The sequence below is a fragment of the Peromyscus eremicus genome, chromosome 10 (assembly GCF_949786415.1).
Source record: "Peromyscus eremicus chromosome 10, PerEre_H2_v1, whole genome shotgun sequence".
Classification (NCBI taxonomy): Eukaryota; Metazoa; Chordata; class Mammalia; order Rodentia; family Cricetidae; genus Peromyscus; species Peromyscus eremicus.
Genome location: NC_081426.1, coordinates 46,596,072 through 46,667,959, shown reverse-complemented (window position 1 = coordinate 46,667,959; position 71,888 = coordinate 46,596,072). Strand labels below are relative to the sequence as shown.

At 47.1% G+C, this 71,888-nt stretch overlaps 1 protein-coding gene across 1 annotated transcript; it reads right to left on the bottom strand.

Moving 5' to 3' along the window:
- Positions 1 to 34,021: 34,021 nt before the first annotated feature.
- On the bottom strand, positions 34,022 to 54,584 carry Slc34a2 (solute carrier family 34 member 2). The gene is made up of 13 exons (XM_059275053.1): positions 54,324 to 54,584; positions 45,629 to 45,743; positions 45,382 to 45,516; positions 44,502 to 44,630; positions 42,761 to 42,904; positions 42,109 to 42,220; positions 39,575 to 39,770; positions 38,884 to 38,979; positions 38,115 to 38,235; positions 36,874 to 37,041; positions 35,898 to 36,014; positions 35,679 to 35,803; positions 34,022 to 35,069 (listed from the first exon to the last, which is right to left on the bottom strand). The coding sequence occupies exons 1-13, from the start codon at positions 54,438 to 54,440 to the stop codon at positions 34,440 to 34,442; spliced, it is 2,205 nt and encodes a 734-aa protein (XP_059131036.1). The 5' UTR covers positions 54,441 to 54,584; the 3' UTR covers positions 34,022 to 34,439.
- Positions 54,585 to 71,888: the final 17,304 nt, after the last annotated feature.

Here is a 71,888-nt window from a genome sequence, read left to right as displayed (position 1 = left end):
TTGGTTTATTACATTGAACAAAATAATGTTTCTAAGCTATGCAACCACCTGCCATTATTGGTGCCCAGGGAGTGTATACTCAGAAGGAAAAGATTGTAGATAAGATAAAATATATTCCAGTGCACATCCAAATGTCATATAAATACATTTCAACTTCACTACCATGACAACACAACAGATGTTTCATGGTATTCAGCCGTGAGTGTGGCCATTAAATGCAAAATTGTTATGGGGGTGGGGCTGAGCCTTGACAGGTGGGCAGAATTTTGACAAGGAGGATGGAAGGAGATGTCATCTGGGGGAGGGAATTACCTGGCCATAGGCCTGGAGGTGGGACTATGCACAAAATACTACAGGAACGGCGGGAGTTGGGAGGGTGGGGTGGGGGAAGGGGGGCTCGCAGTCAAGCTCCTATTGATGAGGAGACCAGCAGTATTCCAGTTGGTCAGAATGGCTCAGAAACTCAGTCATGCATGAGATCAGCAGACAGGCTCTCCACAGGCCCGAACTTGCCATCTGGAAACTGCCGATGGAAGCTAGGGACTTGTGGCCACCCAAGGTTAGCTGTTCCCTTCATGGCTCAGGAAGCTGGAAGTGGTCCTCCTGACATCTCTCAGCGTGGCAAAGAGCTTCCGAAAGTCACTTAGAGAGAGTCAGCTTGCGGTTCAGGGGTGGGTCTGGGGCATAGAAGCCTCCAAGGTCATTCCCCTCCGGGAAGCAGCATAAAGAAACCAGCTGACCCTGCCAAGACGGCCCTTATTTTCTGCTTTCCCTTCACTCCACAAAGATGCATCGGATTGATTTTCCAGAACTATCAGGCTCACATTGCACACATCACCTCTGGTGACCGAGCGAGCCACTCGACCAGGCAGAATGTCTTGCTGCGAGAGTGTAGATGAGAACAGTGCCAGTCAGTGTAGGCTGAGGTCTGGGCACAGCTGCCCATCCTTCCTGGCTCCCCTAGGTGCTACTAAATAGCCCCTTTCTGAAATCAAACAAAAATCAGTCTCTCTCTCTCTCTCTCTCTCTCTCTTTCTCTCTCTCTCTCTCTCTGAAACACACACACACACACACACACCCCTCCACTCCTGTCAAGGGACACACCCAAGCCTATCTGCACACAATGCATCAGTGCGCTGGAGTGAGGCAGGCACGTGAAGCCCATGTCCACAGCTGCCCTCTGCATGGCTCCAAAGGAAAAAGAGGGAGGTGCACGATCCCCACCCTCAAAGAAAAACAGATGAAGGGGGTGGAGTGTGCCCTGCCTTGATGAGTTTCCGGCTCCATGGAGCCATAAATTTCTGTTGCTCAAGCCACCCGGCCTGTGACATTTTGATATTTCAGGCTTTGCAAAGGGAATACAAAGAGGAATGAATGTAAGAAAAATGGCAATTACCGGGACTTAGGAGATGTCTGCAGGGATTCTAGAAAGCCTTAGAAGAGTTTTAGCATCAGTCAACCCATGCAGAGAACACCACTCCATCTTACCCATCACACAATCCAAGGCCAGCATCCCGGCCACTTCCTGATCTCACTCTTCAACCCCAAGCTGTCCTCAAGCCCAAAGGCACTACCATTGCCTTCTTTTCCATCCCGAATGCTCCACGTGCAGCTATTTCCTCCCCTCCAGGAGTTAGGGGGACCAGCCTTGCTTGAATGCTCCTCCTCACCGAGCTGCTGTTTTCCACATCACTGCGGGTGGTGAACACTGACTGTCAATCTGACACAATCTAGAATAACCGAGAACAAAACTCTGTGCGTATCTATGAGAGAGTTTTTAGATCAGCTTCGTCGAGGTGGGAAGAGCCACCCGAAATGTGAGCAACACCATCCCATGGGCTAGGTTTCTGGGAGAAAATGAGTTGAACTTCTGCATCCATCTTTATACTTCTTAGCCTGTCAATGCCACGTGGCCAGCTGTCTCAAGCTCCTGTGGCCGTGGCACCCCTTCCCTGCTAGACTGTGTCCCCTTATACAGTAAGATGGAATACACCAACCTTGTGCTTTCTGTCACACCTTGAAGGAGGGATCCCAGTGACACCCAGTGAATTAGGAAGCCCTGTGATACCTCATGTCAATGTCAGCTATGTGCAGACTTGGATCAGCATGGTAACTGCAATGTCCTGTGGGAAAATATCTTGACCTCTGCTCATGACTGGGACCCAGACACTCTTAAGTGGCTTACAGATCTGAGGACCACCAGTGGTGGATATGGGGTGGGTCCTAGGGCTCTGTGGCTCAGAGCAGCCATGAGCCCTAAGGGCTGAAGGAGAACAGGGTGAGTTTATTGTTCTTGCTGTCAGAGGGTCTTTTCTTAAACCTGCCATTCTAGAAGCATTGCCAAAGCAAATGAGCTACTTCACCAAACTGTGACTCCCTGGGGCCTGAGTAGACTTTTTGGTTCACTTCTGAGCACAAAGGAGACAGAGAACACCTTCTGTCCCCATCCCCTTTATCAAAGCCGTCACTGTCGTACTGCATCTGGCTCAGTGTATAACTTTCTACAGGTGTGTGACAAATACATAGTATTTGCCAAGCTGTGACTGTTTATTAACTGATCAGATTACTAAAATACCATGGACAATACCTTAGGTCATCTGTCCAAGAGATAAATGTTTGTGTTGTCTCCTATGGTGAAACTCAACTCCTCTTCTGGTCACTCATGGTAACTCTCCTGCATTTTCACCCATGACCAGCCTGAGTCCGTTCAAAGGAACCGAACCAAACACAATGTGGTCATCTAGCAGAGGTTCAGTCAACACTGCTTAGGATCCTCTTCTGGGAAGGTGTTTTTCTCTGCTGTGGCAGAACCACGGTACATCAGCCCTCCGTGTGAATGTGACCACAATTGCGTTCTTCCAGTGATGAAATCTGAGACATTGGTTAAATATCTCCGATTCTCATAATGCCGTTACAAATCAAGAAACACACTTCCCGCACCTCACAGATGAATCAGCCATTGCTACAGCAATTCTGAATAGTAAACAACAGCAAGGTGTCTAGGCATATAGCCAGGCACCCGTGGGGTAGCTGTGGTTCAGCAGATCCAAGATAGGCTCTGTTCATGTGGTTGCAGCCTCTGGATGTGGGGATGTAGGTGAGTTTTATATGACTTTCCTTCTCCTGGGGTTTGTGGGCAGCTGGGGCTTGCTTATCTTAAACAGACCAGGATATGCCACATGAACATGCTACTTAGGCATAAAATTCTTAATGAATGGATGCAGAAGAGACCTCTGCCCTCCATTTCTCTGCCGAATAGCAAGGCAGATTTTCCCCTTGAGGTGTTCCCTCTCAAGGGAGGGAGCTCATGTACCAGGAGAGGCGAAAGACTCATGATCACAAAGAGTCAGCTGACAGTTGAGCCTGCAGGAGCCAACCTCATCAAAATAAACACATTTAAGGACTGGGGATGTCTCTCTGAGGCAGAGCTTTGAGTAAGGACTTGAGTAAGGCCCTTGGTTTTATTCCCAGCAAAAACAAAAGAAACAACAAGAACAACAGCCACAAAACCCTCCCAAACCGTTTTCTTTCTCCAGCACCCCAAGGTTTCCTAGTTACTTCCCATGAGTCATCCTTCCTTGACTCCTTCGTTAAAATGATACATAGGACTGTTCTTACCCCTGGAGTTTCACTTCTTTTTTGGTAAGCTCCAGTACATGCAACATATTCACAAAAAATGTATGCCTTTTCACCTGTTACTCTCATTACTTTAATTGGCAAACCTCCCAGAACAATTTAAGAGAATAGAACATACTTTTGTCATTAATCACCTTCACATTCTTTGGTATTTGCTTTGTCTTCTCCGTGTAATTGCTGGGTTATTACAGCAAGGGCACTTTCAGGCCACTCCTTACCCTAGTTTTCTTCCTATTCATACAAACAAACAAAACAAAAACCACTGACAACAATCAACTTGGGGAGGTAAAGATTTAGTTCAGCTGTCTGCTTATAGTCCATCGTGAAGGGAAATTAAGGGCAGGAGCTCAAAGCAGGAATCTCCAGGCAGGAACTAGAGCAGACTCACAGAGGAGTGCTGCTTCCTGGCTTGATCTCCAAGGAAAACCTGAAGGTGGTTTTCATGCTAATCATTAATCAATAAAATGCCCTCACAGAGTTGCCTATCATCATACCTGATGAAAACATTTTGTCAGTTGAGGTTCCCTTTTCCCAGTTGTTCCTAGTTTGTGTTAAGTTGACAAATAACTACCCAGCAAAGTTGACCCCTTATCAACTTGACGTACAAATGCATCTCTATTAAACCATAACCTTTCTTTTATTGTTTATCCCCATGGTTTCATGTTAATATCACAGTATAAAATAAATCATAACTTTTGAAGTCTATAGTCTTTCAAAATTTCAAACATGAGTTAGAGAGATGGCTCAGTTGGTCAAGAGCACTTTTCCAGAAAACCCAAGTTTGGTTCCCAGCACCCACATAGCAACTCACAACTGTCTTCAACTCCAGTTCCAGAACATCTGATGCCCTCTCTGGTCTCCATAGGCACCAGGCACATAAGTGGTACATAGACATACATGCAGATAAAATACGCATATACATGATTTAACATTTAAATTCAAACACTTTAAAATGTCAAAGTATCTTGAAAATACCCAAAGTCCTATAACTAACTATAAGTTCCTGTAAAATCCAAAATCAATCACAGACTTTCTAATTCCAAGAGGAGAGAACTAGGGCACAATCATAATCAGATCAAAGTAAAACCAAAGTCTAACAGTGAAAAGGAAAAAACACTTCTGTGTCCAGTGTCTGGGACTCACTCACGATCTTCTGGGCTTTAAAGGATGTCAGCAGTTCACTTCTCCAGCTCTGCATCTCAGAGCTCTCACAGCTTGTCTCACAGGCTCAGATTAGTTCCACGCCACCCCTGCCACTGTCCTCAGTGGTTACCCCACTGTCCTGGCACCTCCAGTATCCTGCCTGGGGTCTCCACTGCAGCTGAGACTGCACCTTCTCCAATGGCATCTCCTGGTCCCTCACAGTACCAAGCCTCCATAACCCCTTCAATTCTGCAGCCTCCATGCTGCTAAAACTAGTACTGTGCAGGAGACTCTTACACATTGCCAAACTCAGCTGCCAACTTGAGATGCAGCCCTGACCCCTTTGGACCACAGCTTCCCTGAGGAAATACTCCGAAGATTTCACGTCACTGATATCAGTCTCTTATTAATCACAACTGAGTTCTCAGCTGCAGCCAACCAGTTCAAATTGTCCCAGCAAAGCAAAGGTTTCCCTTCGGTGATACTGGTCTCTTGTTAATCACACCTAACTCTTCAACTCCAAATGACCAGAACCCCCAGATTCTTCATTTAAATAAATCATATTATTGGCCCCGACAAAGTCTTTGCTTCTCTCTGAAACTGCAAGTCAAGCTTCCATCATTTGCGTCACTCACGTTTTTGTTTTCCATGCTCCCACCGAACAGCTCATTGTGCTTTGAGTACTCAACGTATTTTCCAACCCAAAGTTTCAAACACTTCCACAATCTTCCAGAAAACAACATGGTCAGGAATGGCAGAGCAGTAACCCGCTTTTGGGCACAACTTTCTACCCTAAGTGCTTCCTATTGCTGAGAAACAAACAAACAAACAACTTGGAGAAGAAAGGGTTTATTTGGCTTAAGTGCCCCAATCACAATCCATCATTGAAGGAAATCAGGGCAATAACCTGAGTTAGGAACTGAAGCAGAAATGTGCTGCTTACTTGCCTGCTCAGGTTCTTTTTTTATATATAACCTAGGACCACCTGTCCAGGGGTGGCATCACCCACAGTGGGCAGGGCCTTCTCACATCAATCTTTAATTAAGACAATGCCCCCACAGACTTTTACCTACAGGGCAGTGATAGAAGAATTTTGTCCACTGAGGTTCCCTCTTTCCAGATGGGAAACCTATCTTGTGTCAAGATGACACCCCCCATAAAAACAATCTAAGCAACACACCCCAAGTTCTATGGGATACAGAGAGAAAGAAGGCCCACTGGAGGTGACTATAATATTAAATACATATACATATTTTCTGGTTTTCTTTCTGTGTTGCTAAGGCTCTAACCTGGGCCCTTGTGCATGCAAAACACGTACTTCACAACTGTACTGCACCCCAGCCCATAATTTCAGGAAGGCTGGTCAAGTGTACATTCCTACCTTCCCACTGAGGGGTCTGCAAGAGTGCCCTTGTGGGCATCACGGCCAACTGTGTAAAAATAAGCACCATTGAGCTGAGTGTGTAGCTGGGACCCACAGTGCTGTGAGACTGGACAGCTCTTCATTATCTTAAAGCATTTTTCACCAGCAATCACAGCATGATTAATCAGCCCAGGACCACTGAAGACTTCATTAGCAAGCTCCTTGTTAGAACGCAGCTTCTTATTAAAGCCAGGCTGGAAAGAACAGGAAGTGGGTCAGCGATGTGGCTCAGTAGGTAGAGCACTGGCTATGCAAGCTGATGGCCCGAGTTCAATCTCTGGAACACACCTTGGAAGGAGAGAATGGAATCCCAAACTTGTCCTCTGACCTCCATGTTTACACCATGGCACAGGTAGAGTTCACACACACACACACACACACACACACTTGCACACATGCTTGCACACTAATACTAACAAAATACAGAACATGAAGGAGGAGGAAGAGAGAAGGATGGAAGGATGTGGGAGATGAAGGATGTGAGGAGAGATGTATGGGAGAGAGGAAGGAAGGAAAAGAAGAGGGATGAGAAGGATGATGAAAGGGAGGGAAGGAAGGGGGAAGGAAAGGAGAAAGGAAGGGAGGAGGAAGGGAGGGAGAGAGGGAGGGAGGGAGGGAGGGAGGGAGGGAGGGAGGAGGGAGGAAGGAAGATACTCAGAGATAACCATTGCCTAATTCAGGGCTCCTAACTCTCTGCAATTAAATGCCATCATGGTATCCATTCTTGTGTCTGTTATTAGTACAAGCAGCATACTAATGGATGTTCTCTTTACACAATCATGCTAGGAATTCTCAGGTATACATACCAAAAAAATGCAATTCGCACGTGTGTGCGTGCATGTGTGTGTGTGTGTGTGTGTGTGTGTGTGTGTGTGTGTGTTTTCTGCTTTATTACCTCTTAGCTCTCCAATGTGTTAAAACATTTTTTGGGTGGGTTGGTTTTTGTGTTTTGAGATAAGATCTCACTCTGCATCCCAGGCTAGCCTTGAACTCAAGATCTTCTGTGTCAGCCTCCTGAGTGTTAGGAGTGGGCCATGAAACCAGCTTCATAAAATCAACTGAAAGTCCCACCAGCAGGGAGGATTTTAGAATTTGTCCTACTCTACCCTCACAAGTACTTAGGATGGACATAATTCTGAATCCTTTCTAGTCAGACAGAGTGCAGAGACAGCTTATTTTAGTCAGGGTTTCTGATTAGGATAAACATCAGCAACTTTTATGATGTTCGCCAACCATTCTTGCTGCTGCTGCTGCTGCTGCTGCTGCTGCTTCTCCTTCTCCTCCTCCTCCTCCTCCTCCTCCTCCTCCTCCTCCTCCTCCTCCTCCTCCTCCTCCTGCTCCTCCTGCTGCTGCTGCTCCTCCTCCTCCTGCTCCTCCTCCTCTTCCTCCTCCTCCTCTTCCTCCTCCTCCTCTTCTTCCTCCTCCTCCCTCTTCTTCTGTAATTTTCATCACATCTTCTGTCCATGGTAGATAGCCTTGCTAGAATTGAGCTCCACCCCACAGTCTCATGCTGGAGGTGTGTGTGTGTGTGTGTGTGTGTGTGTGTGTGTGTGTGTGTGTGTGTGCCATGCGTGCAGGGTAGGCAGGAGGATGACGTCTGGTATTGTTCTCAATCACTCTCCACCTTATTTTTTGAGTTAGGGGTCTCATTGAACCTGGAACTCACCAATTCAGCTAGACTGACTGGTCAATGACTACCCACTTTTGTGTGGATGCTGGGGATCCAAAATCAGGTCCTCAGGCAGCATTTCATCCACCGAGCCATCTCCCGGTGCTAGGGAATGATTTTGACTTATTCTTTGGTTGTTTCATACACATATACAATGTGTTTAAATCACATCCACTACCATTCTCCCACTCTACCTCTTCCACTTCCCTTCCAAATTCAATTGTTTTTCTTTTTTATAACCTACTGAATCCAATTAGTGTTGTTGTCCATATGCATGGAGTCTATATCCATGGGAGCTTGGGAAACTTATCATCCACGGGAGCCTGGGAAACTTACCATGGGTCAAACCCTCAAAGAAAACTGACTTTGTCTCCTCCAGTGCCCATCTATACCAGCAGCTCCTCGAGTAGAGATGGGGCCCCATGAGTCCCTCCTTTATTGAAGAATATGTTTTAAGATCCTAAGGTATCATCTGTTTTTTGTTTTTTGTGTGTGTGTTTTTTTTTTTAACAAGGGAATCTCCAGGGAGAAATCAGGAGAGGGGGGTACTTAGCAGAGCTGCTGTAGTTTGAATCTGAGATTTCCCTGAAGACTCAAGCATTGGGCTCTCAGTTCCAGAGTGCTCTGACATTATCAGCTTATTTACCCTCAATAAATTCATCACATGATGACATTATTGGGATTTGGGGTCCAGGCGGGGCAGTGGGTTGCTGGTGGCATGCACTGGGGGGTTGTATCCTGTTTTTCTTTGTTTTCTGACCACTATGAGCCAAGCAGCTTCTATCACATGCACCTGTTACCATGTTGTTTGGTTTTACCTCAAGCCCACAACGATGGAGCCAGGCAACCATGGATGCCACTTACGAAACCACAACCCAAAATCACTCCTTCCTCTTAAATTGTTTCTCTTAGGTATTTGGCTATAGCAACAAAATGTCCATACACGGCCATACTGTGCCATGGGCTGGGCCATGTGTTTGTGAATCTCAATATTCCTAGCAACCCTATCCATGGAATTTGTTTCTACTTTTGAAATGCAGAAATATGAGAAACTGGCTCAAGGTTAAGTCAGAGGCTGAACATAGAGCATGTCACGGGCATGTTCTTGACTGTCCCCACACCAAGCTATGAGGCTGTGGTCCTCGCATATTTAGAGCTCACAGTCTCTTCCATGAAGATATGAGCGGAGACTTGACCAATACCATCCCTCTAATGCTAAATACAGACACACGTGGAGCAGGAAGGGGAAATGCCCCACTTTGAGGAGCACCTTTAAAAATACTCCAGACCTTCCCTGTCTGAACAGGTCAGTAAAGGTTAGAGAGGTTATAGACAGACCTCCATCCTGGATTTGAGAGGGACCTGGAAGTCCAACAGCTCTACCCCGTCAGTTAAACACGGTACACTCAGCCATGTGCAAGGCACCTCCCCTGCATGTTGAGCTCCCAGAATCTGCTCTGTAGCTGCCATGAGACATGTCAATCACAAGGCCCTGATGCTGTAGGAGATAGTGGTTGTGAAAAGTGAGAAGAAAGGTTTCAGAGCCTGGACGTCATCTGTTCTCAGTTCTCCAGGTGAGCTAGGGAGAGGGCCTCCATACACGGCTAAAATGACAAGCTTCCTCTTAGGACTGAAGAGCTCAGATTTGGTTTTCTTTCCTAAAAACAGCTAAGAAACTCTGGCTTTAGCTTATTTTTTGCATGCACATGTAGAGTTATATTTTTCTCTGTCCATGCATAAACATATATTATACATTTACTATTTACCACATAAAAATGACGTGTAAATTCAGGAAAATCTACAGACCAGGAATGCACAAAACCCTCCAGGATCCTCTGCAGTCGGGTCTGTCATTGCTAACAGGGTTTACACTTTCATCCTTTGTTGATTGTATCTGTCATGTTTCTCACTGCTATGACACATACCCGGCCCAGGTCACCTGAGCAAGGGGCTTGTTTTGCTCACAGGTTGAGACTGCAGTCCATGCTGAAGGGCAGGCCTGGCGGCAGGAGAGCAAGGCAGGTGGTCACACTGCATATAGTGAAGAAGGAGGTGAGGGCTGGTGCTCAGCTCACTTTTTCTTTGATTCAGTCGGGGACCCCAGCCCAAGGGATGATGTCAGGGTAGATATTTCTACCATAGTTAAACCTCCCTGACTGGAGAGATGCTCACAAGTGTGTCTCCTAGGTGGTTCTCTTCTAATTTAACTCTTCTTTTTTAAAAAAATATTTATTTAATTTTAAACCTGTGTGTATGGGGCAGGGGGGTTACATGTGAGTTCAGGTAACCTGCGGAATTCAGAAGAGGTTGTCAGATACTCTGGGGCCAGAGTTTACAGGTGGTTGTGAGCTGCCCCACCGGGGTGGTGGGAACCAAACTCAGGTCCTCTACAAGAGTATTTTCAGCCCTTAATCGTTGAGCTATCTTCCCGGTCCTTAAATAACTTTTTATTGAAAAAAAAACTTTATCTTTTAAATGTTTGAATTGTATTTCATTTGGTTTATTTAATCCTTTATGTGAGAATTTCATGTCACCTCAGATCTTGGTTATTAATCAATTATAAAGGGAAAATAATCGTTATATTAAAATACTTGTACTTTCTGCATTAATTCCTATGGGATAAATTTTCAGAACTGGAGATGGCAGATAAATTAAAATGCCCACGGCCATCTCAGTTTGCTGCTTTGGGCTGGGCCGGGCCTGTTGTGGCCTCTGGCTTAAGACATTTATATCTCTAATTGGATTGCAGCCTCTCCAGGCTCCAACAGTGAAGCAGTATTGTAGACAGGCCAGCTGGCTTGTCCCTGCTGGCCAGTGGGCTTGGAGCAGTCCAAACAGATCCTCATCTGTTTGATGCTGTTGTCCTGAATCCGCCACAAGGGAAGGAGCAGATCTTGCCCGGCCCTCTGAACTCTAGAACTGACAGCGTCATATCAGAACCAACTTTAGAAAACTCTTGGGATCGTCTGCTTGACGGGGTCAGAAGAAGAAGAAACTGCCTCTGAAAGGGTCTGATTTGCATAAGGAAGTCAAAGAATTAACCTGGGGTGTTGTACATTGAAAACTGGATAAGAGTAAAGGTTGTAGGTACGTTTAACACACACACACACACACACACACACACACACACACATACACACACACACATACCTCACACAAAATAATTGTGAAAGCTTAAAGACGCATTAACTTGCTTATCTATAGTGATAACCTCACTGTGTACATAAGTATCAAATATATTACATACAGCCAGTACAGTGGCTCATGCTTATAATCCTAGTACTGGGGAGGCTAAAACAAGAGGACCCAAAATTTGAGAGCAGCATGGGCTACATAGAGTGGTCAAGACCAGCCTGCACTACATGTTGAGATGTAGTCTAAAAAGAAAACAAAGCAAAACAAGCAAATAAGCATAACAAAACAAAATATATATATATATATATATATATATATATATATATATATATATATGGTGCACCCTAAGCCTATCTAAATAAAGGACTCGACTATGTTGGCTCTGCTCTGATCCATTGGAGGCTTGTGCACTATTACTGCTTAATTTCAGTTTAATTGGCTGGAATATGTATAGGCAACAGAAGCTCCAGATTTAATTAGTTGGGTCTGTTTGGGGCTTATTTATATTTTTGTTCTTTAATTAAGGTGGCTTGTGTTTCTGCTGACATTCTGGAATACAATGTGTAGCAGGGCTCAGACCTCACTCTTGTATATTGTTGGTTTTGTTTGTGTTTTTTATGTTTTTAAGACAGGATCGTTGGGGGCTGGAGAGATGGCTCAGTGGTTAAGAGCACGGGGTTCAGTTCCCAGCACCCACATGGCAGCTCACGCATGTCTGTAACTCCAATTCCAGACTTCCTGATATCCCCACATAGACACACATGCAGGCAAAACACCAATGCACATAAAATAAAAACACATTTTTTAAAAAGAAAGGAACTTGCCTTAAGCAAGAATATTGGCTTATTCCACATCTGTAAAGCAGAGACAAGAATACTTTACAGGCCACCACAAGAAGGTGTATACAGTGAAAGGTAAGCTATAATTACCAGCTTGGATAACACCTTGCATTCAAACGTATTAGACAAACAAATAAAAGAAGTAAACTATCCAAGCAATGGGAAATTATGTCACCTCCCCGTCACATGCACGAGTTCCAACTATTGAATGGGGCTATTGTCATAATGGCTTGCAGCATGTATTAGACTTATGCATTTTATGACTGAAAATGTTTGCAGTGCTGCTCAGCTTATCTTGGGTAAAGGCATCAACCGAACACTTAGAGTAAGTCCCGCAGCTCTGGAAAGTCTCTTCAGTGTCCTCCAGCATGCTGAGCAACCCATCCCGGCTAATCCCCTGTGGCTAGACCAAGAGAGGAGTCACCAGCTCTTTTCTATTTACCTACCCCAGAGAGATGGATGAGGAGACTGCTCAGTGGAGGAGGGGTGATTTCTGGAGTAATAGGTACAAGGGCAACCAAGTTTCCACATGCAAAAGAATTGTATAAAAAATTACCTCAAGCCGGGCATTGGTGGCACAGGCCTTTAATCCCAGCACTTGGGAGGCAGAGGCAGGAGGATCTCTGTGAGTTTGAGGCCAGCCTGGTCTATAGAGTGAGCTCTAGGACAGCCAAGGCTACATAGAGAAACCCTGTCCTGAAAAACATAAATAAATAAATAAATAAATAAATAAATAAATAAATAAATAAATAAATCTAAAAATGGATCAAACACTCCACACGTAACAGCTATAGCCACTGAAGTCTTAGCAGAAACCTGGGGTAAAACTTTCCGACATTGGATCTGGTGATGGATTTCGAGGTGCGCCATCAAAGCATGCGCAGCCCGAGAAAAAGAAATCGGTTCAGCTCGTCAGATTTGAAATCTCCTGTGCATCAAAAGACATTATCAGGCTAGGTGTGGTGGTGTGCATCTGTAAGCCCAGGACTTGAAAGGCTGAGGCAGAAGGATTACCATGAGTCCAAGGCTAGCCCAGCTAACATAGGAAGTGCCAGAGCACCGAAGACCATTTCAAAAAGAAAATATGTGGCCGGGCGGTAGTGGCGCATGCCTTTAATGCCAGCGCTTGGGAGGCAGAGGCAGGCGGATCTCTGTGAGTTCGAGGCCAGGCTGGTCTATAGAGCAAGATCCAGGACAGGCTCCAAAGCTACACAGAGAAACCCTGTCTCGAAAAACCAAAAAAAAAATAAAATAAAATAAAAAGAAAAGAAAATATGTGAAACGAAGCTAAGAGGACATTATCAGCGGGTGAAAGACAACCTGTAGATGGGAGAAAATGTTTGCGACTGTGGTGGCTTGAATGACACACCCCCGCCATAAGTTTCTGGCATTTCAATACTTGGACCCCACTTGTGGCTGTTAGTGGAGGAGTAGCAAGTGTGGCTTTGCTGGAAGAAGTATATGACTTGGGCTGCGGGAGGGGGGCGTGCTTTGTTGTTTCAAAAGACTCGTATGATTTGGAGTTAGCTCAGTTTGTGGATGGAGACGTGAGCCCTCAGCTGCCTGCTACTGCTTCTTCACCATCACCGACTATTATCCCACTGGAACCATAAGCCCCAAATAACTTTTCTTCTGTAGGTCACCTTGGTCATGGTCTTTTATCACAGCAATAGAAAAGTAACTGTCTATCTGTATATCCGGTCAGGGTTTAGTATCTAAAAACCCCGCAAACTGGGACTCGTATTGAGGACTCCATCACAAGTTTTGAACTGTCAGATCTGTTCATGGACAAGCAACATCCAATATAATAATCTCACAGTGCTGGCACTTCACAAGAGAAGACTGCACGGACATGGGTTTAAGCCAATAAAAAGTCTTTGTTAGCTGGCTGGTGAGTACACTGGGTGCTCGGGATCCCTGTGTAGCCCCGAGCCTTTCTCAGGGTGAGCTTTTAAGCACAAAAACATGTTCTGGGTTGACATACTTCAGTTAACAAGAACAGTTAGCCAGAAGCAGAACTACAGAAGTCAAAAAGCAAGGTTAGTACATTTAGAGACTTTTTCAGAACTATGGACTTGGGTGGATTAGGTCTTTGTTTTCATTTTGGCTGGTGATACTGTCTGCATGCTTGAGTTTCAAGGCCTGAATAGTACTTCCATCATGAAGTCTGTTGTGCCAAGGTCTGGGAGCCAGTTACAGGCAAAGCAGGAAGATAACTACCAGGGTAAACAATCAACCCTTCATTGTGTGCTTGCTATATTGGGGTATTTGGAGCATTTTTGATCTATGATATTTTCGATGTATGACGGCTTTATCTGGACATAGCCCCATTCTAAGTCACGGAATTCTGTCCAGAGAACTTTCATAACTCAACAAAAATCATAACCTGTTATGGTTTGAATGTCCAAACCAAAACTCAAGTTAAAACTGAATTACACTGTAGGTGTTAAGAGCTGCCACCTTTAAGAGGTGATTATATCCTGAGGACTCTGCCCTTGTGAACTGATTAGTGTCACTATTGCGGAGTGGGTTAGAATTGCAGGAGTAGGCTCCTGATAAAGGAAGTTCAGTTCCCATCCTCTCTGTGACTCTCCTGTGCGGTTTCGCATGATGTCATCTCCAATCATGTCGTCACACAGAACAAAGGCCATCCACAGATTTGGTGCTAAGCTCTCAGATCTCCAAGCTTCCAAAACCATGAACAAAGTAAACCCTGTGTGATTGTAAATACCCACTCTGTGCTTTTGTTGTTGTTGTTGTTGTTGTTGTTGTTGTTGTAGCAACAAAACAGATGAAGACACAACTCAATCCAGAGAGAGAGGGACAGAGAAGTAGACACAGGACTAGAGCAGACATTTCTCCAAAGAAGATACGCAAAGGGACGTCTAGGAGAATTCAGCATCATTATTTAAGCACAGTGAGCTACCACTTCCTAAACCCATGAGGATCATGTTAAAGAAGAAAACAAAACAGAAAGAACAAGTTTTGGGGCTCAGGATGTAGCTCAGTGGTGGAGCGCTTGTCCAGCCTGCCTAAGGCTGTCAGGTCAGACTCTAGCATCACAAAAAGAAGTGGCAGGTGTTGTCAAGCATGTTGAGTAAAACAGCTCAGTGATTCCTCTAAAAAGCTTTGTGTGGAATCGACACATGACAGCATAGTCCTCTTCCTGGGTGTGAGCTCCAGAGAACTGAGAACAGGAACACAAGAAGGGACATGTCCGTGCGTGCTCATCTCTGTGACACACAAGAGGCAGAACCAACCAACTGTCCATCACGATGAATGGATGAGCAAGTTGTGCTTTCCGTGCACAATAAAATATTTCTTCCATCACAGAGAGGTGCTAATGCATGCCATGAAGTGGAGAAACCTGCAAAACACTATACTAAGCAAAATAAGAACAGAAATAACAACAAGACTCACACATTGAGCTAGGCATGGTGACTCATGCCCACAATCCTACTGCTCGGGAAGCTGAAGCAGGAGGATTACTATAAATCTGAGGCCATGTTGGGCTGCATAGTAAATTCCAAGCCAGGCTTAGCTGCAGAGTGAGATCCTGTCTTTCACAGAAATTACATATATGATTCCATTATATGCAGCGTCCTGACTAGATCAGTCTAGAGCTAGAATACAGATTGGTGGGTGCTGTGGGATGTCCTTCTGTATGCTGTGAATATGTGTTGCTCTCGTTGGTTAACAAAAAGCTGACAGGCCGGTAGCTGGGCAGGAAGTTAGGCAGGAAAGCCAAACTGGGAATGATGGGAAGGAGAAGGTGGAGTCAGGAATCGCCAGCCAGTCGCAGAGGAAGCAAGATGAGAATACCATACTGAGAAAAGGGGTTAAGCCATAGATAAGAATTATGGGTTAATTTAAGTGTAAGAGCTAGTCAGTAATAAGCCTGAGCTACTGGTCAAGCATTTATAATTAATATAAGCCTCTGTGTAGTAATTGGGGAAGCAACTGCTGGGTATTTGGGAGTTGCTGGTGGGACAGAAACTTCTGCCTACAGGTGGGTCCCAGGATCTGGGGTGGATTTTAATAGAAGGGAACTACGTAATAAGTAAAGAAAATGTTTTTAAGTTATACAAAGGTGGTAGCTGTACAACATTACGAATAAAATAAATGCCATTGACTGTTTCACTTTATAGTAGTTCATTATATAAGAATTTCTCCTCAGGGACCTGGAGTGATAGTGTGCCAGTTAAGAGCACTGGCTGCTTTTCCAGGGGACCCCAGGTTCAATTCCCTTACCCACATGGCAGTTTACAGCTGTCTGTGACTCTAGTTCTAATAAGTATCCCACCTGTACCGATAAATTAAAAAAGAAATCTTTAAAACATCATTTTAAAAATTCACCTCGAGTTTGAGGCCAGCCTAGTCTACAGAGCGAGATCCAGGACAGGCACCAAAACTACACAGAGAAACCCTGTCTCAAAAAAACCAAAAACCAACCAAACAAACAAAAAAAAACCCAAAAAACAAAATTCACCTCAATAACTTTTTGTTTGTTTTTGTTAAATAAGGAAAGGGATAAAGATGTTCTTCAACAAATAAACATATCAGCAGGGGTAAAGAGTCAGACCTGGTTTCTATTTTTGCTTTGTTTTATTGGATTTTGAGCCCAGGCTGCCTCAAAGTCACTAAGCAGCCAAGGCTGACCTTGAACTCGTGACTTCCACCTCCCAAGTGTTGGATTAGGGACATGCACTACTGTTGTTGAGTGCCGTCCTCTACACGTAACAACCATTGTCTTCATCACAGCAGCTGTGAGTCCCTGCACCGTGTGCTCCAGATTGGGCCTGTTGACTGCTCACATTTGCTTGCAGAAGGACAGGGTGGACAGGGTCACTGGACCTGCACCTGAGATTCCAGCCCCTCCCCACTGGACCTCCCAGCTAGATGTCTGATTGTGCCCTCATTGCATGGGCTTCACAGTCTAGGACAGTGCTAGAATGCTTGGATGGTGGAAGGCTATCTGAAGAGGGACTTTATGTAGCGATGGGGATACCATTGTCCGTGCTCGTGTGAGACTTTTCAGGGGTGCAGCTGTGTTGGGGTCACCCAGGCTCTGTAAGTGAGCTCAATAAACTCACAGGTCCCCCAAGGAGGACTTCAGGGGAATTGTACTTTGGTTTGCTGTTGGCGTCCTGTTTGAGGCAGGAGAGATTTGTTCAAATTTCCTCCTGGAAAAGTTCTAGAGTCAGCCACCACTCATGGTAGAGTCGAGCCTGCTCTCTGGGAAGCATTCTTACCACTTCTCCTCTTGTGTCCAATCAGATCCCAGCGGACCCAGTGTCGTGGACACAGTCCATCGTGACAGGGAGGAAATGGCGGCAGAAGCAGGGGGTGGCAGCTGGTCCCATGAATGCAGTCAGAGCTGAGAGGCTTGAGGGCTGTCTCCTTGGGTGATGCCTGGGACCCTGCCCAGGGAAGTGTTGCCACTCACAGTTAAGGTGACTCTTCAGTCTCATTGAACCTAACCCGGATAATCCCTCACAGACACACCAGAGTTTTGTGCACCACACATCGGATTTACTATTATTACCACTTCCTCAAAAACTTGTGCTACAATCGCTTCCTCCATTCCTATTAAGATTATACAAATTAACAGCCATCGTTTGAAAAACAAAACCAAAACACAGAGTAGACTTGGTAGTGACCATCATGAGTGGAATGGGAAGGTGCTACCTGCCAGACACCTCTCAGGTAACACCCCATTGAGCCTTCTGTTTTCATGGCAGGCGTGAAGCCTCCATTTCACATCTGGAGCAACTGGGACTCACAGAGGCTAAAACAACTTGCACACACTCTCTCACATGGTCAGTGGTGACCCAGAATTCAATTCAGAACCCACAGCTGTCTCTTCCTCCTAACTCCTGAGGTCCACTCCATGAGATGCCTTCTTTCTGGGGCAAGCTGGTTGGGGTAGAGCTGGGATGGGAGGTGGAGGAAGAAGGAAGAACCACAGGACGAACAGGAAGTCCCCGGGGTGAAACGCCTGCTGGCTGGTGTTCCTAACACTGCTGACTTTATAACTGGCCCCATCCACATCCTTTATTTCTTTCATGATACATTAATCCCAAGTAGCAAACTGGGACCAACCTGATGTGGTCTCGCCTCGCTACATTACCCCACTGATTTGAAAGGAGTTCCAAGACACTGGACAGGACAGATGCATGGCAAGTCTGAGACCTCTCCCTGCCCTCTGGTTCCATCTCTCTCCCATCCTGGGCCCCTTGCGTAACTCACACTGAAAATGCAATGGCATTTAGTATGCCCACATGTGCAACAACTGCCCCATCATCTCGTTCCAAATTAGATCTCCTTACCCATCATTCCACTCACACTGGGCGAGATGGGTCCAGGCAAAAGTGTCCACCCGTCCCAACTCTGTGAATGACATCTCTGTCCAATAACACCCCAGAACCCCAAGATCCTACCCAGTGGTGTCTAGAGTTCTCTGTGTCATCAGCAACCTACAGCTGATGAAGCAATCAAAGAAATAAATGACTTCCACCATTACACACCTTTTAGTGACTTTGGGACAGGGTCAGCTGATGGCTGAACTGAGGGACGTTTCCTTTAGCAGAGACTGAGCTGGAGATGAAAGCACAGGGTCACGTGTTTGTTTGTTTACACACCGGAAGATACCTGCCTATTACCCAGCCTGGTGTGGTTGGGACTGGGTGCAGATCTCTGCCCCTGGACAGTCCTATTATGTGGACACTCAGGACATTGATACTCATCCTTCTGTTGAGTCAGCAGAAACCTTCATCAACCCAGGACTCTCTTGCCCTGTCCTTGGAGTCATGGGGCATCTAAGAGAAACACATATGTTTATCTGCTTTTTGCTCACAACAGGAGCCTGATTCTCTGTTGAAGTACCTCTCCAACTAGAGACAACTGGAACAGGGCTTAACCTCACTTCTCAACTGGAGGCTACCCTCACCTCTACAACTAGGCTGTCAGTGAGTAAAAAAACCTCGCATCATGGCATGTGCTCTGCTGAGTGTCCCCAGGCTGGGGTTAGGGTGACACAGAGGATCAAGTGCTCAGAACCAAAGGAAGTGACGGCAAGGTCCTGAGATGGACTACTGTCTTGGATCTTCCGTCCTAGCTGCCTCTCTCCAATTTCACTCTCGGAGCTCCTCAGCCACATGGGCTCCGAAATCCACAGCCGCCCATCAGGTGCATTGCAGATCTGACTGGCTCCCACTTACCCCCACCCCCAGGAGGCTGACGATGAGTGCTAGAAGGTCAGTTTATTCATCTGTGGAGAGCTGTGGGTGTGTTTGGCAGTCAAATCCCCCAAAAGCACTGCTTAGAGCTTAGTGTGTTCTCTCCCACACAAAGCACCTGGGAGCCAGGCCATTATCAGAGCAGCTGAGCGTGGAGTCATTCAGTTAAGGGATCCAGATAGTTCGTCTCCACTGTAGGGGTTTCAGAATGGGCCCTTGGGCCAAGTCTCCTCTCTCCTGATATCGCTGGAAGGATCGCTGATGAATGGCCTCTATGGCTAACCATACGCATATGCTTTTGGCAAGCATAAGTCACAAGGTCACTTCTGATGCAGTAACTTTTGTTGGTTTTATAGGTGCCTTCTGGGTGCCTGAATAGGCCTGCTTCGATTTCATTTTGTATTGCTCTGGAAACTTCCTCAAATGGAAGTCCTGTTCCATTACTTTCAAGGAGACGTCACATTGACAGCCATGGACCCTACATGGTCTGGGGTGGATGGGACAGCAGAAATGCAAGCCTCAGGGGTCACTTTCAAGAGTTTGGCTTCTAGCCAGATATGATGGTACATGCCTTGAATCCCAGCACTTTGGAGGCAGAAGCACGTGGATCTGTGTGAGTTCAAGGCCAGCCTGGTCTCTGCTGTGGAACAACAACAAAAGTTTGGCTTCTATCCCACCAGCAGTGAAACATTATTAAAGAATTGGGGTGGGCTGAGATGGCTCAGTGGATCCAGTTCTTGCTGTGCGGACATGAGGACCAGAGCTCAGATCCCCAGGACCCACGTAAAAAGCTAGACAGATGTGACAGCTGCCTGTAATCTCAACACCCAACAGACAGAATAGGGATTCCCGGAAAGCTGACTATCTAGACTAGCTGAATTGGGCACCCCTGTGTTCAGATAGACTCTACCTTAGACTAGCTGAATTGGGCACTCCTGTATTCAGACAGACTCTACCTTAGACTAGCTGAATTGGGTACCTCTGTGTCCAGATAGATTCTACCTTAGACTAGCTGAATTGAGCACCCCTGTATTCACATAGACTCTACCTTAGACTAGCTGAATTGGGCACCCCTGTGTCCAGATAGATTCTACCTTAGACTAGCTAAATTGGGCACCCCTGTATTCAGACAGACTCTACCTTAGACTAGCTGAATTGGGCACCCCTGTGTCCAGATAGACTCTACCTTAGACTAGCTGAATTGGGCACCCCTGTGTTCACACAGACTCTACCTTAGACTAGCTGAATTGGGCACCCCTGTGTCCAGATAGACTCCACCTCAGTAAACAAGGTGGAAAGCAATTGAGGAAGACACCTCATGTCAACTTTTTTTTGCATGCATGCATACATATGCATATATACACATGAACACACAGACACACATGCATGTACATAACACACTCACACAAAGAATTGTAACCAAGAAAACATCACTGTCAGAGTTTTACGAAACAGCTTTGCTGTCAACATGAAGGATTAGGGAACAAAGGAGGTGATTTTAAAATAGGGCTGTGAATTCATTGATAAGTCTGCCCTTGAGGGGTGGAGTCTGATTGTCTTCTCTTTGACAGCAATGCTCTGAGATGTCCAGCCTTGTGTGTGGAGGGAGCTCAAGAAGTATTCCAGCTAAGCTGAGTGGTGGCAGTTCAAAGAGTACTCAGGAGGCAGAGACAGACAGATCTCTGTGAATTGGAGGCCAGCCTGGTCTGTAGAGTGAGTTCTAGGGCAGCCAAGGCTACACAGAGAAACCTTGTCTCAGAAGAAGAGGAAGAAGAAGAGGGAGAAGGAGGAGGAAGAGGAAGAGGAGGAGGAGGAAGGAGGAGGAAGGAGGAGGAGGAGGAGGAGGAGAAGAAGGAGAAGGAGGAGGAGGAGGAGGAGGAGGAGGAGAAGAAGAAGAAGAAAAAGAGGAAGAAGAAGAAGAAGAAAAAGAGGAAGAAGAAGAAGAAGAAAAAGAGGAAGGAGGAAGAGGAGGAGGAGGAGAAGGAGGAGGAGGAGGAGAAGAAGAAGAAGAAGAGGAAGAAGAATTCTAGCTGATAGCAGCATCCGTGTGAGGGAGGAAGGGACCACACCAGCCCAAGCCAGCATTTGACGACAGTTGCTTGAAAGATTCGGCGAGAAGCAGCTCACTGAGTCCAGCTGTTAGGAGTCAAACTGTGTTTCCACAAAAAGATATGTTGAGGTCTGTATTAGTCACTTTTCTACTGCTGTGACAAACGCCATGACCAAGACAACTTATAGTAGAAAAAAAAAAAAAAAGAATTGATTTGGGGCTTATGGTTCCAGAGGGTTAGAGTCCATGATGGCGGAGTGGAGGCAACAGGTGTCAGGCAGCTAGGGCAGAAGCTGAGAGGTGAAGGCTCCCTTCTCAAACCACCAGCAGGAAGCAGAAAGAGCTAACTAAACATGGCATGCATCTTTTGAAATCTCAAAGCACACCCCCAGTGACATAGTTCCTCCAGCAAGGCCACACCTTCTGTTTTTTTTTTTTTTATTTATTTTTTATTTTACGTTCACTGATGTTTCCCCTGCATGTATGTCTGTGGGAGGGTGTAAGATCCTCTGGAACTGGAGTTACAGACAGTTGTGAGATGCCATGTGGATGTTGGGAGTTGAACCCAGGTCCTCTGGGAGAGCAGCTAGTGCTCTTAACCAATGAGCCATCTCTCCAGCCTAAGGTCACACTTTCTAATCCTCCCCAAATGGCCAACTGGGGACCAAGTACTCAAATGACTATGATTCTTGGGAGGCAGAGGCAGGTGTATCTTTGTGAATTCAAGGCCTGCCTGGTCTATACAGTGAGTTTCAGGATAGCTAGGGCTGCATAAAGAGACCCTGTCTCAAAAAGAAAAACGAAGCATTACTAAGACTTAATGAGGACATCACATTCAAACCACCACAAGATCCTAACCTCTAATCCCACAATGTAGCTTAATTTAAAAACAGTGTCTTTGCTGGGTGGTAGTGACACACGCCTTTAATCCCAGCCTTTAATCACTCTTAGGGGTGGATCTCTAAGAGTGAGTTCAGGACATCCAGGGCTACACAGAGGAGGAAAATGAGTTAAATGAGTTCCTTGGGGTGACTTGGATTGTTATAACAAGGAGAAATTTGGAAATGGGAGTAACAGGCACTGACAGAGACACCATGAAGACACACAGGCAGGAAGCCTTGGGACTTTAGAGGAGGGGTGCAGTGCACTTACCAACAAAGGAATGTCAAAGGAAGGATTGCCACAGGTTCTAGGGGGAGCATGGCTCTTTTGAAATCTTCATGTCAGACCTTCAGCCACCGGCACTATCAGTTTCTGTGGTTTCAAGTCACCCAAGTTGTAGTGCTCTGTTCTATGTAGCTAACACTGTGTGTATGTGCATGTGTGTGTATATGTGCATGTGTGTGTACATGTGCATGTGTGTGTATATGTGCATGTGTGTATATGTGCATGTGTGTGTATATGTGCATGTATGTATATGTGCATGTGTATATGTGCATGTGTGTACATGTGCATGTGTGTATGTGCATGTGTGTGTATATGTGCATGTGTGTACATGTGCATGTGTGTGTATGTGTGCATGTGTGTGTATATGTATATAGCTATGTCCTTGTGGAAAGCCAGATGAGAGCTTTATGTACTAAGACACGTGCAACACTCCCAGCACAAGGACTGAACCCAGCTCTACAAACTGGCAGCATATGGTCATCTCTGGATCAGTAACTGGGGGTCTTGCGCCTCGCCCCCCGAATGTGAAGGTCTGTCATAGATGCCTCTTACCAGTGAATGCTGGGCATGTAAGGGGCTCATGACTTATATCCCGATCTCATAGGACTTCAGACAGAGAGAAACGGCATTCAAGATGTGCAGACCTGAGAAATCACAGGCCAGGATCTTCATGCACACTTGAACTTAATGTGGGTGCCAGGGTCTTGAACTATAGACTAAACCTGGTGCTGTAGAAAGAGTGGGATGGAGTCTTGAAAAGACACAGAGAGGAACGTGACTTGTGACCATAGGTTGCGCTATGGCAGCTTCAACAACATACTTGCAAGGTTCTTGTCTATCAAAAGGCAGATTCTATGTCCCACAATAGACTAGGGCTTGTCTCAGGGACTCACCACAGTCTCGGCATTGGGGTTTGTCTGCTGTTGGGTGGTGTGTGAGACACAGTCTTCCCACGTTGCTCAGGCTGACCTTGACTCCTTATTCTCCCACCACCGTATCCTGAGTGCTGGGATGACAGATGTGCGTCCTGTCGTCACCAGGCCCAGCCACTAATGTGACTTCTGAAGCCAAGTCATAACAGGTGACACAACCTCATGGGTTTCTTGGGACATTTTCTGTTGATCCCCAGGTGCCTTCTGGTGAACGAGCCTGGGCCAGATCGCATGTTAACTGCAGCCCATGTGAGGGAATAAGACCTTGAACGGACTCCAACCCCAGCCACCATCCAACTGCAAGCTTTTGTAAAGCCGCCATTTTGCTGAGTCCAGTTCACTCCAAAACTCTGTAAGGTGAGAAGTGATTTTTTGTTTCGTTTTGTTTGTTTTTTGAGACACAGTTTCTCTTTGTAGCCCTGGCTGTCCTAGAACTCACTCTATAGACCAGGCTGGCCTCAAACTCAGAGATCTGCCTGCCTCTAGGTGCTGGGATTAAAGGCATGTGCCACACTGCCCAGCCAGAAGTAATCATTTGTAATGTGTTACTTTAAGCCCCTAGTAGGGATGTTTGAGGCGGCTGTAATGAGGGTGAAGAAGTACTTGCGGGAGTGAAGATATTAGAAACAGATACCATGGCCTCTTATGGATATCAGACAGTCAAGACAAGGCACTCCCAGGGGGCCAGAGAGGAGGCTCAGTGGTTAAGAGCATTGGTTGCTTTTCCAGAGGACCTGAGTTCGATCCCCAGCACCCACATAACAACTCAAAACTGTAGCTCCAGTCCCAGGGGAATCTGATGCCCTCTTCTGGCCTCCACAGGAACTGCACATACATGGTGCGGAGACACCCATACGTATACATAAAAAAAAAAAAAAATAAAGACTAAAATTTAGCCAGGTGCAGTAGTACACACCCTGATCCCAGCACTTAGGAGGCAATGGCAGGTGGATCTCTGTGAGTTCAAGGCCAGCCTGTTCCAGGACAGCCTGGGCTATGTAGAGACCCTGTCTAAAAAAAGAATAAAAAGGGAAGGAAGGGAGGGAGGGAGAGAGGGAAGGAAGAAAAGGAGGGAGGGAGGAAGGAGAGAGGGAGGGAGGGAGGGAGGAAGGGAGAAAGGAAGGAAGGAAGGAGGGTGGAGGGAGGAGAAAGGAAGGAAAACAAGACACCTCAGAAACTAGAACTGAACTTCATGCTGGGAGAAGGAACAAACCAGGAGCACGGTGCTCGCCAGTGGGGGAGCTTGTCTCCCAGGACAATTCCCACAGTGCTGACAATCTGTCAGCCACCTAGCAGGAGGGACTGGAGCCGAGACAATGACAATGGGTGAGACAACACCATGACCAGGCCTGCGTGCCTGTGCATCCCTCGGATCCTCCAGTTACACCTGGACCTCAAGCTGTGGTCCCAGAGATGCACTTAGGGGGTCCTGAACCTCCTTTGCTCCTGTCCCCAGTGTGGTCACACTGAATAAGCCTCTTTCGGTTGTTCATTATCACTTCCCTGTTTCACTGGCATATTGAAGCCTGACTTGTGGAAGGTGCCAGGTCACAGGTTCGAACTCAAACATCTCCTGTGACAGGATGTGATATAAGATTCATACCAAGTCTTTTTTTTTTTTTTTTTTTTTTTTTTTTTTTTTTTTTTTTTTGGTTTTTCGAGACAGGGTTTCTCTGTGGAGCTTTGCGCCTTTCCTGAATCTCGTTCTGTAGACCAGGCCGACCTCAAACTCACAGAGATCCTCCTGCCTCTGTCTCCCGAGTGCTGGGATTAAAGGCATGCGCCACCACCGCCCAGCTCATACCAAGTCTTTATTGAATGTGCCATGAAGGGAAAGTGATTTACCCTCACTGTCTCACATGACAGGTGGAGACACTGAGACCCGATGAATGATGAATGGAAGGTATTTGCTTAGGCTTCTGTCGCCACTGGGGAGGTGCACACACCCAGGGAGGAGCTGCTCCACGCATCACTGCAACACACGCTCTGAGACAAGAAAAGAGGGGAAATGGTGCCCAGCGGGACAAGGTGTGCTCAGCGCCGATGGGGCTTCTGGGGCCTCCTGGTGCTGCTTGTGGAGGATGGACCAGGGGAAGGAACTGCAAGCAGCTCCTGGGTCAGGTTTGTACCGCCAAGCAGGTGCAGCTTATTTGAGGCAGTGCAAACAGAACAGGTTGCTCGTTTCTACAGGAATGAATGGTCTGGTCCACCTGGAAACCCATGTTAAACAACGAGGGGAACACAGGAGGAATGAGAAAGCGTGGACACTGGTACAGACAGCAGGAATCCCGTCAGAAAGCGTGGACACTGGTACAGATGGCGGGAATCCCATCAGAAAGTGTGGACACCGGTACAGACATGCTGTGAGCATCAGGAGCCACTCACAGTAACTACCCTGAGAGTCTCTCTAGCCACACAATGGATCAGGTGATTCCCGGGTCTAAAGCTCTTGTTTTCCCCCATGGACATGGGGACAGAGTCCAAACTCTTCCCCGAGAACAGGCATGCTTTTCTTTATCTCCAGCTGGCTTCTCTCACTTGCCTCCCTCCTGGTGGTCTCCGCAGCAAGCGGTTCTTCAAGTGTCCCAAGGTCCTGCTTCCCTCACCTGCTGACCTTTGCTCCGTCTTCTAGGAAAGTGCCACCCTTGTGCCCTTTAACTTGCCTGACAGCTCAGGCCACAGTGGTGTCCTTTGCTGTCCCCTCCTGCCCCTTGTCCCTGCACCTGCGGTCCCTCACCTCTCTGTGCTCGCTTTCAGAACAGACAGAAGTGCGTGTCTCTGCTTCACAGGCACCCAGCCTAGGGTGGGTGCTTAGAGGGTACCCTTCAGGCCTGTGCCAATGCCCTCCGGGGAAAATGAGATGCTGTACGTAGAACTTCAGGGAACTTTTAAAGTTCTAATAACTCGCCATGCATAGTGGCATATGCCTCTCTCTAATCCCAACACTCGAGAGGCTGGAGCAGATCTCTATGAGTTTGAGGCCAGCCTGGTCTACATAGCCAGCTCTAGGCCAGCCAAGGCTACACGGTGAAACTCTGCCTCAAAAAAAAAAAAAAATTATAGTAACTTAACTGTGAATTTGTTCTACCATTTCTTTAGAAAAATTAAGATTTCACTCCAACCCTGACTTCACAAATATTGCTGCTTCGAGTGATGTTAATGTAGGGGTTAAGAGATAGAATTAACAATTTATTTATTTATTTTTATGGTACTGGGAATTGAACCTGAGACCCTGTGCATGCTAGGACCCATGTGAAAGTTGTCCTCTGACCCCCCCGAATGTGTGCTGTGGCAACACACACAGCACACTAAAGCACATTAGATGTTGTGAAATATTTCTTTTGTGTTACAGAAAAAAAAAAACTGTGGGGAGAGGCGGAGAAGATGAGGCATTGTCTCTGAGTAAGCATTTGAAAGGCAAGATGCGAATATAAGAGATTTGGTGGATATTTCTAATTTATCCAGCTATCCTATGTGATAAACATTGTGTTCTCATTTCAAAGACACAGACCTAAGGATCACAAAGGTCAGGTAGCTCATCTGAGTGGACAGAACCATGAAGTGGAATGTGTGAGTTATCTCTGTTATTATGATGGAATTCTGGAGACAATTAACCTTGAAAAGAGGAAAGGTTTACGTATCTCATAGTTGAGGAGGTTTGAGTCCAAAGTCTGGTGGCCACTCGTGACATTGACACACCGGAGAAGAGGACACCCAGGAGAAAACAGTGACGTTTCACCCTAGAGCCGAATGCCCTAGTGTCCAGGGAGGGCCAGATCCTGGGGAAAAGCCAAACCAAGCAGGCTCCCTCCGTGACCCACTGCTGAAGGTGCGGAGACAGGAGATCCATGGAGCTCATTGGCCAGCCAGGCTAACCAAATCAATAAGCTCCAGATTCAGTGAGAGACCCGTCTTAATAATAATAATAATAACAATAATAATAATAACACAGAGGAGCCAGGCGGTGGTGGCGCACGCCTTTAATCCCAGCACTCGGGAGGCAGAGTCAGGCGGATCTTTGTGAGTTCGAGGCCAGCCTGGTCTCCAAAGTGAGTTCCAGGAAAGACGCAAAGCTACACAGAGAAACCCTGTCTTGAAAAACCAAAAAACAAAAACAAAAACAAAAAAAACAACCTCTGTCCTACACACACACACACACACACACACACACACACATACACACACACACATACACTAAAATAAAATGTAATGAAATATTTATTTTGAGTTATAGGAAAAACAATGTCTCTGGAGGGAGATGGGGCACCCATCAGCCCTGAGCAAGAATAGACCCTGGGGCAAAGCCCAGCTTCTCTCCTGTCACTCTTCCTGGGGACATTTGAGGCTTCCTATTTCTTATTATATTTCCTTACTAATGAAAAATAACAAGTTCATTATGGAAAAAAAAGTGTAAAAATGAGAGAACAAAAAATATAAACGGGGAACTAAAAAAACCATGTGTAATTTCACCACCCAGCAATGACGATACATATTTTCATGTCATTATAGTAAAAGGGAATCGAGATTGTGGAGGAAAAGCAGGTGAGAGGAGGAGGGAAGAGAAATGGGGGAGGGAGGAGAGAAGGGGGACAGGAGGGCAGTGGGGAACGATGTAGGGAGAGAAAAATCACTCCCGTACTCTTGTCCAGGTCCAGCAGGGCACCTGCGACTTTCAATTTCATTTTCTTATGTGTGTGTGTGTGTGTGTGTGTGTGTGTGTGTGTGTGTGTGTGTGTGTGTGTAGGGGTGTAATGTGTTCATGTGAGTGTGGGCACATGGGTGCTATGGTGTACTTGCGAAGGTCAGAGGACTTTGGGGAGTCAGTTCTCTCTTCGTGTGGGTTCTGAGCAGCAAGACTCAGGTCATCAGGCCTGTGCAGCATGCACGTGTATCTGCTGGGTCATCTCCCCAGCCCACACTTGCAATTTTGAAGGAAGTCCGACCAGTCTGTGTGGTGAAGGGTGTGCATACCTCCCTTGGCCTGTATGTTAACTGAGGTCTGTGGTGCAGGGACGTCGAAGGCCCCTGTGCCTGGCTGGAGGTTGAATACAACAGATGCTGCACCACATTGGGAAGCAGAGGAGAAAGCCAGACTAGGAGGGACTTGGGGATCACGTGACCAGCAGACACCCGTGAGATTTCGGTTTTCTTTACGATGATGTTACCTGCTCTATGGCACTTTCCAGTTTGGGGGAAAGCCTGTGGCTTTAAATAGCTCGGGTGTGGTGCTTTGCGGGCTGACAGAAAGGACTAAGTGGGACTCAGCTGCAATTTGATGACCAGGGACCGCAGACAGGACAGTGGCAGTCTGAACTAGAAGTGACCAGTCACAGCTAGCACTTAGAAATCCTTAGAGGCTGAGGGGAGGGAACCATTGTTTTAGACAGAGGATGGACCCTAAAGGAACCGTCTAGAGACTGGAGCAACACTTGGGTGTCCACACGGTCACAGGCTTGCTCACTCCTCTCCCTCATCCTATAAATGTTGACTTAAATAGTGGGAATGTGGAAGCATCAGGCTGGGGATGTGGCTCAATTTGTAGAGTGCGTGTCTAGCACACTCGAGGCCCGGGGTTCGATCCCCGTTGGTGGTGCAGGCCTGCCATCCTAGCACCCAGGAAGAAGAGCAGGAAGATCAGGAGCTCAGGGTGACCCTCAGCTACACAGCAGATTTGAGGATAGCCTTGGATATGTAAGAGACCCTGCCTCAAAAAGAAAACGCCAATGTAGAAAAAAAATAATAAAAAAATAAAAAGGTGGCCAGACATTTTTTGCTTATGCTGAGAATTCAGGTGTGTTACAACATCTGGCTAAAGATCTGTTCTTGTCTGGAAGGCCTGCGGCCCCAGAAGCCCAAGTGTGTGCTAGCTGGAACTGAGGACTTTAGCCAGTTGGAAAAACTTAATCACACAGCATGCTTGCCCTCTGGCGACTTTTACAGCCCGGCGCTTATCATCAAGTTTCCACTGGACTCAAGTGGAGGAATTTGAACTTCGGAGTACTGAAAGGGGGAGCAGATGCCGCTCTGGACAGCTAAATGGTAAATTAAGGCATTTTAAGAGCTTATGGGAGCAGACGAGACTTTACTAACAGGCAGCTGTGAACTGGACGTGGTACGAGAGGGGACTTTGCAGGAAGACTGAAATAAAGCAAAAGAAACATGTCATTGGTCGGTGTCATGGCTGCTCAGTTCAGTGTGTCCACCAGAAACCCCTGCTCTGTTGGCTACCTATGACTGGTGGGAAGTTCTGCTTCTCTTCAATGTAGGCATTTTAATTAATTAATTAATGTATTTAATTTGTGGGGGGGTTTTACAGTATGTAGGGAAGAAGGGTGAATATGGGGAGGGGGGTTCACAACGTGTAGAAGGAAGGGTGAATATGCCATGGTCCTTATATTGACATCAGAAGACAACTATTATGGGGTGGGTTCTCTCTGCCTACCTTTCGTACATGTGGTTTTTGGGTATCAGCACAGGTCATCAAGCTGTGCCTTTACCGGCCGAGCCGTCCCCTAGCCCCACTACAGGCATTTAGAAGGAACAGCTCGGGGGGCTAAGGTTGTAGAGAATGTCCTTACAGTGTGTACAGCCCCAAACTTGGACCTCAACACAAAACAAACCAACACACCGAAGCTAATTTTTGCTTACCTTTGTGCAAATCCATCCAGGCTTAGGTCCCTTATAAAACCTAAGCAGTGTTTTTCGCTCAGGGATTCTTCAGCCCTTGTCTCACTATATTTCATTGACTTTAACAATTCCAGCTCTTTGATCATCCTCTCAGCACACGATAATGTAATTAAATAATACAGCAATTCTCCCAGTCATTACACCTGGCACACTCCCAGGAACAAAGTCATCCAGATTTTATCACCCCTAGTGTTTGAGTTATATCCACAGGCGCACTGGAATGTAAGGTCACATCCGCCATCATTATCTATCTAAAATATCATAGTTGTTGTAGGCCTGGCTGATAGTGGCACTGAGCTCTCCCAGGTGGCTAACTCATCCAGCAATCCCGTGATGTGTAACACTGACACATAGTTGAAGTCTTTGAAGGATAGAACTTAGGAGGGACGTAAATGCAATGACCATAAGGAAAATGACCCCAAACTGACTAAATCCCCAGAATCCTAAGAGTCACGTTTCAGATGAAACCTTTAAAAACTCCTTTAAGTTAGAAATCGCAAGCCAAAGACTTGTCCAATTATGTCCTGCCCTGAGGCTACCGGGTTTTTGTTGTGATATACAGGGTGTGCTCTCTATTTGGTATTTTTCTTGGTCTCCTGGGATTAAATGTAGTTTGAATCTCATCACTAATAAACATTTTGGGGGGAGAGAATACCTCATTTTCATAAGGTTGGGTAGCTTTACTGATCCTAGTTGCATTTAATACATCGGAAACTTCATCAAATGACATAAAATTAATTCTAGAATGCTCTAGGAAAACTAGAGAAGCCTTATTTCATATTTAAGGAGAACAAGACTCAGCACATTGATAGGTTGATCCTACTGGTTCTATCATTTAGTCATGTGTGCATGTCCTGGCAGCCATGTTTAAAAAGGAAAAAGAGCCAGGTGTGGCATACTTCTGTAATCCCAGCATTCAGAGGCAGAGACAAGAGGATGGCCACAAGTTTCAGACCAGCAGGCATGGCGCAGGAGAGACGGCCCAGCCGTCAAAAACAATTGTTCCTTTCCAAAGGATCTGAGTTTTGTTCCCAGCACCCACATCCAGCTTCAGGGGATCCAACAGCCTCTGAATAAGTGGATGAATTAATTTTAATTAACATATTGCTCTTAACCTCAAATACTGTAATTTCAACACAGACAGTGTAAAATCTGTTAGTAAGACTTTCATATCCCTGTCTTCAAACCTCAGGTGCATCTTACAGTTTCTTACTCATAAAATGGATATTTTTCATCTCATCATGCTCTCTTCGGTCCTGTTTTAAAAATTAATTCCAATACTGTAAGGGATGTTAATTACGTATTTGCCTTGGACACCAACAAAGTGTGCCCTACAGAACTCCAACATCAGCATAAACAGGCTGGCCCTGGAATCCCTTCAGCTTCTATATAATTAACTTGGGCCAAATAAGGCGGCTTCGGCTTCACCTCACAGCAGCAGCTCTAAAGATGCTGTGATCACAGGCCCCGCCTTAGCCAGAGCCAGCGGACGACAGTTTATTCTGCTAATATAGCACACCATTGACATTATGCTAAAGCTAATGAGTAAATAATAGAGTTGGGGAGCCTGTCGGTTTACCCACCCACAATAGACAGGAGGCTCATTCTGAGGGAATTTAACCAAAGGAGCCCCGGAGAGAGCAAGTAGGTAGGTAGGGTCAGGAATTATAACAATGTCTACACTTGAGAGGTGGAGCTGAGAATCAGTCACGTGCTCTGTAATGAACAACCCCAGGCTTGGTGTTATAAAACACATCACCATTTCATTGGTTAACTTGTTATTGATTTGGGATGAGCTTTGTTGGCAGGAAGGGATAAATAGCCAGCCTAGGTTACTTGAGACTCTGTCTCAAAACAATCGCATGTAGATGGGACATGTAGACTGTTCTTGCCTATTTCCTTGGAGTATTTACAACTGGATTGAACATTATAAACAATCTATAGACGAGATGATTCAAAGTGTATAGTGCAAGGCAAATACTGCCATATTTTATAGAAAAGACTGGATAGAGCAGCTTGGATTTTGCTGTGGTGGGGAAGTAGTCCTAGAATTAATCTTCCCTGAGGATCCGATCCTAGGGCCAACAACTCTTTTTGATAATCACAGCAGGCCAAGTGGTACTGTCCAGCTTCTAAAAACTGACACTAGCAGCTAGGTTCAGAGCCTAGGCCTCCAACTGACCCAAGCGTGGCAACACTATACGGTGAGACTTGGCCCCCAGCAGTTCCTTCAGCTGGCCTGGAGGTGCTGGAAGTGGAAAAGTCTGTGTGCATGCATTTTGGCTGGCACAAGGCACTAAAAGAAAGCAATGGCCTTATGGGAAACACAAGTGACCTCTCCCTTCTTCCTGTTCTAGTTACAAAGGCTGACAGAGAAGCCACACAGAAGTGAAGTGGCCCCTCCCGTTTCCTCTCCTTTCAACCCTTCCTTATTATTAAGGTGCAGAGCACTGGTAGAAAGTGCAGACGGTACAGTCTCCAGTCAGGTCCACTCTTGAGAGAATGAAATGCCTGCACAAGCTTCCAGAGATTCCGCATGGGTTATACTCCTTGCCTCCAAACCTGGTAATGTTCATAACCATAAAATCTATGATTTACTTAGCATAGCTCTCATTAGCTGATCCCTGCAACCTGGAAAAGAGAAAAGTGAATTTGGGGCTAAGTCCTCTTTGTGTCCTTAAGACACGGAGGACTCCACAAACTATGTAGCTTCCCTTTGGCACGTGGTGGGATTTGAGTAAGCCAAGATGGCCCAGGCCTTTAGCATCCCATAATTGGAAGCAACACACTTGGGGGGGGGGGGTGATTCTTTTATTTCTCTTTCCTCAACCAGTTTAAAAAAATACAATTAACACAGGTACTGGGATCCCATTTTTTAAGAAATCAACAGAGTCAAAGCCACCTCCTGGGGTGTAACATACATATTTACAGGGGGCAGAGCGAGGGTGGCCTCAGAGGCGTGTTTAAAGGCAGTATTACAAAATATACAAAGGTGCTCTTTCTGTTCTTCACAGTACATAAAAGAACCCTGCCTCATTTCCAAATGAGACACTATAAAATATATCACTATGTACTATATAACTTACAGAGTATTCTGTACAGATGCAGGGCTATAAATATGCCACATAAATGGCTGTTTGGGAACTTTTATCTACAGAAGGGCTCAATTTGGCATCTCAGCCTGTTCAGATGGTGAAGAGTGTGTTGGGAGAGGATGTGGAGGGCAGCCTTGTGGTACAGTCACACTGCCTCACCTGAATCAAGCTGAGGCTTGTTTTTTTAGGGGGGTGATGGCTGAAAAGCTGTGGTAGGAATAAAAAGGCGGGGGGCTCTAAAAGGCACAGTAAAGGTTATCTGGTGTGAATAGGAGCTCACCCCTTTATCCAGAGTTCACCCATGAACTCTGAGCTTCACCATGATTTTGAGGGTGTCTAGCCACTCCCCATCTCCTCCCTCCGGAGAATTCCCTTGGAGCTTTGTAGGTGTGGAAGGGAGGCCGGACAGAGCTGACCTGTGGAAGCTGGGAAGGATCCCAGTGAATACATGACGGGGAGGGAAAGTGGATGGATGAATCAGGCCACCCAAAGCCGGCCCAGAAAGTTTCCTTACACAAAAGAAATGGACCAACTAGGACCCTTCACAGGCAGATGATCCCGGATGAAGCAGAGAGGACTCGGGACACAGGGCTGTAAAACCCCGTCAGTAACATCGCTACCTGACCAAGAGAGTGCCATTGGTCTGCAGCCACAATGCCTCACAATTTGCTTCTAGGAGTTTAGTGAAGAATCGTAGGCGTGCAAACCAATGGGTGAGCCCAGCATGTCATGAACCCCTAGTCAGGTGTGACCCCCCCCCATCCCAGAAAGCTGAGGATGAGACCACTGTGGTCAACTGCTTGGACTAGCCATACCCATCTAGCCAAAGCCCTGGTGGAGAATGGGTTGTCCTGTGATGTAAACTAGAAAGGATCACACCTATCTATGGCCTCCAAACAATTACTTCATCTTGTCTGAACTGGCTGGTCTGGGGCAGGGATGCCTAGGAGGAGCTACTGGGTAGTGGGGAATAGACTTTGATTAAAAAAAAAAAAAAGAAAAGAAAAGAAAAGAAAAAGCGGTTGAAGCTTTATACCAAGAAAGGTCAGCTTTGTACATATATTTACATACAGTCTTCCATAGGCCCCTTTCCGGAACCTGCCCTAGTGCCTCCTTTAACACTTGTCCTCTGGGTGAGGATGGCCTTTTGAAAGCATAGTCTTAGACAAGAAGTGGATGTTGTCATCTGTGGGGCCACATTCGCAGTCTAAATCTGTGTACTCTTGTCTTCTGAGAGGCAGGCGCTTGGGAATCGGGACAAGAAAGGTCCAGTTCACCTACAGGCGGAAGCTCTGGTGGAAGGGAGAGCTAGAGTTGATGTCAACTCCGTCTCTCCTCAGGGACCCTGGTGAGGTGGCAAGAGCCCTGGGAGGGGTGGATCCCACAGGGTTGAGGTCCTCCTCTCCCCTGACTCCTAGGTTGCCCCTAGAACACCGTAGTTTTGGACATGGCCTTCATGCCCACGGCCTCCACTTGACCCTTGCCCTCATCCTGGGACTCCTTGCTCATCGCTTCATTGTCGAAGGCCCCAGAGGCCTTGACTGGGACGTCCTGCTCCTCTTCCCCCTCCTCAAGGTCCCTGCAGCATTTGCTGCAGCGGCAACACTTGCAGCCACACACCATGCAGCACACGCGGCAGCACACGCGGCAGCAGCAGCAGCAGCGTCTCTGGAAGCAGGTCGTGGCCAGGGAGATGATGTTGTCCCAGGGTTTCAGAGAGTGCATGCACAGGGGCAGGAAGTTCCAGTCCCGGAGCTTCAGAGGCAGGGAGCGCGGGCAGCGGGCCTGCAGCATCCGGAGGCACAGGATCAGGAGCAGCAGCAGGACGATGGGCACACCCACGCCCACCAGCACCGGCCAGCCCGCCAGGGACAGGCCAAACACCGTCAGCGGGGTCAGGAAGAAGAAGAAGATGAGGTAGAAGATGGCGAACCAGCGGTACTTGGCCGAGATGTTGCCCAGGCCTTTGGCCAGACGGATGGGCAGGCGGGTGAACGGGATGGGGTACCACAGCAAGATTCCGGAGATGTTGAAGAAAAAATGGCACAGGGCAATCTGAAATCGAGGATGTCGGAGAGAAGGGTTAGGGGGATGGGGAGAAACAGAGGTCACCCAGTGTCTTTCCAGTGTGTGTGCATGGGCTGGGCCTGTGCAGAGCTTTATATTCCGTGAACACACATTACTTCACTGTTTGGATAATGGAAGGAAGCAAATGACTCCTCGGAATAGCTCAGCTCTTTGGGTCAGAAGGTGTCACCTAACATGGCCTTGCCTGCTGCTTCACCATGCCTTGGGCCTCTAGTGTCTCCGCAGAGGTGTTTTAGACACCTGCCTCTTAGGAACCCATAGCTTTGACTGTCCTCACTCCTGGCTCCCTGTGGCATCTCCCAGCATCTTTCCTTGTTCTGCCTTTTGGCTATAACACAGAAGGCATGTTATATATGAGAAAATAGTCTGCATGCTGGGTGTGGTGGTGTGTGCATTTAATCCCAGCACACAAGAGGTCACAGGAGTTCTCAAGGCCATTTTTATGAGTTTGGAGCCAACATGGACTCCGTGAGATTCTGACTCAAAACTCAAAAAATAAATAAATAAAACAAACCACTGGTTTGCAAAACCACAGATGGATTGTATCCCACCCAGAGCCCAGCAGCAGGTACTGACCTGGAGAGAACTCCTCAAGGTGCTACCTGGGCTGGCTAAGGCCGCCAGGATGGCGGTGGTGGTGGTGCCAATGTTGGAGCCCAGCGTGAGTGGATACGCCCTCTCGATGGTGATTACTCCAATACCTGGTGAGAAAGCACAGAACGCAGGGCATGGGCCCGAGTAACCATGGGAAGAGACAATGGGGACCCGAGGGAGAACCCTGGGACAAAAACTCACCAATGAGTGGCGTCATGGCGGAAGTGAACACGGAGCTGCTTTGCACGATGAAGGTCATGCCTGCCCCCACAAGGATGGCTAAGTAACCAGTCAACCAGGCAAAGGGAAAGGGGAAATCTGGAAGACACAGAGAAAGGTATGTCACAAGTCCTGGGGATGGCATGGGGGGGAGGGGGACGGGGAGGCCTGGCTGGCACTTCCTGAGGACCCAGGAGCAGAGGCTAAGGCAAAGGATTGTACTCTGCACATGATCTGAGATTGTCAGGTTCCTTCCCCAACCTAGATCATTCTGCAAATTCACATGTAAGCCAAGGATATGGTCGAGAGTCAGACAAACACAGACAGACAGAGGGGGACTTAGGAATACCCTGTCCCCTTCCGTAGCCCGGTCTGGCATCATTTCACATTCAGAGATGAGCTATGAACTCTTCATGGAATTAGGCCCCTGGTTAACACCTAAGCACAGGGCTCCCTCTCAAGAAGGCCCTGGGATGCATTTCATGGCCACATTGAGATTTGAGGAATGGCGTTTTCATGCTCATTGGGTGGGGTACTTTACTAGCTCCTATTGGAACAGTGTGAGCTTCATAGTTCTCCAGAGCCCCAGGAGAAATGAGGATAAATGTGGGCTAGCCTAGATACCAATTTCCCTTTCCCTAAGAGCTACTAAGAGCAGATCTGTGATAGTCTGGGTACTTCTACAGTCCTGGCCATGAGAAGGCTGAACCCTCTGGCTCTTTCTCAGGGCCTTACCCACCCTGCAATGGGAACCTGTACCTGTTTCCCCTCCCTGACCTACATGGGACATCTCAGACAATTTCCAGGGAAAATAACAGCTTAACCACTGCAGCTCAGTGGATCCAAGAATGAGTTCCACATACAGGAAATGGCAAGACGAAAATCGGAGAGCCCCACTCAGCTGTCCACACAAAGCCATCCCCAAAAGGTCAGAACAGAGCTGAAGTGTTGGACCTACCCATGTTAAGTGTCTTCTTGATGACAACAGCGACCTGTCCCCTGAGCACAGAACCCAAGAGCTTGACTATCATAATCAGACAGCCACAGAGGACCAGAAGGGAGACGGTAAGCAGGATGATACCCACAGCAAGATCTGGGAGACTGAAATTCACGAAGATGTGCTGGCCTAAAGAAACACAAAAAGCCTTGTCAGATGGCAGGGGATGCCTTGTCCGGAGACTGGCGTCTGTTCCTTCTTTTTCATAGAAACAATGAGTGTCAGTCGGACACTTGGGAGCTCAGGCTAACAATGTTCTTCTTTCAAGTTTGCCTTGAGACAGTGTTGTTTGCTAGCTGTTTTAAAACAAGCTTTAAAAACATTTTAAAGCGTGCGTGCGTGCGTGAAGAAGTACAGTTACAGGTGGTTGTAAGCCACCTGATGCAGCTCTTTGCATGAACAGTATGTGAATTTAACTTGTGAGCCATGTCTCCAGCCCCTGGTTTTTGTTGTTGAAACAGGATCTGGTATAGTCCTGGCTAGTTAGTCTCCAAAAACTGGAGAATAGCTTGATCCTCCCTCCTACATCAACCTCCTGTGATTACAGGCAGGTACCACCGGTTCTGACCCCAATGTGTGTTAACAAGTTATACTTCCTGGGAATGGAAGGTGGTGAAGTGAGGTCCTTAAATCATAGCTTGTGATGGGCAGGCCCAGATGTCCAGCCCAATTCTTCTATCACTGGTCCCCGCGTGATTTTTACTACAATGCATTTGGAGGCATTACTAACTAAAGTCCTTCCAATATATCCTTGTGACAAATCCAGGGAAGCACAGTTCTACTGACAGGTAGCAACTCCAGGATTAGGGTGACAAGTTCACCTGATTCTGTGGAAAGAATCACACTGTATCAAGGTACTCAGTGCTCAGCATTCATGGTGATGGGATAGGGAGGAACCGGGATTCCAGATAGGTTAAAAGGAAGAAAGTCTTCCTAAATATGGGAGTGTCAGGTGGGCTCAGTGCCTTGTTCAGATGGGAACTCACTGAATGAATAGACCCCACATAATCAAAGCAGGCACCAATTACCCCTGACTGATTGACAAAGGGATACTTAGGCACACCAAGGGAGCGGTAGAATCTCATCACAAGTTTTTTTGGGTGGTATAGAGTCACCAAAAGGCCTGGGCTAATCTTTCTTTCTTTCTTTCCTGTGTCACTAGACTACCCACCCAGGTGGCCAGTCGGCCAACTCCCACTCACATTTAGCAATGTTTTCCTTGTGGGTGACATTCTGGAGGGTCCAAGTCTGTATGCCATCAGTCCAGCAATGTGAAGGAGAGGTGCAGTTATCGGATGAGGGAACGGTGACATTCATCTGAGTCTAAATGACAAACATGAGAAGTGTCCATGGTGGGGACCAACAGACAAAGTGGGGACTGAGGGGGACATTACCCTTGGGTCTTATGCAATGACTCCATCATAGGGATGCCTTCCTCCCCTTGAAGAGTTAGTGGAAAATCGCTTGGAACCACTGGGATAAAATCAGGTTGTTATTTTATCAACTGCCTTGTGCACATGCACGTGCACATGCGTGTGTGCACACACACACACCCAAGAATTAAGGGAAAGCCACACCCACGCTGCATAGCAAGTTGGGTAAGTTTCCTATTTCAGAGTTGCAATATAATATAATATGTGTGCCTCCTCAGGAAGAAGAGTCTGGAACATTGAGATGCCCCTGCTGCCTGCATCTGTGCCGTGGGGCATAGACTTCGTGATCTCCAAAACAAGAGCAAAGAGGCAGCAGAAACAAGCCAGCCTTCTGTGAGAGACGCAGCATTACACCAGGCCAGGGACTGTGAAGCAGAGACGGCTGTCTCCCCGAAAGGAAGGGGCCAGATTGGATTCCCAGGAGCCTCATTTCTTTCCCCCTACTGACTTTTTATTTGCTGCTTTTGAACCCTTCGGGTGGCACACCTACTCATCCATCATCGCCCACCACCTGCCCCATGACATTCCTGACACTTACCACATTGGTTATGGTTTTGCACCAGATCTTGACCAGGCTCTTGTTCTGGGCTTCTGGGTCACTCATTGCAATTTGCTGGATGACCTTTTTATCCAGCTGAGGGGATCAATAGGGGAGAAGGGTCAGCACATCCTGGTAGTGATGCTTAACAGATGTGGTGGCTGTCAGGGGACTTTGAAGTGTGTGTGTTCGGGGCCGTGACTGTGAGCCAATCCACTCACTGTGTGCAAAGACCTCTAGCCCCGCCACCCAATCATAACCTTCCAAGAGAAGAGCATTATCCCCTAGAGATTGGCAGATACTCCGAGGGGGACTGTATGGCAAGGGCACACTAATAGCCAGTAGGCTGTAGACACCTGCTGTCTAAGTTCAAGTCCCAGCTGGCCTTTTCTCTATCAATATCTAGGACAGACACCAAGGACCATAGGGCATGATTGGTCTCAGGTGAGAAGGACAGTAACCATCAATAAGCTGTGTTGACAATAATGGAGGGAAAATGTGGCCACAAATGCTCACTCAGAAGTGCTCATCACCCCTAACCTCACCCGATCAGTAACCTAACCCAATAATAAAGAGGCCAAACCAGGCTGATGTCAAGGAAATAAAGGTGACACTCACTCACAACTACACCCACAGCTTTTGTTCTAGTCCCTAGCCTCTGGAGACGAGGGCTGTATAGCATAGCCCTTACCTGGATGATGAGCTTTGTGAAGGGGTCTGTGATGACTTTCAGAATGTCAGGGGCATCTTCTCCATTCTTGAAGGGGAAGGTGTCCACCACAAGGTTGGTCAAGAGCTCCAGGTAGTGAGTGACAGCCTCCAGGGGCAAGAGCACCAACACAGACAGCCAGTTGAAGAAGTCATGGACAGTGGCCCCTGCAAATGCCCTAAGGGACAGAAGCCGCCACTAATATTATATTCTGAGTGAGGTGATGCCGGACAGTTGGGCATTGTATTTGCTGTCATCCACCCAGGAGTACACACAGGTAGTGAGTTGGTCTAGTGGGATATTGTCAGCCAGTATAGTATTTGAGAGCTAGGATCCCAACAACCATTGTTTAACAGAATTGCATTAAGACCACCCCCTAGCCCTCCATTCCCCAATTTTTAAGGCTCAAGAATGGCTCAACATTGTCTGTTCTTCCAGAGGACCTGGGTTCAATTCCCAGAGCCCACAGCCCCAGTGTCAGCAAAGCATGCATGTGGTGCATACATACATACATACATACATACATACATACATACAGGCAAGTACACTAATAATTTTTGAATTTAAAATTATTGTGAATGTTTTCTCTGCATGCTTGTGTGTACACCACTTCTGTGTTTGCTGGATCCTCTGGAACTGGAGTTATATATATAGTTTAGAGTCACCCACCGTATGGGTGCTGGGATTCAAACCTTGTTCCTCTACAAAAGCAGTAAGTGCTTTGAAGCACTGAGCCACCTCTTCAACTGTGCTTAGACCATTTTCAACTGCTTGGAAAGCAATCTGACCTTTGAAAATTGAAGAGCAGACAATCAGGATCTTCTTACCAACTTGCACGTGTGCGCCTCGGTGTACATGCACTACAATGGTACAGGAGCCCACCAGAAGCCTGTACACTTGAACTACAGGCAGTTGTACCATATGGGTGGTGGGAACTAAACCCAGGTCCTCTGAAGAGGATCTAAGTACTTGAGCCATCTTAACAGCCCCCAAATTCTAAACCTTTAAAAATCCTCAAAATTCTGAGACATATAACTTTCAAATTAAGAAACTATCCCAAGTCAGGCAGAAAATACTGCTGTAGGCTTTTTCCTCAATGAAAATTGAAAATGTTCCTTCTGGAAATATCTCCAAGTCAGAAAATACCTACCACTGGGTGTACTTGGTCTATGACACTCTCCTTCAAGAGAGAAGCACTTGATAAGCAGATGGGGAAATACTAATTTACTAGTAAAAGAAATGCATTGCAAGTTCCGATGTTTGCTCTATGGTATTAGCTACTCTCATTCGTCCTGGAGAAGGCAATTTAAGAGACTTGCATACACTACTGATGAAACAGAAAATGATTCAAACATTTTCTGGTGCTCAGTAAAATGTGCAGGAGCCCTATAAACATTCGATATAGTAATTATTGTAGCTATCTAAGGCAATAATCCAAACCTTTGAGAAGGATGTTACACACAACCAATCCCACAACCAATATTGGTTATGGAAAGCGTACTGAAATAGTAAGGGGCATGTAGGTCAGTTATACCCAAGCGTACAGGTACCTCAGTAGATCTTAGGCTACAAGGCAGCAATCGGTGTAAGTAATCCTAAGATGATCCCAAATTTTCCAGGACTAACTGGAGTCCTGCCTGTGCCAGTCAATGACATCACCTCGTCTCCTTTGGCTTCAAGATGAGTATGATGGGGAATAGAGCAGGCTGTCTGGCTTGATGAGAAGATCAAATTAGAGAGCGCCTGCCTTAATAATGTGTATTATCACGTCCATCAAGACATGTCATCAGGAGCCAAATGAGGTGGCTCAGGCAGATGGACCATGGTGATAGTCGATTCGCCAGCAGACACACAAACATGACCTGTCTCCCGACACCCCGCTGTAATGTCAGCTGCTTGACCACACCACGATGGCATCATAGACAAGCTGGGAATTGCTTCTTCTGTGTTTTAATAAGCTCTGGTAAGAGTCTATCACTGGTTAGAAAAGCTGGGGAACGGGCTTAATTCCCACGTTAACATTTTAAGAGGGTTTCCCTTTGCCTATTTCCAACTGCGCTATTTTCGGATCTTATACATCATAGACTAACTATATTTGCCTGCGCCGGCTTCCAGGTGAAGAGGTAGTGTTGGTTGAGCTAGCCCCAAATGGAAGTTTTAGGAAGTTATAATTATCTATGACTAAGTGAGACAGTGAAGCCTGCGCTTGTTTTAATGCCACCACCCAGCAGTACATGTCTAGCTAGTGCTTACCTTTCATGCACCCTGATTCGGTGCCAGGTGCTTGTTTGCATGGCTGTTTAATCGTTACAATAACCTAGTGGTGCTGGATAGTATTATTCTAGCTCTGCAGATCAGTAAGTGGATTTTAATCAACTAGGCTTCCCAACCCTCACTGGACTCTTGAGGCTCCTTCTGGGTAAACCTCCGAGCACAGCTTCATGACTAGGTAGATAAAGGCCCGGACTCCAACGACAGACCCGGTGGGCACAAAAAGCCTGCCCCGAGATGCCTACCTTCTGAACTCATTCCGGTCTCCTGCCTGCATAAGGGCCACGATAGTATTGGTGATGGAGGTTCCGATGTTGGCCCCCATGATGATGGGGATGGCAGCCCGCACGGTCAGCACTGAAGGGCAGAGAGAAGAAAAGAACTGTGGGGCAGCCTACAAGGCAGGAGAGCCATGTTCCACACATCCCAATGTGGGATGAATGATTATTCTAGAAAGCAGCTCTCAGATTCTGGGGGGGGGGGGGGGCTTAGTGTCATACATAACAGTACACAGCTATTAAAATCCAGAAAGGGGAGTCGATGAATCTGTATGAACCCCATTCTTGATGTAATTTTAGGGCACTAGCTGATCCCCTGAAGCCCTATGGTCCTTGCTTTAAAATTGCCCTGTCTTCTAAGACGGACGTCAAATCATCTCACAGGACACTAGGAATCAGTCAGTGAATAAAGGAATGGATGAGTCCCATGGTTGATAAGGACACCGTATGTGGCATAAAGGCTCATGAGTCATTGTGTTGTGTAGCGTAGGCTGGCCTCAAATTCACAATATAGAAAAAGTCTTATTAGTTTTGGCTAAAATACTGGCGTAAGAAAAAAAGATGGGAAGGGAGTTAATTGTGACGTGACCTAGATAGAATCAGAGCAAGTCCAACTCACGTGAGGAAGCAACCATGCTGACAATGATGGACGAAGACGTGCTGGAGCTTTGCACCATGACGGTCACCAGCACGCCAATCACTAGCCCAGCCACGGGATTAGACATGATGGAGTTGTTGCTGAAGAACTGTCCGGCCATTTTCCCTGGAAGAACAAATGATGGTCATGTGAGGATGGGTTGGGGGGGGTGGTACCCAGTCCTAAATAAGGTCCACACAAGGCCAGTTGTCTGTGGAGTGGGAGCCCAGACTCCAGCTCAGCTGGGCCTGTGGGTCTTGTTTGCCATTCTTTCTCCTTGGGTTGTCCGGAGAGGGAAGCTGTCTGTCAATGTGAGCCTCCAGGTCCACGTCTTGGACCCCGTTTACCTCCATCCTCAGCCGTGGGTCTTATCCTAACTTCACTCTACAGCTTCCTACCTTGAACCTCTTTAGTCAGCCAGCCTTCCAGTCTTCTCTGGGCTTAGTATAAATCCTAATTCCTCTGTTCTCTATTCTCTATTCTCTCTCATCTATTCTCTAGTACCTCCAGCTATTCTCATCACTGAATTCCAGAGGTTTCTCTGGGAGTGTACCTATGTGACCCTCAGTCCTTCCCCAACCAATTCTATGATGGATGCCTACAGAAGGACTGGATGTAAATTGTCCAGATCATCATTATCATAAGCCAAGCCTCTTATGGATGTTCCCACGGGTCAGTGAGATTTATCACATTCGATGGTCAATTTACCTCTAACAATTGACCTAAATCTCTTAGGTCAGAAAGATCAGCTCAGTTGGACATGGTGGCCCATCCCTTTCAGCCCAGAACTTGGGAAGAAGCAGAGACAGGAGGATGCCTGTGAGTTCCAAACTAGCCAGAAATAGTGAGACCCTGTTCTAAAACAGGCTTAGAAAGAATGTGGTGGAGCATGCCTTTAATCCTATTGGAGGCAAATGGATCTGAAAGTTAGAAGGCATCCTAGTCTAAATACGGAGTTCCAGAACAGCCAGAGCTACATAGAGACCCTGTCTCAAAATCAAAAACAAATAAAAAACTAGACTTTTAAATTTCTATTTATTTAGCTCAAGGCAGCAAGAGAGCAGAACCCCACAGGCTTTTGTGACCCCCTGATCCTGATCTGTGCTCTGGCTGTGTTTAAAGTCTGGTTAGTTAGTGACCTCTGAGCCTTAATTCTCTCTTACAAAAGGGAGGGACTTTAGGAAGGACTATTCCAGACAGGGCCACTCAGGGTGCTATCTATCTGTTGTCAGAAGGGCCCCAAGTTAATTGAGCACACATGGCCACTTCACTTCTGGGTTTCGGGAACACCAGCCTCTGTGTCCTGGGTTCAGGCCGGGGAAGGCATCTACTGTGGGGTCTTCCTAGCCAGCTTTGATCTATCTTTCCTACTTGCTTTGGCCTGTGAGGTTTTTTGTTTTTGTTTTTGTTTTCCCCACTCTCTAGACAGAAGCCTAGAGACAGCAGGGATCCCCAGATAAAAGGAGTCAAGCAATTTCCTGCTGGGTACAATAGAAAGGATTCTAACAGCCAAGATCAGCTCCAGCCCTGGCTCCTGCCTTAAGCCACCTAAGCCACTTAGAAGTTACAATCTTCTTCTCCATGATAGGGGACATCTGAGCTGCCTGTCAGGTTTGCCCTCACACACACCCAACCATGTGGAAGCGTGTGAAGGCCTGTGAGCTGCGTCCACCCGACATGAATAACCCACCTCCAGCCCTCAAGGCCTCGGCGAGGTCCTTACCTCCAACCAGTTGGAAGGCACTGCTGAGTATATCCAAGGAGCAGACGAACAAGTAGAGGAAGCCCAGGAGAAGGATGAATTTCCCAATCCCCTGGAAAACGCAGAGAATCTTCCCTCTGGTGTCTCTCTCTGTGGGGGGATGCGGGAAGGAATGCACAACAGTTAGAATCTTTCCAGCTGGAACAGTGATGTTTGGCGAGGGAGCTCCCAGCTCTACCTCCTGTTGCCACTGGCTCCTATATCAAGGCCTGGAAACGGGGCAGCTTCCACTGCCGCAGGTTTCCTGGCCGTTCTCTTTAGGATGATGCATTTCACTGGACCCTCCCGAGTGCTTCTAGAGTCAGGGGGGAGGGGGAGCTCGCTGTGCAGACTAGAAGGGATGTTCAAGTGAAGAACCACAATGTCACTGAGGGAGCAGGTAGTTACTTGCCACCCGATGCAGGGTCACAGGCAATGGCTCCACAAAGCACCTTGAGAGCAGCACAGATAACCCCTGGAATCACAGCTGCAGTTTGGTGAGGGCCCGGGCCTTACCCATCCAGCTAATCTACAATAGCGTCTTCTTGCCTCTCCTACTCATTCCCTTCCCTTCCCACCACCCAAGCCTATCCTAGCTGACTGGTCCACAGGCTGATCGGAACCCCACACCTGGAAGAGAAATAAGCTCACGGTCACCCCAGCTTCGCTGGCTGTGTTCTCAGTACCTCTTACGAAATCTACAACCTACCAGCATACACCGAATCTGTTCCGGCCTTGGTCCCTGGTACTTTGAAGGAACAAAGGGTCCCCAAGCTATCGTTCTTTAGATAACTTAGGGAAATGCTGTAGATTGACTATGTCCTTCTTGCAGGTCTCTGCTGGATGCTGGACATCCACTTACCTGACCATTTGATCCCGGTGTCCTGGAGTTCAGGCAGGTCCCAGGGGTCACTCCCCTCAGCGGGCTCCTCTATCAGGACCACGGTGGAATAGGAGGGTAGAAGTTCAATCTTGGTTACAGGAGCCCCACTGTCATCTGCTCAAACAAGCAGCAAAGGCCGTGAGCAATGAGAGCTGAATCTCGGGGGCGAGGGTGGGGGTGGGGATCCTCCAAGGGGGCCTGCCCCCAGTTGGTGAGGAGCACTTACTTTTGCTGGCCTCCTTCTCCTTGGCTACTGGGTTAGACTGTGGACCTGAGGCCCCTTCAATGAATTTATTGGGGTTGGGCTGGGCATTTTCCAACTCGGGCCAAGGAGCCATGATCTGCGAAAGAGAAGACAGAGCTTAAGGATGTTGTCACTGATGTAACAGTTGCCTGAGAAGAAGTCACTCCTTTGCAAATCTTCTACTTAGGAATGGGAAGCAGGAAAGGTGTTTGTACCAATGGACTCCATCTGCTCGTTGCACTGAGACAAGTTCAACTGTAAATCAGCACCAAGCCTCACTCAGTGCTCTTGACATCCACATATGCTAATGCAAGTGTATAATGTATATACTCCTAGGCAGCCCACCTGTTTTCCCTACCATCTGGGTCTTCTGTGAAAATGTGATAGTGTCACTCTTGAGTGACTTAGGACCAAGGGCCTTTCTTTATGCCTCCAAGCACTCGGTACCGGTTTCCTCCATACTTCTTGAGCTCTGGGACTGGTAAGGAGGTCAAAGGGCTGATAAATCGCATCTATCACTGGGTCACCCTACCATGATCAATGGCCCTTTTATAAGAGCTGCATTGTTTCTGGCCCCTGCAGAGATTTCCTCGTAACCCATTTTCTCCACAATGTCCCTCTCAGTTACAATGCCAGCTCACCTGTTTGGCCACAGCTCACAGCCTATCCTGACACCATGAAGCAGAACAATCCAAAGAACAGAAAATTCACAGAAAAGGAAGTACAGACAGCTAAGAGTTCAGCCTCATCAGCAATTCGAGATATGCAAATTAAGTGGTGACCAGCAGAATGTAATCTACTGTGCTGTGGTAGCTAGGCATGCTGTTCCACACCTATAATCCCAGCACTCAGCAGCCTGAGGCATGGAGGATCTCCATGAGTTCAAGGCCAGCCTGGGTCGTGTAGTGGAGCTCTAGGGCAGCCCGGACTAGAAAAGGAGCATATCTCCGGACAAAGATGTACCATACTGGAGAAGACGCTGTAAGATCAGCATGGAAGCTCTCAAAAGTGTATGGCCCTGAGGCTAATGTACCTTCACTCATCCTGCATCTCAGCCTTACCCATTTCCCTTATGGGAATTAGAAGGAACATGAGCTCTCAGAAACACCTGCCTTATCCTGGTCAATTCGAGAGGATTCCCTGAACCAGCTGACCTTTACTTCCTGTTTACCAAAGGACAGGCAGCACCAAGAGAGGGTCATCCTTAGGGCCCAAAGCTCCGCCTAGCCCGAGATAAGGCCCAATACATATTCATTAATGAGATGGAAACACAGACAAAAAGGTATTTCCTGCCGAGTCATTTACAGATTTGTAAAAATTTTTAAAAAAATGAGGAAGGCAGATCAAAGTATAACGGATAGCAAATCATTAAAGGTGGTCAGGAAAACCAAACACAGGCAAACACTCTTTAGTATGAATAAGAGGCGTACTTTGTCCCAATCTGGCAAGGTTGCACCAGGGTAACTAAGATCCAAAATCATTGCATGGGGTTCAGAGTGGGGGCGGGATATCCACATCTATCCAACTTCTGGTTAAAAGGGCTGATTCTAGCCAAGTGTATGGCTTGTGGTGATTTTGAGGCCAGCCTGGCTACACAGGGGATACCAGATCAGGCTGGGCTAGAGGACCCTATCTCAACACGCAGGCACATACGCACTGGGCTGGGAAGTTGGCTCAGGGGCCCAACATTTGTCTAACACGGCTAAGACCAAGACCCCGGGCAACAACAAAAAGGGATAATAAAATTGTATAGGTTTGCCACACCCCCAGCTCTCTGTGAGGTGACCTCATGGTATTTACATAGGAGGAAATGGTTCAGAGTGAGGGTCCAGCGCAAGGTGACTGATCGTCTTGCTGCTGCACCTCACGTGGAAAATGGAGTCAGTGGCAGCCTTCCTGGGCACACAAGGCAGGTGGAAGGAAGACTGACTCGTGGCCGAAACCAGAGCTTCCTGCCCTAGGCGCTTGAATTGAGGAGCCTTTGACCTGCGTTCTCCCTGGCGCTCTCCACCTGCAGGCTGCTGTTCTTGGACAACTCTCGCAGGCTCTACTTCAGGTTCACCCCAATTTAAGCGAACCCTTCACCCTTCCGTCAAAACACATGTTCCCTGCAGCAGAACTTTCCCGATTGTAACACTTGCCCATCACTGTTCTAGACCTTTAAAGTCATCCGACTGTTCCCAACCCCCCCCAGAGCTACTGGCTCTACCTGGACGCATGTCCCACCATCTGCAGCTCCCAAGTGAACAGAAGTCAAATTCACTAGTGTTGCCCCCCCCCCCGCCCCCGTCTCCCCATGGGTGACCCTTCCTAACACAGCTTTGCTATACACTGTTTCCCCAACATCCTATGGCCCATTACCGCCCTCAGTTGATCTCTCTTCTCTCCCTGCCACTTTGGGGTCCCACTTCTATCTGATAGGGACAGTGCTTCAATCCTCAACCCCACCTCCTCTCTGCTCTGGCCTTGCCCTTCTCAGTCCCGGCACGCGCTAGGGGTGTGACTCATCTGGTACACTCCAGCACATATCACTATGACATCTCTTAATCTCTAATAACCAGGACTATTTAATGAGCATCAGAGAGCTACCCGGTGCCAAGCCGGTGCCCGATATACGTTCTTAGTCGGGCTCTATGCACAAAAGGGCTGGCAAAACTACCACAGAAGCAGCCTAGCAGCGAAGGACAGCACTTTCTACAGTTCTGCCGGGTTGGGGCCTCACCCACAATTTTTTTTTTTGTTTGTTTGTTTTGTTTTGGTTTTGGTTTTTCGAGACAGCGTTTCTCTGTGTAGTTTTGGTGCCTGTCCTGAATCTTGCTCTGTAGATCAGGCTGGCCTCGAACTCACAGAGATCCGCCTGGCTCTGCCTCCCGAGTGCTGGGATTAAAGGCGAGCGCCACCGCCGCCCACCGCCCAGCCTCACCCACAATGTTAAGGAGTAACATCAGCATGGCTTGTCTCCCTGCAGTACAGTTTCACTTAGGGAACCGGGAAAGGGTGGCAGGCCATGACTGGTATATGATTTACGTTCCAGATAAGCTGTTTTCACGGATTGAGGTGTTTATTAACCTAAACATTGACAACTGGGGCGTGCAGGTCTCTGATGGGGGGGTTGGTCCTGTGTCCTGAGGGGTATTTAGCATCAGCCCTGTCCCTACTAAATGCCAAGACCCTCACTCCAATATATCCAAACATTGTCAAATATCCTAAGGGACTGAAGACCATTTCCAGAGGAAACTTGGATTTTCAGATTGCAACTTCCTGGGTTCAAGATCCAGTTTTGCCTCCATGACATTGGGTAAGTCCTTTCTGTCTTAGTTTCCCTGTATGCAAAATGACACACACCTGTGCTAATGGGACTTCTCAGAACAGTGTCCAGCACTGTACCCTTGCGATGATGCAGTGCCTTGCTAAAATGATCATAGAAGATTGTTGTCTCACTAGGAGTTACAGAATTAAAACTGCAGGTAATCCCAGCACTTGGAGGAAGGGGAAATATAGCAAGTCTGAGACAGCCAAGGCACCAGTGAGACCCTGTCTCAAAAAGAGGAAATAAAAAGCATCGAAGCTCACACCAATCACAGCACTCAGGTGTGCAGCATTCAGGCAAGCTAAATCTCTGAGGTTCAAGGTCAGCCTAGGCTAGCCAGGACTACATAGTGAGAACTGGTCTCCAGACCCCCCCCCAAAAAAAAAAATCCAACTCTAAGCTGGGCAAGGTAGTGAACTCCTGTAATCCTGGAATTTGAAAGGCTGGTGCAGGAGAATGGCAAGATCAGGAAAATAGAAAGCAGGATGGACACACATACATGCCTTAGGGATTGCAATGAGCTATTTGTGGTTACCCAAGGAGCTAAGGGGTCTCACTTAATGGGCTCTCTATTCCTGGAGGCGTACTGAGAAATTTGTAGAGCCATCCCCCACTTCTAACAATCTTAAACGCAGGGACTGTTTTCCCCTCATGAACCTTTTACCTCACCTTCAGAAATAAAATGTAAGTTCTCAGAGGGCAGGAGACTGCTGGCTTCTCTTCCAGTGCCCAGGGGAATGAACACAGCGATCAAGTGGAAAAGCCAGCACTCAGGCCCTGCTGAGGGAATGCACTGCTCCATGTTGATTGTGACTAAGTAGCGATTTGAGCCTGAGTCTTCCTGACAGGGGGCTGTCCCTCGTCGCCATATGCAAGTTGGATTGGCCAAGATTTGTTGGCTAGAGCAATGATCCCTAGAAACTGTGGCCCGATGCCACTACACCCCGCCAAGGAACTCACCACAGCAGTCAGGTGTGACTGGGGTTGTTACTTCCCTGTTAGCTACAGGATGTGTTCTGTGACCAGATGTCTATGACTGGCCAGGACCCAAACAGAAAGAATGTCCCCAGTCTGTGGTACCTCCACCTCCAGTGCCATTTACTATGAATTTGAACCATCAAAAGGAGAAGCACTTCTGTAGATTACCTGTGCTCCTTCATGGGAGACCACCTTATCCTGAGCTCAGTTACTCAATACACTTCATAAACATTTCCTATAGGAAGCAATTCAGGTACTCGGTCTCCTCCATCACCACTTAGGCCATATCCTGGTGGATCAGGAAAGAAGCCGTAGATCCACACACTTGGCACTAGCACCTTGGCAAGCATCTAGGAGCACAGTCCACCCAGCCCTGGCTGTCGAAAATGGCTGGCCATGCCCTTCCTGACTTTTTTTACCCCCACAGATAATGTATCCTGAAAGTAGGAGACGCAGGACATCTGGCAACCATCCAGCCATGCCACTCTGCTGCTCAGTTACCCGGGCTCCATTCTCCCAGCCTTCTCTGCAGGGTAACCCAGAGCCTGCAGCTGGAACTGTGGAGCAAAGGCTAGACCTGGAGCAAGCAAATACCCTGCAGTCGGCCCCTGGAGTAGGTAGGTCATCACTCCAGGGACCCTCCAGTTCGCTGCAGGTAATGCTTCTGTGGAGACTACAGTGTCTGGCTGTGAGACAGAGCTGTGGTAGAGGGTGGCCAGCCCTGAAGATCCATCTAGGCTTCAATTTCATCATCTCAGAAATGGAAGAGTGTCATATTCCTCCCGGAGCTGTCAGGAAGACTAATTGACAGTACATGTCGGTAAGGCCTGAGTACCGCCTGGCAGAGTGCCCCCAAATGGAGACGTGAGTGGCATCATGAACTAGTCTAAGCCCCACTTGGTCTACAGAGAGTCCATTGCCAGCTTTGGGCACAATAAGGATCCTAAGGAATATGGGTGATGTTTTGTGACATGACCCTTCAAAGGCAGAATGAAGCGGAGGCAAAGAGAACCAAAGAAGCAGATTATAGTCACGCCATTGCCTGGGGGCAACATTATTCCTACAAAGGAATTTTTCTTTCCAGGATACAACAAAATGAAGGCAAAGAGGTGAAAAAAACTTGTCTAAAAGTCACATAGCTCAGTGTGTGTGTGTGTGTGTGTGTGTGTGTGTGTGTGTGTGTGTCTGTGAACCCAAGGATATACTTTCAAAGCCAGAAGCCTTCAGAAAATTCTAGCTACACCTTCATACACCATAAACTTCACAGCCAGGGGCCATAGGGAAGCCTTCAGGTCCCATGTCCCACATTCAAGCACCAGGAGCCTCAGTCTGGTTCATCAAGGACTCAGGAACGTGACTGCAGGAATCACTCCTGTGTCTAATTGGATACCCAAATACAGTGATAAAGAATTCTGTAATGACTGGCTGAAGAAAGTCTTCAGACAACAGTCCTCCAGGTAAGTCTACTGAGAAGGGTGGACAGAGGATGGGGTGTCAATCTGAGGTCACTGACACAGAGACATGACAGGCACCAAACTTGCTTCCTGAAGAAAGGGCCTTAGCTTTTGGGCCCTTCCAAAGGCTTCTCCTACCTCCAGATGCCACTGTTCCCCCTACTCTCCCACCTAACACTGGATTCCTGCACTCTCTTGCTACCCACCAGAAGCAGCAAGCACAGAGGGAAACACTCCATCTAACAGGGTGTCAACTGCCCAGCCAGACCAACAACTATCATCACAAGGGCCCCACGTCCTGAGCCCACACCAGACCCATCTCTACGGAGCTGGATGGGAGCCTCGCTCTTGGCTCTACTTCACAATGTCACACACAATGCCAAGAGGAACTCATTCCTCCTGGGCAGGCCCAGAAGGGGAAACTTCGGGGCTCTTCTAGGACTCACTAAACAGGAAAGTGTGGGGCACCGGCAGTCACCCATACCCTTTACTTTGCATGTTTGAGCTTCTCTGTCCAAGGCCCAAGAATGAGAAAGTGAAATGGCCCAGGTCAGTGGCCCTGTGTCCTCACACCGGGTATGGCTATAGCACAAGAATGACGATTGGACAGTGGTTGGCGCTGAAAGGCAGGCCAACGATTATTGAGCACCTTCTGGGCTATGTTGTAAGTCATGCACACTGATCAACTCATCTAATTGCCAATCACTTTAAGGCACTTTGGGGAGGGGGTGCAGAATATACCATATAATGCACATAACTTCTGGCAATCCTCCTGTTTCAGCCTCTCCAAAAGTGGGGCTACATACAGGTGTGTATCACCATACTCAGCCATCAGTGATCTTTGAGACCAATTCTCACACCATTCTGCAGAGGGAGAGATTTGTTTTATGCCGTTTGGTACTAACTTTATGGCCATACCAAAAGGAAACCTGAGATGCAGAAATATTGCTGTCAGAGAATCACTACAACTTCAAAGACAATTCAACTCTATGCAGCCAGTGCTCTCTGGGGGCCTGAGAAGTTCCTATGCTTTGAAAGAATAAGGCGCCGGGCGGTGGTGGCGCAGGCCTTTAATTCCAGCACTCGGGAGGCAGAGGCAGGCCGATCTCTGTGAGTTCCAGGCCAGCCTAGGCTACAGAGTGAGATCCAGGAAAGGCGCAAAACTACACAGAGAAACCCTGTCTCGAAAAAACGAAACAAAAACAAAAAAATAAGGCAAAATCACTGAGAGTAATTAATGGCTGCTTTTCCTTCACTTCCTTCAAGCATCAGAAAAAATACCTCCCTGAAGGGGGAGGTAGGGGTGTGATCAGAAGACACGTGGTGGTTGCACTACATGCCTGAAATCCCAACATTGCAAAAGCTGAGGCAGGAGGATTGCCATGTCTGAGGTTGACCTGGACTACAGCAAGAGTTTTTTCAAAAAAACGGGGGGGGGGGGGTAACTAACTGCTCTGGGTCTTACAGTGGAGAGTGGCTACAGTATTAGACCTTATATGAATGATACTAGTGAATTTTTTTTTAAAGACATTTAGTCTATCTCTATAAAATTTGGGCCCACACAATCTGTCATAGTGTCCTTTTAGTTTGTATTTATATTTTAACTTTTAGTCAGGTGTGGTAGGGCAAGTCTATAATCCCAGCACTTAGGAGGCTGAGGCCTGAGGATAACTGATTCAAGACCTACATGAGACTCCGTCTCAAAAACCCAAAAGCTGGTGGTGTATCCCAGTGGCATAGTGCCTACCTAGCCTAACAAAGTTCTGAGTTCAATCCTTAGGTTGCAAACGAGTTTGGTAGCTGACCTGTAACTATATTCTGCCTTGTTTGTGGGAGTTTAAAAAGTTGAATTTGTAAACATAAGCATACTGCCATCATTATCAAAAGCTAGTGTACTCCACATCCCCCAAAGGCTGTTTTATCCATAAGTTTAGTCTGTGCCTGGCTTGTATCTAGCAGCCACAGTTGTGGTAGCCTTGAGGAGGCTGGAGCAGAGAGGGGTAACTCGTGGAGCATCTAAAACTATTATAAAGCCTGCCCTTCTTGCCATCCATTTACAAGTTTACAAAACAAAGGGTCATTATCAGCTGGCATAAGATAAGACAGTCTCCCAATCCCAAACAATGGCCGCTGAGGGGAGGCTGAGGTTTTCTAGAAAATGCCTAACAGAGGGCAAGTTACAGTTTCCAAGTTAGGAAAGTGGACACAGGATGACAGCACAAAAACTCTCCTGAAGACCCCCCAAAGTAGGAAAGCATAGGTTTAAGAAGTTAATCACAGCACCTATGGCAGGCATCTGCCCCCATGGAACTTGAACTTCAAAGCAGGTACTCCCCTCTTTCTGGCCTGAACATGCTGGGTTTCCCCAACCTTGTGCATATATTCTTCCTGCAAGTTACTAACACCCTGTTCCCTAGTACTCTCTGCCTTAAACAGAAATCAAATCCTAAGTTCTGTTCAACACATCTGAGGAGGAGGAAGCCTTTAGCTGAGTACCCCTTGAGGCGACTCATCCTCCAGCAGCCAGAAACATATAATTTGCAGAAAAGACCCAAGTGTCATCAGGAGGGCAACTGCATGGCAGGGACCTGAAGGGAGTCACACAAGTGACCTTTCAAAGAGTGAGCCCAGCCGGGTAGAGATCCCACCCCAAGCCACTCGGACACAGCTATCCCAGAAGCTCCCAGGTGAGGCATGTCCACCTCACTCATGTAACAAGAGTCGTTCCTGACAGCAAAGATCTGAAAGTTTCCGAAAGATAAATAAATGTTCTATTTCCTCCTCTGCAGCCCCGAGCCAGTGAAGCCAGTGAAGTCTCTTGTGCTGAGCATGGAGGGGCGTCTACAAAGAATGAAGTCACTTAAGAACTCCGTGAAGGTCCTTGAGGGCAGAAGCAGCCGGCAGCGCGGTAGCAGCGGCGGGCGGGTGTACTCACCAGCGCTCCCTTCGCAGGTAAGGGACTGCAGGAGGCACCCAGGTGGAGCGCAGCTGAGCGCCCGGTATATATACAGAGAAGGTGTTGCGCAAAGAGGCCGGCGGCAGTCGCTGTCATCACGCCCCTCGCACATTCCAGGACCGCCTGCCGCCGCCACGGCACTGCCTACCTGCCGGCTTAATGAGCCCATCGCGACCTCGAGGGCTGCGGGAAGTAACCTCAGACCGGGCCGGCAGTACGAACGGCCGAACGGCCTTGCGCCCGGATGGCGCCCCGCGAGCCCCCGAATGCCCCGGCTGCCCTCCCAAGCGGGGTTCCTGCGAACGCCGGCCGGTCAGCTGCGCACCCTGCCCTCTGACTCCATCTCCCCAAGAGCCTGAGCCTTCCGGTCTCCCGGGGCTGGAAAGAGGTTAGACACTGAGCCACAGACTGGAAATTCAGGGACTGATTCTTCGCAACAAAGCCAGGATTGTTCGAGGTGCCTCTGCCCTGAGACCTGTCTGGACTGGGCAGTTTAGAACAAGGCCAGCGAGGATCTTAAGAGTGTTTGGGGAAGGTCTTGAGGGGCAGGCTTGGAAAAGGGCTGCTGTCTCCACTGTGAGAGAGCCCAGGGTTTGTCATGGCTCTTTTCAGTCGGTTTCCTCTACCTCCACCCCCTATAACATGGCCGGGAGATCTGCCGTGGGAAGCCCCCGGGCTAGTACTGAACACGGCGGACAGACATCACCTCTGATCAGAGCATAAAAGCTTTGCCTCGGGTCAAGGAGCCAAGATTTAAGACGTAGGGGTGATGGCAGAGACTCACTCTAGATCTGCTAAAACAGAGGCTAGCCCACTCCTTTCTGCCTCAACTCCAGATTTCTAAATGTCCCTACCTAGTATTTGAAGTGCTGCCCTGGGACAAGCTCTCAGAAGCTCAGCGGCCTGCTTTTAATTCCCCGCTCTGCCCCCTTGTTTTCCACTGTCCAGTTTGCTCCTCCCGTGTAACCCGGGAATGCAGCTGTGGCACATAGCACTCAATGCGCTAACTCACCACCCTTGCTTTCAAATGGGAGCTTGTGGTGTTCGGAGGAATAGGAAGGTATTAAATGGATCACAATGCCACTTCTGCCTACAGCAGCCCAAAGGAGGACTCGCTGAAGACAGAGCAGAAAGCTAATCCGCCTAGTGGCCCTGCTGAGGGATGATGCTTGCACTAGGGTGGACTTAAGACATTCCTATTAAGTGGCTTGGTGGCTGGACAAGCACCTCTTCAACCAGCAGCTTGTAGCACGGAGTCCAGAGTAAAGGGATTCCACCCCCACACGTTCAAGGAGCTCAGCCTTGCCTGTAGTCAGCGGTGGACAAGACAGGCTGCACATTCCACCTACGCTAAGTTTCCAGATTTCCTGAGGCAGTCACTCTCTGGTCATCCGTCCTGCGAATCTGCCTCCCAGTGGCTAAAAGCTTTCATGAGGCAGGGACCTAACTGCCTTCCCCTAGCTTTAAAAATCACTCCCCCAAATGCAGGTGAAGTGTGAAAAACCAGCTCTGCAAAAACCTTGGGAAGGCTCCCTTATGTTCTGGTAGACAAGGGAAGTCCAAGAGGCTTTTTACAGCGTATGCATGGCTCCCAGGGTGGCATCTGCTTGCCTCTGCTAGGCGGCAGTTCCTTGCATTACTTCTCTGCAGGGTCTACTCTCTCATCTCCCTTTATCAGAATGTGGCCCGCAGAAGAACACTCCCATAAGGCCTTCATTTGATAGTTTCATTTGATCTCAGATACCGAATATCCTCGTTTGATGATATAAAGCTTATATGTTTACATACAAACTTCTAAAATACTATCTATCACCAATGTGGATCACACCAGCTCAGCTTGGCTTACTTAATGTTGCACTATAAGGTGGAATTTGGTAAATCATGTCACTAATCTGAAATTTAGGCTCACACCATCTTCCCTATGCTACATAAAGATAGTTCTGTGCAACTGGTACAAGTGTAAAACCTGAGCCTCTGGGGCTGGTGTTTAGGGAAATAGAGACAGTTCAGTGGGATGAAAACACTCTAAATCATTGCTTTTTGGATTGTGATTTTTTACTATAAAAATGTACACACTAATACTGATTAGAACATGTTTGATTTCTCATATAAACTCATATAGGACCGAGGATAGGACATCCATTTGTGACCTATTTGCTTGCATAGAAACAGCACGAAGAAGTGACTGAGTTAAGATGTAACCAGTTCATATCGGCACGTTTTCCCTATTCTTTAATAGGCTTTTCCTTCATAGAACCCAAAAGTACCTGTATGTGAATGGAGTGAAGGAGAACCCAGAGCCAAGTGTGGTGGCTCACGTCTGTAATCTCAGAACTTACAAAATAAAGGCAGAAGGATCAGAATCCAAGGCCAGCCTAACCTACATGTGACCATGTCTCGAACACCATAAATGTACAAAGGGACACTTGATTCTCAGCGATATCCTGCAGAGTAATCTCCAGTAAATGGATAACCATCAAATGAAAACCAGTGGAATGGACCCTGCCCCTTACCTGACACACATAATGAATCCAGAGGGGCAAGACAACAGTCTATGAGCATTAATATTCCAGATATTAAAAGAATACACCTGTAAAATGGAGAAGCCAGTACTGGGCACAGCTGTTAATTCCAGTGCTGGGAGGTAGAGGCTGGAGAATCAGGAGCTCAAGGGAATACTTGACTATGTAGAAAGACAGGTCTGGGCTACATGAGATACTGTCTCAAAAAAAATTAAACAAGGCTGGGGGTGTGGCTTTAATCAGTCCCAGCACTAGGAAGTAGAGGGTAGTGATCTCTGTGAGTTCAAGGCCAGCCCGGTCTTCATAGTGAGTTCCGGGACAGCCAGGACTATAATAGAGAGAGTTGATGTCTCAATAAATGAATAAATAAGTCACATACATATGTATAAAATTAAACAGAAAGAACACATGGGCAACCAGACGGTGGTGGTGTACGCCTACAATCCCAGTTCTCAGTAGTCAGAGGCAAGTGGATCGCTGTGAGTTCGAGGCCAGCCTGGTCTACAAAGTGAGTTCCAGGACAGCCACAGCGATTACACGGAGAAACCCTGTCTCCAGAAACTTAAAAAAAAAAAGAACACATGAGCAAGCCAGAGTGGAGGGTAACAGTCACTGGTAATAATGGTCATAAATAAATCAAAGAAAATACGTGTACATATGATCAACAAAGCAAGACCAGAAGAACACAGCTCTGAACCGCTCAGATACTCATCCCAGAAATAGAAATGAACCGAGAAACACTCAAATGATTAACTTTCGTTGTTGTCAGAGCAGCCAGATGATACACAGCAAAGAAAACGAACAACTTACTCTAAAGGAAGTGCATCTTACCAACACAGAGTTAAGTCAAAGTCAGGAGAGATTCTAATTGCTCCCATTAATTTAAAATCCCCAAAGCAGCCCCAACTGAATGTTAACATCAGGAATGCATACTTAAGTGATGTAACTATGAAGTTCAGGGGCAAGGGCATTGCCACAGAAGTCACTCTGCGAGGAGGATAGTGTGGACTGCCCAGGCACGAGGCCCTAACTAATCTTAGGAATGGTCATTTCCTTTGTGGTCAATTTACAAATTTTACTAATTAGAATTGTGTCTTGTGCTAATTCTGTGTATTTGGATTTGGTTGAGACAGGGTCATTATAGGTATGGACCACCACACATTGAGTAAGCATGACTGGGTGGTGGGGTGAGGTCTGGTTGAAGAACAATTCCAATGCTTTAGAGACTTGACCTGATTGCCGGCTGTCACATAAACTGTACTGTGGTCAGCATAGCTATGAAGCCTGTTTACTCTGTGCAGGAAGGACACTGTTAAGTTTTTCCACACACTGACTCATTTCTTCCTACAAGATAAGTTTATCATCTCCATTTTATTGATGAGCAAATCGAGATAGAGATCGTCTTGCCCAAAGTCACGATAAGTGCTAGAATCTAACCAGGCAGTCTGGCTCCGGCGTTTAAACGTCATCAAAAATCTGTGCTTTCTGCTGCAATCTTTGTAGTTTAATTCCAAATATGTTTCTTCTAAGCCAAACCACAGTGTCACAAATGTTTATCCCACCATGCAATGAAAATATTAAAATGGAGAAGGCAGACAGTGATGAACACCTGTAACCCTGTAACTAGAGAGGCTGAGACATAAGATTGCTTGAGGCCCCACAGTATGCGGTTGCCCTGAGAAACACAGTGAGATCCCATCTCATGACAAACTAGAGACATTTTCCTGCTGGGAACAAGCAAACTGAACAGGCTTCTGAAGCTCTATCATCATTTTACTAACCCTAAAGCCACCCCATAATTCCTTAAGTATCACAGTGGTTATTCTGCATACTGCAGGGCTTTTCATTTGTCTGTGTGTGGTTTTTTAGGGGTGAATCTCTTCCTTCAGTCTTTGCTGCATGATGTATTTGTATTACAATATTGACAAATGTTGGTGAGAGATTAAATAGATGTATAGCTCAACTCTGGAGGCTGAGGAAAGAGCACAAGTTCCAGGCCAGCCTGGGCTACGGAGTGAGGCACTGTCTAAAAATCATTGCATTATTCACACTGATATATAGAAAGAGGGTTTAATCTTAAAAAAAAAAAAGTGCAAAGCCCTAGCTGGCCTTGAACTCCAAATCCTTCAGCCTCAGCTTCCTAAATGCTGGGGTTATAGACATGAGCCACCCCACCCTGCAGAGTGAGACAGGCCAAATTATAATCTGCATTATGAGCTAAACAAGGCCGTGCCCTCATGAATGAATGAATGTACCCATGCAATTAGTGGACTAGTGGTTAGTGGGTTATCTGGAGAGTGGGTCTGCCATAAAAGCCAGTTTGGCTGTGTCTCTGGAACATCTTAGCACTACTTCTGGGCTGTGCCAAGAAGGCCATCAGATGAACTCTGAACCAGAACTCTGAACCAAAATAAACATTTTCTTTGTGACTAACCCAGTGTGTGGTATTACATTGTGAGCAGTAGAAAATAGACCAAAGAAACAATGTATTTTCTGTTTCATACCGAGCCAACCATGGGCAAGGAGTGGCCCTGAAGAAGCAGGCGGGCGGGCAGCGACAGCCTTTACATGGCTAGGTTAGATGATTGGTGCCAACCTGAGCCTGGATAACAGAAGGAGATTCATAGTCTTATCATTATAAAAATCTATATCCAAACATGCCAATTCTGAAACCTGAAAGCACTTTAAAATTATGATATGCTTATCCATCCATTTAGTTGTTACTTGGCACAGACAAGCTAGCTAATCCAAGTCCCAGTTTCCTCACCTATTAAATGGGTACAGTGTATAGTCCAGAGCCCTTACCTAACTCACATGGTGAAATGTTCTAGCACAATCCGGAACTGTAAAGAATTGTACGAATGGATGATGGTCACCCTATACCATAGTATAGATGCCTACACATGCTGTCTGTCATGCCAAATACATGGTGTGGGTATTGAAGGGTACACACTGGTGACTTGTAAACAGGTGTAAGTTAAACCTGCTTCAAAGGGTGATAGTGCCCTTCCTCATATCAGCGTACCCCCTGTGGTACCCACCTCACACTTGAGACCTCTTCCCCAAAACATCTTTCAAGCTGCTTTCCTTCAGATGAACCAGTTCTTTCCTAGAACCCAGCATTCTCAGAGACCTTGCCTCCCCAAACGCCCCGCCTTCCAAGTCTACAGCACCCACCTTTGGAGCTGGTGGCCGTGGTGGGGAGTGGGGGTGAGGGTAGGGAGTCACAGCAGGGAATGAGAGGAAAGCATCTGGCTGTCTGGGGGAACAGATCCACTGAGTGAAGGAGTCAGCAACTGAGCACGCCAAGTGGAGTGCTGTGTTCAGTCACAGGAGAAAAGTCCTGGGTGGAGCTGGGCACTGGTCAGGGGCAGGTACAGCAAGATATGATCTGATCTGGTAGATCTTTGGACTTCACTGGAGAAGCCAGACACCCAGGCTTTGTGAGTTCAAACAAATAAGTAAATAAATAAGTAAATATTTACTGGGTGAGAAATAAACTGAAATGTTGGGAAAGTCAAATAAAATAGATGTGGACTACCAATGCTCGCTCTGACCCTGACGTCATCTCAGGTGCAGACGGACCCTGGCCTGTTGTTTCTGGCCAGCGTCTATGGGCCCTCTCTTCTCTTCCTGGTTGTTGGTTAAGCCACTGACTGGAACGAAGCTCTTCAAGGACTGGAAATGATGGAAAGACTCTACAGGGGCCCCCAGAGATGACTGTCCTGTGAGAGGGAGATGGCCACCCACAGCCAGGCTCTAGTTTCTCTTCCTCGGGGCCACGCCCTGCCCTCTGAGTCATCAGGCCTGGGAAAATCCCAGAATGGAATGAAATGGGAGAGCCCAGACTAGCCCTGCTCAGTGCAAACACGCCAGGTTCTTAAGCCAGAAGATGGTCAATACTGGCGGCATGGTTCCAAGCTGACCCAGTAGGCGAGGCCGGAGAGGAGGCATCTGTGTTCTGTGCCTGCCTGTTGGGGTCTCCTCTGAGGCCACTGAACAAACTGTTGGCTCTTTTCTTTCCTGACCTTGAGCAGCTGCAAGGGGCCTGAAGTGGATTGTGTCATACGTGCCTGAGACAGTGGCTCCCAATAAACCACCTGAACAAACCCACTTTGAGCTCAAAGTATTCCTCAGGAGCTTCTCCCAGGCCCTATGGCAATTTTGATAATCTTAGAATGATTGGTCAGGCTTACTGCCAGGGAATCAATCCTTTCAGGCCAGAATTCGAGAAATGTCAAAGAATACATTTCATAGTCATAAGAAAGCACCAGACTTCAAAGAACCAGGCTTAAATGAGGCAGCATGAGAGGGGGGTAAGCACAGGGCTGATGTAATGGTAGTCCATTTTCAACCTCACTTGGATTTGTTCATAAATATGCAGAGGATGTACTGAAAAGCAGTACTCAAAAGCATTCTTAGTGGTGCTCTCTCGTGGTGGGTAACGGGTGGCTGTATTTTTCCACTTGTTGCTCCAACGTAGATTTAGGGCAGCTTACAAGCAAGATAAAGTGTGATTGATTCAAACGCAGGAGAAGAAAGAGGAAGCAGAGAGTAATGTCAGAAGTGAGAGCTGGGAAACGTGGGCAACGTAAAGCGCTTGTCTAGCACATTCAAAGCCAGCGTTGATCCTCAGCACTGAGAACGAAAACACGAAACATCTGTAGTCGAGCTAAACCTTGTAAAACAAAAATTAAAAAGAGGCTGGAGTTGGCTCAGCGGTTAGTAGGAGCACTGGTTGCTCTTCCAGAAGATCCAGGTTCAATTCCCAGCACCCACATGGCAGCTCAAACCTGCCTATAACTCCAGTTTCACGACTTCTGATACCTCACACAAAATACCAATGAACATAAAATAAAAAGAAGATAAATTAAAAAGAAAAGAACCCATAGCAGCTGCTGATGGCTTATGCTTGCAATCCCAGTACTTGGGACGCAGAGGGAGAGGGATCATGAGTTAAAGGCTACGCCTAACTGCAGAGCAGTTTCTAAGTTAGCCTGGGCTCAAAGAGCAGAGCTGTCCCAGCACTTGTGATTCGGGAACCCAGACCTCCCCATTGTGGATTTCTCGGGTCACCCTGAGCTAGACCCACTCCAGTATTTTGTCCAGTATGATAGCCAAAGGACAGAGTCCCAGGCAGCTTCTGCCCTTTTCTCCTTTTTATTTTATTGTTTTATTTTTGCAGAGTCCTGGGTTTACATACAAAGCAAGTACTCTATCACAAGCTCCAAGCCCCAGCCTTTCCTACCTTCCAACTAACTCTCCAGCAGTGGAAAATCTTCCAGAACCAAACAAAGCTGGCCCGGCCTCACTACCACCTACAGCAGCACAGTCTTCCTGGACTCCCTCATGCTCGCTCCCATCTCAGGGCCGTTGATCTTCCTGGTCCCCTTTCCTGGATGGTCAAAGTTTCCCTGACCCTCTCTGATCTCTGCTCAGATGTTACCAGCTTTGGAAAGGCTTCTGTAACCGCCCTGAAGCTGTTTGGTCAGGTTTTTGTTGTTGTTGTTGTTTGTTTTTCATTTGTGTTTTGAGACAGTCTCATGTAGCTTAGGTTACCTCAAATTTTTAGTAGAGGATGACTTAAACTCATCCACCTACTTCACTCCCAAGCCTTGGGTGAGGGGTGTATCCACCCGTTTCCTCTCTGCCTTTCCTGTGCCTAGTTTTCCTTCACACTAATCACCACCTAATTCCGCTCTGTATTTATTTTACTTTCTCCATTTCCCACAGACCACGAGCTCCTTAAGGTTGAGTTTCCGACTCACAGGTCCTTCTGAGTAGCTAAGGCCAGTGAGTAATCGGTGGTGTTTACTTGGATGAATCTCAACCTGATAATGCAGGACTATATAATCCAAACTACACAGAAGACTGAGCCAAGAGGATCAAAGTGCGAGACCTGCCTGAGCTACAGAGTAAACTGAGAGCCCAGCCTGGACAACTGAAGCTGTCTCTGAATAGGTAAAAGAGGCTAATGGTGTAGGCTTACTGGTGTAGTTCTTGCTCCTTGTACTACACACATAGGGAGCAAGGGAGGGAAGGAGGAAGAAGGGAAAAAGGAAAAAGAAAGGAAAGGGAGGGAGGGAAGAAAAAGAAAAGATAGAAATAGAGATAGGTGTGTATAGGAAGAAATGTGGGGGCCTTAAGGCTAAGTAGAGAACAAACCCTGCCCTGAAGCATTTTTGTTGTTTTTCGAGACAGAGTTTCTTTCTCTGTGTAACTTTGGAGCCTGTCCTGGAACTTGCTCTGTAGCCCAGGCTGGTCTCCAACTCACAGAGATCTGCCTGCCTCTGCCTCCCAAGTGCTGGGATTAAAGGCGTGCACCACCACCGCCCGGCTGCCCTGAAGCATTTAAGCTCTGGTGCAAAGCAAACCAAATCTAACCCAAGATACACTGTGCCTATAGAACCCCGATCGTTCTATAAGTGAGAAGGAAGGCGGCAGGTGTCACTAACTCAGGAAGTCCCACCAAGGATGTTCAGCAGCCCTCCAGACATCATCCAGGCACCATCTGTCACCTGATGGGCTGCTGTTCTACGATCCCCTATGAGGAGACAGACTCGCTGAAGGTCTTAACTGAGAGCCTTCAGCAATCTACACTGGTCTGGCATACCTTGTCTAGCTGGGCTCCTGTCAAGGGCAAGCTTGGAGGACACTTACTTCAGTAGTGACATATTTATGGTTCTTGGCTTACCCACCTCGCTTCCAGTCAGATGGTGTAAAATGTGAATTCTCTCCTCTGTACCAAAGTTGTGTGTTTATAAGCCTTATATTTAAGCAAGGGTTCTAACCCCCAAAGCCAGGCATGGTGGTAGACTCCTGTAACCCCGGGGTTTCTAAGAGAGAAGGAGGAGGATCAGGAGTTGACATCATCAGCTACATCTCCCTCCCATTTTAGGGGTGGGGGTGGTTTTAAGACAGGGTTTCTCTGCGTAGCCCTGGCTATTGTAGAACTCTCTCTGTGGACCAGGCTGCCCTTGAACTCAGAAATCCGCTTGCCTCTGCCTCCTGAGTGCTGGGATTAAAGGAGTGCACGACCACTACCTGACTAAGACACCCTTTTTCTAAATAAAAAAAAAAAAAAAAAGCCACACATCATCCTGACTCCACATTCTGCGGGACTTGTGCCGCCCCAGACTCAGAGCTGATAAACAGCCAGAGTGTTCAGATGGGACCTTGTAAATAGGATCTACTTCTGTAGCACCAGCATGCAAATGGGATGTCATCTGCAATAACATTGTGTCGTTCCTTACATAACTCCTGTTTCCAGTCCCCTCCTGAATTCTTCTCTGAGAATTTTCTTTTTTCTAATTTTTAATATTTACTCTTTTTTTTCCCCCCATGATAGGATTTCTCTGTAGCCTGGGCTGTCCTGGAACTTGCTCTGTAGATCAGGAGATATATCTGCCTCTGCCTCCCAAGTGCTGGATTAAAGGTGTGCAGCCAGGCGGTGGTGGCGCACACCTTTAATCCCAGCACTTGGGAGGCACAGGCAGGCAGATCTCTGTGAGTTCAAGGCCAGCCTGGGCTACCAAGTGAGTTCCAGGAAAAAGGCACAAACCTACACAGAGAAATTCTGTCTCGAAAAATCAAAAAAAAAAAAAGTGTGTGCCACCAAATTTGGCTCTGAGTTTTGTTTGGGATAGGGTCTAGTGTAGCCCACACTGAACTTTCTTGATAGTAAAAGATAATCCTGAACTTCTGATTTCCCTACCTCTTCCATTCTTGGAATTGAAATCAAGTACTGGGATTGATTATAGGCTGCTAGGATTACAGTGTGTACCATCATGCCTAGTTTATGTAGCTCAAACTCAGGGTGTTCATGCATGCTAGGCATACACTGCCAATTGAGCAATCCCCGACACCATTATCATTTTGAGGGTCTCATGTACTCCAGGCTGGCCTGGAACTCTCTATGTAGCCAAGGATAACCTTTGAGCTACTGAACCTCTTTCCTCTGCCTTCCAAATGTTTGCTTCAGGCATGGCCACTGTTGCTCTGACAGCTTGTCACTAAATATTCTGAAGGGACTGGACCCCCAAATACACATTCGCAATACTTCCCAGTCCTGCTGAGAGTTGTACCTTCCCCCTTTCCCTCCTTCTCATCTTTTATGGAGTTGGAGCCCTGTACATAGAGACCCTCTGCTGCACTAACAGGCTCTGTGCGTCCCTTCCTTCCAAAGGAGGAGTCAGCCCCACAACTACCCTAAAGATCATTACTTCCCAGCCTTCATCCCCAGCGGTAAGAACAGCAAAGTGATCATTAACTGAGCCAAGATGCCAAGCCACGCAGGAGCCCCGTCTCTCTCCAACAAGCAACCCTTCTTTGCCTGAAAGAGGGCGAAGACCTCCTGCCGAGCAGAGGCAATCTACCCAGAAACCATATTTTCCAAAGATGGAGTGACAGGAGTTGAGGCTGGCTAAGCCCTGGGTTTTGGGTTGAGTCTTTTTAATCTTCAGCCACCCGGGAGCCTGGAGCTATCACCTTGCTGCTGTGGAATCCCTGCACCACACAACCAACCAGGATGTTAGAACCCTGTACTTTTCCCACTTGAACCATTCAGGCCACACACGCGCTGTTAAATTATCTGGTGATTTCTACCTCCATTTGCAGATAACAGGTTCATGTTCTGCCCCAAGTTTCAACACAGCATCTGTGTCTAGGCACGAGCCAGGCCCTTAAGGGCCAACTTCCCACAGGCCTAGGCATGGATTCACATGACCCCTTCCCTAGTTCTCCAGCAGGCTGCCTTGAGGGGTGGGTTATAGGAACACCCCATTACACCAAGCAAAGGTACTCACCAACATATACAGAGCCATCAGGGTTGGAAAACAGGACCACCTTCACCGGGCCTGCCTCCAACATTTCACAGACCCTCCCCCACTTCCCCAGAGACCACTGCTGTAACCTTCAGACCCCACAGCAGCTTTCATACCTGGGAAGAGGACAACGTGGAACAACGGAAGAGCTGGGAGCCTGAGCTGGGAACCCCTGAGGAGCTGGAAGCCATTGGTGAGCTAAGAACCACAGGGAGCTACTGGCCTAAGGACCAAGAAGAGGCTAGCTTTTATATAGCCAGGCTAATTTAGCTCCACCCTTAGGGACAAATAACCCTACCCAGAATTCCCTCTAAACCCTGTCATCGCAGCTACCACCGAATCCTTTCTCTTTTTTAAGAGGAAGGGGCAGTACTTGTGAATGAGCACTGAGAGATTCTCCCACCTCAAATGGTTCTGGGTTTTGTTTGTTTTTGGTCTTTGCTTGCTTACTTGTTTCGGTTTTTTTTTGTTGTTTTTTTGTTTTTGTTTTTGTTTTTGCTTTTTTTTTTGGTGTCTTTGAGGTGGGGAGAGGTGTGTCTGACTATGTAGCATTGGCTGGCCTAGAACTCCAGGCTGGCCCTGAATTCAGTGTTGGGATTAAAGGTGTGTGCCACCACACCCAACTAAGGATTTTTTCTTGTTGTTTGAGACAGGGTCTCGCTATATAGCTCTGGCTATCCTCAAGCTCATAGAGATACACCAGCCCCTGTCTCCCCAGGCTTGGGATCAAAGGCATGGACCACCAAGCCTGGGTAAGATTATTATTATTACTGTTATTATTATTATTATTATTATTATTATTATTATTAGTGGTGGTGGTGGTGGTTTTTCAAGGCAGGGTTTCTCTGTGTAGCCTTGGTGTCCTGGAACTCACACTACAGACCATGCTGGCCTCAAACTCAGAGATCTGTTTGCTTTTGCCTCTGGAGTGCTGGGATTAAAGGTGTGCATCACCACCTAAAGTCAAGGATTATTTTTTTTAAGACAGTGTTTCATGTTGTAGTTCAAGCTGGCCTGGAACTCACTATGTAGCCCAAGCTGGCCTCAAACTTGAGACATTTTTCTTGCTTTAGCTTTTGAGTTCTGGAATTATAGGTATGAGCCACCACACCCTCCCTGTTACCAAACTGTTTTTTGTAAAGTCTTTTATGTAAAGGTTAGAACAATGGAACCACACTCTGAAAATGGTTTCTGTACCCTGGAATCATTTGTTTTCAAAAGCTTTTGTGTGTGTTTCTATTCCTGGGCCTTAAACATGTAGGCAAGTACTCCATGGAGCTGCAGCGCCCAGTTCAAAACCCATTCTGAGGTTAAGGATTACGTCAGGCAGTGTAGCCCCTACCTATAATCCTGACACTCAAAGCTACAGAGTGAAACTCTGTCTCAAAACAAACAAGGGCTGGAGGGATTGCCCATTGGTTAAGGGTGTTTACCATTCTTCCAGAGGACCCAAGTTCAATTCCCAACACCCACATCAGATGGTTTACAGCTGCCTGTAACTCTAGCTCCAGGGAATCCATGCCCTCTCTGTACTTAATAGGCACAAAGCTGGACACTGGCACTCCATAGTCAGAAGCAAAAGGATCAGGAATTCAAGGCCTGCCTCTGCTGTATGTTGCAAGTTCAAGGCTACCCTGGGCTACATAAGATTCTGTCTTAAATAAATGATCATTTAATTGTTTTTGGATATTTGAGACAGGGTTTCTCTGTGTAGCCCTGGCTATCCTGGAACTTGCTCTGTAGACCAGGCTGGCCTCAAACTCACAGAGATCTGCCTGCCTCTGCCTCCTGAGGGACGGGATTAAAAGCATGTGCTACCACCACCCACCTAAATAAACAGTCATTTAGAAGGTTAAAAGGATTATCAATGTGCTTCTAGAGTAACTAGTTCACAATTCAGAGGAAACTAACTCAGGCATGATGCAAGTCCCCGCTGAAGAACACAGTCATCAAAATGCAGACCAGTTGGGCATGGTGGTCCATGCCTTTAGTTCCAGCACTTGAGGCCGAAGCTGATGGATCTCTGTGAGTTCAAGGCCAGCCAGGGTTACATAGTGAGACTTTGTCTTGAAAAACCACAAGAAAAACAACCAGATCACAGGAAAAAAAACAAAAAATCAAAACAATAACAACAACACACACAAAACAGAGATAAGTTAGATAAAAAGCCATGCATTTGGCTATTCAGCTGTCAAATTGAGCATCTTTAATAAGAAAATTTTCCACACTGAACATGACAAAAGCCGGTCTGGTTCACCCCATTTGTCAAGCTCATTCCAACACTGGCACATCTGTGAACTAAAGGGGCAAACAGAGAAACCAGCACATGAGCCGTGCATCTAATGGTTATACAATTTTAATCTTGAAAAATGCAGGTACTCTCAGTTTTTGTGGAGGTTTTTGAGGGGCGGGGGGGGGGGGTGTACAGGGTTTTATATAACCCAGACTGGCCTGGAGCTCCTGAATTTCCTGCCTCCCCCTCCCCCTCCTGAATTCTGTCAAACACCATGCCAGCTTTATGACTAGGAATTTCTGGGGAGGGTGGGGAAGGGAAGATGTTTGTTCATTTGGTTGGTTGGTTGGTTGGTTGGTTGGTTGGCTTTTTCTTTTTTTTCTTAGTTAACATCAGTTTTTTGAAGCACATATTTTTGAGGGCAGTGGGAATGGAGGGAGATGGATGATGCTTGCTTATTTTTATATTATTTTCAAAGATATATATTTATTTATTGAGTGTGGGCATGTGTGTATATATGCATATGTGTGTACAGGTATCCACAGAGGTCAGAAAGATGCATTGGATCCCTTGGATCTGGAGTGAACCACCTGATGTGGGTGCTAGGATCCTAACTCTGGCCCTCTGTTAGCAGCAAGTGCTCTACATGGCTGAGCCATCTCGGCCCAGTTTCTTTGTTTTGATAGGATCCTTACCTGGCCTCGAACTCACAGAGGTATGCTTAACTCTGCCTCCAGAGTGCTGGGATTAAAGGCATGTGCCCCCATGTCCAGCCCTGACCTTTACTTTTTTATGTTTTAGGTTAAAATTTTAGTTGGTACACAAATTAATGGGTTTCCTTACAACGTTTCAATACACATATGTCCTTGTGCCTTGCTCCCAGTTCTCCTCTGTTGCCCTCTCTCCTGGAAGTACATTTTAAAATGTCCCCGACAGCAGAAGTTGTTTGAAACATCATTGTAGGAGAGTGAAACATACTCTCCTCCGTTATTGTCCATTCAAGTGGATACAATTGGGGGTGGTTAAATGCACACTTACTAAGAAGTGTAAAGGCATGTGGGCGGCCAAGGCAGGAAAACTGGTAAGTTCTAGGCTACAGAGTGAGTTCCAAGCCATTGTGAGATATTATTGAGATCCTGTCTAAATAGAAAAAGGGGACAGGAGGGAGTCTGGAGAGATAGCTCAGTGGTTAAGAGCACTTGTTATCCTTGCTTAGGGTTGGGTTTGATTCTCAGTACCCACATGGTGACTTACAATGGGCTAGAACTCCAGTTCCAGAAGACCCCATGCCCTCTTCAGACCTCCGTGAGTACCAGACATATTCATGGTAATACAGACGTACATGCAGGCAAAACACTCATATGAGTAAAACTGACTTTCACTGGATGAACTAGACTTTGATTGGATGAACTAAACTTTCATTGAATGAATAGACTTTCATTGGATGAACTAGACTTTCACTGGATAAACTAGACTGCTTTTAATCAATGAAAACTTGCATTTCAGAAAAACACATAGCAACATGATCTAGTATAACAAATAAGTGGTTAAATTAGTCAGACTGGGATCCCCTCACTCATCAGAGTCCTATACTGAAGCCGAATAGCCAATATGAAGGCATAAGAGGTGGTGAGGCTGTAGGAGTCTTAAAAAGTGTTTTGTTGTTGTTGTTTTGATTTGAGTGTCTCACTGTGTAGTTCCAGGCTAACCTGGAAGTCACAATACAGATCAGGCTTGCCTTGAACTTGTGTCAATCCTCCTGCCTCAGTTTCTCAGTGCTGGAATAATGGGGCACGTAGCACCACACTCATAGTGATTAATGGTCTGGCTCCACCCAATGTAAGTGCTAGGGATCAAACTGGGGTCCTCTGGAAGAGCAGGAAGCACTATTAACCATGGAACCATTCCCCTCTGCTTTCCCCACACCTTTTGAGACAGGATCTCAGGTATGCCATGCTGATCTCAAACTTGCAGTACAGCCAAGGATGACCTTGAGCTCTTCTTCCCTTGCCTCCATCTCCCGAGCGGTGGAATTACAGGCACGTGGACCACACCTGCATTGTGCAGTGTTGGGGAGAGAGCCCAGGGCTTTGTACATGCTAAGCTCTCTACCAGCTGGGCCACATCCCCGGCTCCCACAAAACAGTGTATCTGCTAAAGCCTTCCATCCAACCTCCAGCTGTTAAAAAGAAAGTTTTAATTTTTTTGTTTGTTTGTTTGTTTGTTTTTTGAGACAGGGTTTCTCTGTGTAGCTTTGTTCCTTTCCTGGAACTCACTTGGTAGCCCAGGCTGGCCTCGAACTCACAGAGATCCGCATGCCACTGCCTCCGGAGTGCTGGGATTAAAGGTGTGTGCCACCACCGCCCGCTTTAAAATGTTTTTAAAAGACTTGTCAGCCGGGTGTGGTGGCTCATGCCTTTGATCTAGACATTTGAGAGGCAGAGATAGGTGGATCCCTGAGTGGATCCAGGCCAGCCTGATCTACACAGAGAGCCCCAGGACAGCCAGGGCTACACAGGGAATCTCTGCCTCAAAACAAAACAAAACAAAAGCGGCCAGGTGAGGGGTTGGGGGTGGCCACTTGGCATGGTGTAAATTCCCAGCACTAGGGGGGCAAAAACAGGGGGATCGTGGGAGTCAAGATCATCCTAAACTATACAGTAAATCTGAGGCTAGTTTAAGCTACTCCAGATCCTGCCTCAAAAGGAAAAAGAAAAAGTGACTACCCAAACCGATGGTGTGGTTTGGTGATATAACAATTGCCTAGCACTTGAGAGGGAAGCCCCAAGTTCACTTTCACTTCCCTGATTACCCCCCACCACAAAACAAAAACAAACAAACAAACAAACACAAAACTCTAAACGTTTTTCGGAGACAGGGGTCTAATGTATTCTAGGTGGGCTTCAGGCCGGCTGAGGTCAAGGATAAACTTGGAGTCTTTGGTTTTCTGTTTTGTTTTGGAGAGCGTTTCTCTGTGTAGCCCTGGCTGTCCAGAAACTCCCTCTGTAGATCAGGCTGGCCTCGAACTCAGAGGTCCGCCTGCCTCTGCCTCCCAAGTGCTCCCACTTGGCTAAACATGGAGTCTTAATCCTCCAGTTTACCCTTCTGAAGTGGCTGAGATTAGAGATCTGTGTGCCTCTACCACCCCAGTATAGGCATTGCTGAGGGTCAAACCCAGGGCCTCTAGCTGGGTTACAGCTGTTCCCAGGGGACATTTGGAAACATCTGGAGGCCTTATTGGCTGTCACACTGGAGGACACAGACTGCTGTTGTCCTCTAGTAGGCAGAGGCCAGAGGCTATGAACATCTAGAATGCACAGAACCTCCGACAAAGAACTACCAATAGTGTCATTGAGCGAGAGTCGAGAAATCCTGACTCCACGTTACAAGTTTCTGCTTTCTTCCAAATGGGTGGAGGTTGCCCCTGTAATTCCTGCCTGGAGTCTACCTCATTATACCTTTCCATTCCTGCTCCAAAGCTAATGGGGTTAAAAAAAAAAAAGTTCATTCTTATCACTGGGCTGGCAAAAGGAAGCTTACGGGAAGTCAAATGATTGTTTTCTTCCTCTAGTCCCAACACTAACAGATTAAGGGAGTTGGATAGATGTTTGAAATGCCTGGGATGACTTTCTGGAGCTCAAGTGAAAAGATGCAGCTCCTGGGGACAGAGAAATTCCAGTAACTACTTGAAGAGATGCCTCTGCCACAGGTGCCGGCCTTTGTGTTCGCTACCAAAGACTGTCAGCCAGCAATCACGTTCTGAGACTAAGCTCTGGTAATCCAAGTGGCTTCTGGTCTGTCACACGTCCTCATGGTGTCAATCTTACTGCAGGTTTTGACAACAGTCTCTCTCAAGACTCTCCCCACCCCTGGCTCCTGTGACTGACGACATCCTTCATTCAGGTTCTCCTAGCTCCATTCACGCTGCTACTGACTGGTGTCCTTGTGGCTTCCCTCAACCCTAGGA

Excerpts from the sequence above, each read along its gene's own strand:
- Slc34a2 (XM_059275053.1), bottom strand. The coding sequence starts at position 54,440 with ATGACAGCGACTGCCGCCGGCCTCTTTGCGCAACACCTTCTCTGTATA. Across the intron at positions 42,221-42,760 it reads CAGCATGGTTGCTTCCTCAC|TGCTGACCGTGCGGGCTGCC; the intron begins GTGAGTTGGACT and ends TCTGCCCTTCAG. Across the intron at positions 39,771-42,108 it reads GACCGGAATGAGTTCAGAAG|GGCATTTGCAGGGGCCACTG; the intron begins GTAGGCATCTCG and ends TCTGTCCCTTAG.